Source organism: Rattus rattus, chromosome X (assembly GCF_011064425.1).
Source record: "Rattus rattus isolate New Zealand chromosome X, Rrattus_CSIRO_v1, whole genome shotgun sequence".
Classification (NCBI taxonomy): Eukaryota; Metazoa; Chordata; class Mammalia; order Rodentia; family Muridae; genus Rattus; species Rattus rattus.
The window spans coordinates 41,690,458-41,762,546 of record NC_046172.1 but is presented as its reverse complement, the minus strand read 5'-3'; the positions used below and the strand labels follow the sequence as shown (position 1 = coordinate 41,762,546).

The following is a 72,089-nucleotide window of genomic DNA, read 5'->3' as shown; positions in this document are numbered from 1 at the left end:
TGGCTCTGCAACTTGGTGTAAGATTTTGTTGGTGATGTCTGAGAAAAAGAGTTTCAGTCAAATACATCGACATTAAAGCACTTTGATCTTCATATAGATCTGATAATGTCATATTAACAGAATATCTGGGTTTTTACTCTGGTTTTTATAATTTTATGTGTTTTGACAGGGCCCTGCTTAGTCATAAGTTAATCTCTTCTGGGTTGTACAATAAGTCAGTGAAAAGGGAAAAAAGAATATAATGTGGTATATCTATACACTGGAATACTATTCAGTTATTTAAAAAATGGACATCATGAATTTTGCTGGACGGAACATTAGAATATCATCCCGAGTGAGGTGATACAGACCCAAAAGGACACAGATGGTATATACTCACTGATAAGTGGATTTTAGCTGTAAATACACAGTATTCAAGCTACTCCACCCCCCCTTCACTGACCCAAAGAAGCCAAATAACAAGGTAGGTTGAATCTTCCTAGGACGGGGAAAACAAAATAGTTACAGGAGAAGATGGAGAGAAGGAAGAGGCTAGGAGAGGGGATGATGAGGGGAATGGGGAGGCCAGGATCAGGTGTCAGGAGAGAAAGAAGAGATGGCCAGATCACCATGAGAGTGAATGGATACTTGCAACTGATGGGGGTAGGGAGGTTGGGCACATCTTGAAGATATTTCAGAGACCTGGGATAAGGGAGACTCCAAAGAGCCATTTGGGGATGACATTACCTATGACTCACAGCACTGGGGATATGAAACCTTAAGAGGTCACGTCCTGTAGTCAGGCAGAAAGCATAGAGGATTGGTAGAGACAGCAGGTCACCCACAAAAATCTCAACCCAAAATGTAGTCTACTACAAAAAATGCAAACAGGAGGTAGAGCAGAGCCTAAAGGCATAGGCAAACAATAACTGGCCCAACTGGGCAAGTACAAGTTCCTGACACCGTTAATGATACTTTGTTATATTTGCAGAAAGGAATCTAGCATGGCTGTCCTCTCAGAGGCTCTATCCAGCAGCTGACTCAGCAGACTGCAGAGATTCATATTGAAACAGTGGATAGAGCCTGGGGACTCTTATGGAAAAATAAAGGGAAGGGCTATGGGCTCTGAACAGGATAGAAATTCCCCAGGAAAACCAACAAAGTCAACACACCTGAACACTTTCGGTTCTTAGATACTGAACCACCAACTAAAGAGTCTATATGGGGCTAGACCTAAGTCCCCTGAACATATATGGCAGATGTGCAGCTTGACCTTTATATGGTACCCAAACAACTGGAGCAGGGGCTATCCCAAAGATGTTGCCTGTCTATGGATATATTACTTTACTTGGGTTGCCTTGTTTAGCTTCAGAGAGAGAGAGAGAGGATGTACCTATCCCTGCAGAGATTTTATGTGCCAGGGCTGGGTGGATACCAGGGGAAATGGCAGGAGCTGTGAATAGGAATTGAAGGAGGTGGTTACTGGGTGCAGCATTCAGGATGCAAAATGAATTAAAAAGAGAGAGCACACTGTTACCTAAATGAAAGTTACAAACTATTTTGCTTCTCATTTTCTATAGAAACAAATCAATAACTTTTGGGCATTTGTTTTGATACAAGGTCTTGATATGTAGCCTAACTGTCCTCTAATGTATTATGTATTGCAGTTTTATCTTTGATCTTTCAGAAATTCTCTTGCCCCAGCTTCCCTAGTGCTGAAATTATAAGCATGAATTACCACCCTAGCTTTTATTTATTTATTTATTTATTTACTTACTTTTTATCTTTATTAACTTGAGTATTTCTTATATACATTTCAATTATTATTCCCTTCGGTTTCGAGGCCAACATCCCCTAACCCTCACCTCCCTTCTATATGGGCTTCCCCTCCCCCACCCCTCCCCACATTACCACCCCTCCCCCAGCAATCCACGTTCACTGAGTTCCAGAATGTAGCAGGGCCAAGGGTTTCCCTTCCACTGGTGCTCTTACTAGGCTATTCATTGCCCTGTGAGATTGGAGCCCAGGGTCAGTACATGTATAGTCTTTGGGTAGTGGCTTAGTCGCTGGAAGCTCTGGTTGGTTGGCATTATTGTTCATATGAGGTCTCGAGCCCCTTCAAGCTCTTCCAGACCTTTCTCTGATTCCTTCAACGGGGGGGGTCCAATCTCAGTTCAGTGGATTGTTGCTGGCATTCGCCTACGTATTTGCTGTATTCTGAGTGTGTCTCTCAGGAGAGATCTACATCCAGTTCCTGTCAGCCTGCACTTCTTTGCTTCATCAATCTCATCTAATTGCCACCCTACATTTTAAATAGTCCTTTTTCATGATAAAGGGAATTGAGAAAAAAGAAAAAAACATATTTTACCTAATGTTTACAGAAGTAACATAAGCTTAGATATTGTTAATCAAGCCAATATGACACCTGACCTACCTTATTATGAATGGCAAAACTCAAAACCAAAAATTCCAAATATTTCAGTAAACATTTAACTTCATGGGAAAAAGTTAAGGTAAACATATTGAATATATACTAAAAACGTATGAATTCTGTGTTTATTAGAAATGAATTGCATTAAGTCTGCATGTTGAATGAAAAGGATAAAAAGTGACCTATTTTCATGTCTTCCCACACAGTTGCTTGACTTGAAATCTGCCTGAGAACTTTTGTATTTGCAGTTTGAGCTCAGTTATTAAAAGTAAACATATGTTTATATATGTAACAATATTAGTTAAAGAAAAAAGACACATATGAGAAGGAGAGGTTACATACGAGCTGCTGGCAGGGATAACGGCAAGGGTTAAAATAATATAGATACAGTATTTTTATCTAAAAATTAAAACACCTAAATATATTTCTGATATATACTTCATTTTATATTTTTTTTATTGGATATTTTAATTTACATTTCAAATGTTATTCTCTTTCCTGGTTTCGTAGCCATAAGCTAGCTATCCCATCCCCCTGCCCTTCTTCTATAAGGGTGTTCCCCCTCCCCAAACACCCCTACACTGGGGATCTAGCCTTGGCAGGACCAAGGGCTTCTCCTCCCATTGGTGTCCAACAAGGCCATCCTTTGCTACATAATCAGCTGGAGCCATGGGTCTGTCCATGTGTAGTCTTAGGGTAGTGGTTTAGTCCCTGGGAGCTCTGGTTGGTTGGTATTGTTATTCTTATGGGGTTGCAAGCCCCTTCAGCTCCTTCAATCCTTTCTCTAATTCCTCAAACAGGGGTCCCATTCTCAGTTCAGTGGTTTGCTGTTACCCTTTTCCTCTGTATTTGTCAGATTCTTGCTTAGTCTCTCAGGAGACAGTTATATCAGGCTCCTCTCAGCATGCACTTCTTGGCTTCATCAATATTGTCTAGTTTTGGTGGAGATTTTATATATATATATATATATATATACATATATATATGTATATATATTACATTCTATATTCTATATTCTATATTCTATATTCTATATTCTGTATTTTTTATTTTATATTCTTTATTCTGTATTCTTTATTCTATATTCTGTATTCTGTATTCTGTATTCTATATTCTATATTCTATATTATAATATTATTATATATATATATATATATATATATATTCTATCCCATGCAGGGAAGGCTCTGAATGGCCATTCCTTAAGTCTCTGCTCAAAACTTTGTTTCCATATCCCCTCCTATGAATATTTTTCCCCTTTTAAGGAGGACTGAAGGATCCACTCTTCAGTTGTCCTTCTTGAGCTCATGTGGTCTGTGGATTGTATCTTGGGTAATTCAAGCTTTTGGGCTAACATCCACTTATCAATGAGTGCATACCATGAGTATTCTTTGTGATTGAGTTACCTCACTCAGGATGATATTTTCTAGTTCCATCCATTTGCTTGTGGATTTCATGATGTCATAGTTTTTAATAGCTGATTAGTACTCCATTGAGTAGATGTACCACAAATGCCAGCCCAGGCTACTATATCCAGCAAAACTTTCAATTTAATATAGATGGAGAGACAAAAGATATTCCATGACAAAACCAAATTTACACAATATCTTTCTACACATCCAGCCCTACAAAAGTATAATAGATGAAAACTCCAACACAAGGAGGAAATTACAATAGAAAAAGAAAAGTAAGTAATCTCTTGCAATAAAATCAAAAGAAGAGGCTGCTAAAACATATTCCACCTCTAACAATAAAAATAACGAAACACAATCACTATTCCTTAATATCTCATAATATCAATGGACACAATTCCCAATAAAAAGGTATAGATTAAGAGACTGGATAAAGAGGACCCAGCAATTTTGCATACAGGAAAAACACTGCAGTGACAAGATGGACACACCTCCAGAGAAAAAAGTAGGAAAACAATTTTTCCAAGCAAATGGTCTGAAGAAACAAACTGGGGTAGCCATTCTAATATCAAATAAAATTGATGTTCAACCAAAAGTTATCAAAAAAGATAAGGAAGGAATATTCATAGTCATCAAAGGAAAAACCCACCAAGATGAACTCTCAATCCTGAATATCTGTGCTCCAATGCAAAGGCACCTACATTCATAAAAGAATTCATAAAGCTGAAATCCCACATTGCACCTCACACAATAATAGTGGGAGATTTCAAAACCCAACTCTCATCAATGGACAGATCATGGAAACAAAACTAAATAGAGACATAAAGAACCTAACAGAAATTATGAACCAAATGGATTTAACAGATATTTATAGAACATTTCATCCTATAACAAAATAATATACCTTATTCCTAGCACCTCATGGTACCTTCTCCAAAGCTGACCATATAATTGGTCACAAAATAGGCCTCAACAGATAGAAGAAGATTGAAATAATCCCATGCATCCTATCAAATCACCATGGACTAAGACTGGTCTTCAATAACTACAGTAATGACAGAAAGTCCACAAGTACATGGAGGTTGAACAATGCTCTACTCAATGATAACTTGGCCAAGGAAGAAATAAAGAAAGAAATTAAAGACTTTAGAATTTAATGAAAATGAAGGGACAACACACACAATCTAATGAGATACAATGAAAGCAGTGCTAATAGGAAAACTCATAGCTCCGAGTGCCTCCAAATAGAAACTGGAGAGAGCATGCATTTGAAGTTTAACAGCACACCTGAAAGCTCTAGAACAAAAAAAGCAAATACACCAAAGAGGAGTAGAAGGCAGGAAATAATCATACTGAGGGCTGAAATCTACCAGGTAGAAACAAAAAGGATGATAAAAAGAACAACAAAATCAGGAGCTGCTTCTTTGAAAGAAAATCGACAAGATATATAAACCCTGTGCCAGACTGATATATACTTCTTTTCAACTTGTCAATATTCAGGTCCAATACATCTCCAACTTATTTCCCATGCACAATTGGTGAGACTCCTTTAGTTGTAGCAATTTTATATGTTCGTATTCATTAAGACAATTAAATTAGTATGAGATACAATATAGTTATGTCCATAGAGTGAGTAAGTAAAGAGTCTAGATGACATCAAAGTATTTTGCCTTTTCTAATATTCCAAACCACATGGTAGAGAATTGTTTTACTGTATGATTTTGACTAAATTGGGATTTAAGCTAGCCTGTTCAAAATGTATAGTGTTAAAAAAAGAGCACACAGAAGTCATTTTAAGTTTTGTGTATTTACTACAATAATAATTAAATTAGAATGCATTTTAACAAGTGGTTAATTATGGCACTTTTATCTAACTCATATAGAACAAAAGGAGGCATTATGAGAGAGAGGATAAGGTAAAAACAAAGCATGTTGCATTATGTTCATTCATCTTAGCACCAATGTAGCTAGAATTTAAAGATTTGCATTTCTTTGTGATTCCTGACCACTGGACCCTGCCTTTTTTTTTTTTTTTAGAACAACTTGTCAGGCTATAATTCATGTCCATTTAAAGAATGTCAACAGAAATTTTAGTTGTACTCATGCTCAATGTTATTCTCTTACTCTAGATTATAATTCCTGCTTGTTTCCTGAATCCAGTTCACTTTCTAATTTAAAAATACTCCCTGACTTTTAGTAGCAAAATTGAAAGATGTGGTCTTGCTGTACACCTGTACTACAGAGCCATAATGTGTGAATTACACAAATTAAGTTAGCCTAGTTTTTATGGGGAGTGAAATTTGATAATGTATGTGATAACCCAGGTGCATTGTGACTTAGAACTGATAAATGAAATTGGAGACAGGAATACCTGGACATTTATTTTTCATCATCTCTTTAAAATTATTTTTATTATCGCTAAATATATGTATGTGTGTGTAAATGTGGATACGTGTGCAGGTGTCAACAGAGAACAGGGGTTGCCCCTGGAGTTAGAGTAACAGATTGTTTGAACCACCTAATATAGGTGCTGGAAATTGAACTCATGTCCTGTGGAAGAGTGTGGCACATGTGCTTAACCAGCTCCTTGAGTAGCACTAAATTTACATGTTAAATACAGAATACAATCAATCTATTCCAGGATATAGGAGTTATCTAAACGGGTTATATCTTTCAAGTTGATTTGCCAAAATCTTTATAGACAAATATAATTTCCTACAGAGTATTATAAGATGTCATGATTTACATTTATTGAAGGAACAGCGTATTTTAGCTGTCATTTTGTTTAATAGAAGTGTTTTATATGCCATTTTTTTAATATTCACAGTAACTTGGCAAATAAATCATTATTGCTGTTTTATAGATGAGGTATCTGAGGTACATGGAGCATTACTAGTAACACAGCTAAGGGCCGAGCTATTAAACAGCAGCAAAATATGTATGTTTTTAAAACAAGGGCTTTGCATGTTTAGATTTGGTGTACGATAATTAACTATATAGACAATTGAGCATTCAGTTATTGTGAATCATTTTCATATTAATATTAGTTCATCATGGTAGTCTCTACAAACATCATTTGTAATATAAATGAGTTTTTATGGTGAAAAGAGAATATGGCAGCATTGTGGAAATTTAGATTTCCATTTGATATTCTCAGGATGTCTAAACTATAATTTGCTATCCTCTGATGAAGAGCAAATGCATTGTCATATAATAGAATGCCTTGTTAGAAACCCCTCATCCACTTTAAGTAACCAATAAGCACTTGGTTCATTTACATTATAACTTTCAAATAAACAAACAGCTCCTAAGGGCTGAGGAAATAGTAATACTCATGCATGAAAAACTGTTCCACTCTAAGAACCCATATAAAGCAGGTGTGGTGGTGTAGTTTGTCCTCTCTGAAATGGACAGGAATCCACTTCCCGAAACAATGTGTAATGCCTCTGACTGAAGAGGCAGTCTTGTGACCCCTCTACATAGGGGCAAACCTAGGACATACTCTTAAACAAATTGGCAATATTGTGAACATGCACTTCACTGCAGAAACACATATACAAAAAGAAAAAAAAAAGGTAAATGGCCATTAATGTTGTATTCCCATTACAGAGGAAATGTATTATAAAAAGAGTGTGACTTCTCCATTTTGTTGGAGTAGTTCTAAATTGGATGTTACACTGGAACCAGAGATTTAGGATGTTAAGACACTACACAACTTTCCATTTCTTCTTTTGCCAGGACAACAACAGATGAATATAGATTCTAAATTCCATCAAGAGTAGTTGAGATGGCAGACTTTGATTTTGCCACTAAAACACAAAGTAGCCTGTATACATGCTCTTTTCTCATCATATGTATAACTAGTAGCTTATAAAGGAATGCATATTTAAAAAATCCAACTCCTCAATTGATACTTTAATGCAAACTGGCCTGGGCAAAAGTTCTACAAAGTCTACAGGGCCACAGATATCATCTGTAACTACTATTCCCAGAAAAATTTTCAATCAACATGAATGAAGAAAGTAAGATATTACATAGTAAAGACAAATGTTAAACAATGTCTATCTACAAATCTAGACTACAGAGTGCACTAAAAGGGAAACTAAACTTAAAGAGGTTAATGACACCCCTAAAATGCAAGGGAATAATTAATCTCAAACCAGCAAATCAAAAGAATGGAAACATACACACACACACACACACACACACACACATACACAAGCATCACAACCACTATCACAAGCACCTCTATCTCCATCAAAAATAAATGAATCAAGAAATTTTGCTCATTGTAATCTCTAATCATCAATGGTCTTAATTCCCCAATATGAAGATAGAGACAAAGAAGGAGATGTAAAACAGTGTCCAAACTTCTGCTCCATCCATGAAACATAGGGGTAAACATCAAGGTATAAAAGGATGGCATGCTATATTCCAAGAATGGGACCTAAGAGAAAAGGTGGTGCACCTGTATTAATATCTTACAAAATAGACTTAAACCAAAATGAATCCAAAGAAATAGGGAAGGAAACTGCATACTCATCAAAGGGTAAATCAATAATAGGACATGTCAGTTCTTTTTTAAAATTTTTTATTAGATATATTTCTTTACTTACATTTCAAATGTTATTCCCCTACCCAGTTTCCTGACCATAAGCCCCCATACCCTCCCATCCCCCATACGGCTATTTCCCACATACATCTCCCTTACTGCCCCCTCTCATATTCCCCTGCACTGGGGGTCCAACCTTGGCAGGACCAAGAGCTTCCCCTTCCACTGGTGCCCCAACAAGTCTATTCTCTGTTACATATGCAGTTGGAGTCCTGGGTCAATCCGTGTATAGTCTTTCGGTAGTGGTTTAGTCCCTGGAAGCTCTGCTTGGTTGGCATTGTTTTGATGGGGTTGCAAACTCCTTCAACTCTTTCAATACTTCCTCTAATTCCCCCAAGGGGGTCCTGTTCTGAGTTTGGTGGTTTGTTGCTAGCATTGACTTCTATATTGGACATGCTCTGGATCTGTCCCTCAGGAGAGATCTATATCCAGTCCCTTTCAACATGCATTTTTTAGCTTCATCAATCTTATCTAGTTTTGGTGGCTGACTATATATAGGCCACATATGGGGCAGGCTCTGAATGGCTGTTCCTTCAGTTGCTGCTCTAAACTTTGCTTCGATATCCCCTTCTATGGCTATTTTTCCCCTTTAAAGAAGGAATGGGATCATCTCCATTTGGTCATCCTTCTTTTTGAGCTTCCTGTGGTCTGTGGATTGCATCTTGGGTAATTCGAGTGTTTTTGGCTAATATCCACTTATCAATGAATGCATACCAAGTGTGTTTTTTCTGTGATGGAGTAAACTCCTCAGGGTGATGCTTTCTAGTTCTGTCCATTTGCCTATGAATTTCATGAAGTCATTGTTTTGATAGTTGAGTAATACTCATTGTGTAGATGTACCACAGTTTTTGAATCCCATTCCCTGTGGAAGGGCATCTTGGTTCTTTCCAGCTTCTGGCTATTATAAATAAGGCTGCGATGAACATAGTGGAGCACGTGTCATTGTTGTATGTTGGAACAACTTTTGGGTATATGCCCAGGAGAGGTATAGCTGGGTCCTAAGGTAGTGCAATATCCAATTTTCTGAGGAACCACCAGACTGATTTCCAGAGTGTTTGTACAAATTTGCAATCCCACCAACAATGGAAGAGTGTTCTTTCTCCACATGCTCACCAGCATCTGCTAAAACCTGAGTTTTTTACTTAGTCATTCTGACTGGTGTGAGGTGGAATCTCAGGGTTGTTTTGATTTGTATTTCCCTGATGACTACAGATGTTGAACATTTCTCTAGGTACTTTCTGGCCGTTCGATAATCCCCAGGTGAAAATGTTTTGTTTAGTTCTGTATCTCATTTTTAATAGGGTTATTTGGCTCTCTGGAGTCTAACTACTTGAGTTCATTGTATATTTTGGATATTCGCTCTCTATCCGATGTAGGATTGGTAAAGATCTTTTCCCAGTCTGTTGGTTGCTAATTTGTCCTAATGACAGTGTCTTTTGCCTTACAGAAGATTTGCAGTTTTATGAGGTCTCATTTGTTGATTCTTGATCTTAGAGCATGAGCCATTGGGGTTTGGTTCAGGAAAATTTCCCCAGTGCCCATGTATTCAAGACTCTTCCTCACTTTTTCTTCTATTAGTTTGAGTGCATCTGATTTGATGTGGAGGTCCTTGATCCACTTGGACTTTGTACATGGTGATAAGCATGGATCTATTTGTATTCTTCTTCATGCTGGCCTCCAGTTGAACCAGCACCATTTGTTGAAAATGCTATCTTTCTTCCATTGGATGGTTTTAGCTCCTTTGTCAAACCTCAAGTGACCACAGGTGTGTGGGTTCATTTCTTGGTCTTCAATTCTGTCCCCCTGATCTATCTGCCTGTCTCTGTACCAATACCATACAGTTTTTATGACTATTTCTCTGTAATACTGATTGAGGTCAGGGATGGTGATTCCCCCCAGGAGTTCTTTTATTGTTGAGTATAGTTTTTGCTATCCTGGGTTTTTTGTTATTCCAAATGAATTTGTAAATTGCTCTTTCTATCTCTATAAAGAATTGAGTAGGAATTTTGATAGGGATTGCATTGAACCTGTAGATTGCTTTTAGCAAAATGGCCACCTTTACTATATTAATCCTGCCAATTCATGAGCCTAGAAGATCTTTCCATATTCTGACATCTTCCTCAGTTTCTTCCTTTAGAGACTTGAAGTTCTTGTCATACAGATCTTTCACTTGCTTGGTTAAAGTCACACCAAGATATTTTATATTATTTGGGACTATTGTGAAGGGTGTTATTTCCTTAATTTCTTTCTCAGCCTGTTTATCCTTTGAGTAGAGGAAGGCTACTGATTTGTTTGAGTTAATTTTATACCCAGACACTTTGCTGAAGTTATCAGGCTTAGTAGTTCTCTGGTAGGACTTTTGGGGTCGCTTAAGTACACTACCATATCATCTGCAAATAGTGATATATTGATTTCTTCACTTTCAACTTGTATCCCTTTGACCTCTTTTTTCACTGTCTGATTGCTCTGGCTAGGACTTTGAGTACTATATTGAATAATTAGGGAGAGAGTGGGCAGCCTTGTCTAGTTCCGGATTTTAGTGGGATTGCTTCAAGTTTCTCTCCATTTAGTTTAATGTTAGCTACTGGTTTGCTGTATATGGCTTTTACTATGTTTGGGTACAGGCCTTGAATTCTGATCCTTCCAAGACTTTTTATCATGAAGGGGTGTTGAATTTTGTCAAATGCTTTCTCAGCATCTATTGAAATGATCATTTTCTTATTTTTGAGTTTGTTTATACGATGGATTTTTGAATATTAAACCATCCCTGTATCCCTGGGATTAAGCCTACTTGATCATGATGGATGATCATTTTGATTTGTTCTTGGATTCGGTTTGCAAGAATTTTATTGAGTATTTTTACATTAATATTCACAAGGGAAATTGGTCTGAAGTTCTTTTCCTTTGTTGGGTCTTTGTCTGGTTTAGCTATAAGAGTGATTGTGGCCTCAGAGAAGGAATTTGGTAGTGCTCTGTCTGTTTCTGTTTTGTGGAATAGTTTGGACAGTATTGGTATGAGATCTTCTATGAAGGTCTAATTGAATTCTGCACTGAACCCATCTGGACCTGGGCTTCTTTTGGTTGGAGACTTTTAATAACTCCTTCTATTTCTTTAGGAGTTATGGGATTGTTTAGATGTTTTTTTTTTCCTGATTTAACTTTGGTACCTGGTATCTGTCTAGAAAATTGTCCATTTCATCCAGATTTTCCAGTTTTGTTGAATATAGGCTTTTGTCGTATGATCTCATGATTTTTTAAAATTTCTTCAGATTTTGTTGTTATGTCTCCCTTTTCTTTTCTGATTTTGTTAATTTGGATATACTCTCTGTGACCTCTGGTTCGTATGGCTAAGGGTTTATCTATCATATTGATTGTCTCAAAGAATCAGCTCCTGGTTTTGGTGACTCCTTGTATAGTTCTTTCATTTTTACTTGGTTCATTTCAGCCCTGAGTTTGATTATTTCCTGCCTTCTACTCCTTTTGGGTTTATTCTTTTTTCTTTTGTTCTGGAGCTTTTGGGTGTGCTGTCAACCTGCTGACATATGCTCTCTCCTGTTTCTTTTTGGAAGCACTTGATCTATGTGTTTTCCTTGTAGCATCACTTTCACTGTGTCCCATAAGTTTGGGAATCGTGTATCTTCATTTTCATTAAATTCTAAGAGGTCTTTCATTTCTTTATTTATTTCTTCCTTGACCAAATTGCCATTGAGTAGAGCATTGTTCATCTTTCATGTATATGTGGGATTTCTGTCATTATTGTTGTTATTGAAGACTACTCTTAGTGCATGGTGATCTGCTAGGATGCATGGGATGATTTCTATCTTCCTGTATCTGTTGAGGCCTGTTTTGTACCGATTATATGGCCAGTTTTGGAGAGGGTACCTTGATGTGCTCAGAAGAAGGTATATCCTTTTGATTTAGGATGGAATGTTCTATAAATATTTGTTAAATCTATTTGGTTCATTACTTCTGTTAGTTTCTCTATGTCTCTGCTTAATTTCTGTTTCCATGATCTGTTCATTGATGAAAATGGGGTGTTGACATCTCCTACTATTATTGTGTGAGTTGCAGTGTGTTCTTTGAGCTTTAGTAAGGTTTTTTTATGAATGTAGGTGCCCTTGCATTTGGAGCGTAGATATTTAGGATTGAGAGTTCACCTTGGTGGAGTTTTCGTTTGATAAATATGAAGTGTCCTTCATTATCTTTTTTAATGACTTTTGGTTGAAAGTTAATTTTATTTGATATTAGAATGACAACTCCAGTTTGTTTCTTCAGGCCATTTGTTTGAAAAGTTGTTTTACAGCCATTTACTCTGAGGTAGTGTCTGTCTTTGCCTCTGAGGTTTGTTTCCTGTATGCAGCAAAATGCTGAGTCCTCTTTACATATCCAGTTTCTTAGTCTATGCCTTTTTATTGGGGAATTGAATCAGTTGATGTTGAGAGATATTAAGGAATAGTGATTGTTGCTTCCTGTTATTTTCGTTGTTAGAGATGGAATTATGTTTGCTTGTCTCTCTTTTGGTTTCATTGCAAGGAAACTATATTCTTGCTTTCTGTACGGTATAGCTTCTCTCCTTGTAGTGGAGACTTCCATCTATTATCCTTTGTAGGGCTGGATTTGCAGAAAGATATTGTGTAAATTTGGTATCGTCATGGATCTTCTGACTTTCATAATCTCTGGTGAGATGTCTGGTGTAATTCTTATAGGTCTGCCTTTATATGTCACTTGACCTTTTTTCCTTACTGCTTTTAATATTCTTTCTTTGTTTTGTGCATTTGGTGTGTTGACTATTATGTGATGGGAGGAATTTCTCTTCTGGTCCAATCTATTTGGAGAACTTGGAACCCTCACTACTAAATATGTTGTCTCCATCAATTCCGTCCTATGAGCTCAGGGCTCCCAGTGGAAAAGGAGACTGAAAGTCTATAAGAGTCAGAGGGCATGGGAAGACACAGAGGAAGGCTCCCTGAATCAACAACACTGATGCACCTATGAACCACAGATAATGAAGTAACATGTACAGGTCCTGTACTAGCTGTGGTCCTAGAGGTAAAAGGAGAAGTGAGACTTATACCCTAATCTCAAGCCCAGAAGCAATCTCTAATGGATAACAACTTGCAAATGAAAATTTTGTTTCCTCCAAGCAAGCCTCTGTAAGAATATGCTACATGCATGACAGTAGATGGTATCTTTGGAGGTTTCTTTTGTCTTGTCAGGTTAGGGCTTTACATATTTTATTGTATTAATTTTATTTTTATTTTATTTATTTATAAATACTTTTTATTCTCTCTTTTTACCTTAAATGTTATTTTGATATATATTATGGTTTCCGGTTTAAGTGTTTTTTATGGGATTTCTGTGTGTGTTAATGTCTATTTCTTGTGCCTTTTCTTAAACTATCCAACCATTTTTTTTCTTCTGTTTTTCCCTGTTCTGAAGTGTTAATTTTCATTTTATCTTATATTTGATTATGCTGTATTATTATGCCTTACAAGCCTAATTGCTTCTGCATGAAAGACAGAAAAAGGGGTGGATCTGGATGGGAGGAGAGGTAGAGAGGAACTTGGAGGAAATATTATAATCAAGATGTTTGTGTGAGAAAAAAATAATCAATTTTCAGTTAAAGTGGGGAAGAAAATTAAAACATCATTGAACCAAAGTAAGATGTTTTCCTATGTCTCTTAGAGATAGAATTGAATTATCATGTTGGGGAGAATAATCCCACTTTTGGTTTTCCAGTGTAGTGGTTTAGCCTTGAAAATTATTATATATATATATATATATATATATATATATATATATATATATGTGTGTGTGTATATATGTGTATATATGTATATATATGTATGTATATATATTTGTGAATATAACTGCATTTTATATGTAATATAGTTATCAAAGATGAAGAGTCTATCCACTTGCTTTGTGGGGAGTATCATGGGAAGGGTTTGAGGGAAGAGTTGGGAGGGTCTGAAGGAAGGATATGGAGGGTAGAAAATGATTATATTCTATTTCAATTAAAGAAAAAGTAAAAAATAAATTAGTCAAATTAGGAAAGTTTTGATATGTGATCCTGTTTTTTTTTTTTGTTATATAATTATCTTCTTTTTCAATTCTTACAATTTTTATGCAAAATTTATTGGGCAAATTGATCACGCTATGCATTTTATAAAATATAAATGGGATTGCTATTCCTAGTTCTCAACTTGACTACATCCGGAATGGCCTATTATCCAGAAAGGATATTATCTGTGATCCACATCTTGAGGCATAGTTGCTATGAAAATCTTAGGCCCAGGAAAGGAAGTGCATGCTCTTAATCCCAGGAGACAAAAGCAAGCAGAGCTCTGAGTTCAAGGCCTGCCTGGAACAGAGCAGGTTCCAAATCTAGGCAGGTGGTAAACACCTTTAATGTGGGCTACAACGTAAAAGACAATGGAAAAAGGGAGTTTCATTTTCCTTCAACTGTTTACACTTACTTGCCAGCACGTTGAATGGAACCCATTTCTTCAGGATTCCAGTATATATAGCAGACCATCCAGAACACCAAGCCTTGAGGGACTGAGCAACTACTAGATTCTTAGACTTCCCATTCACAGCGGCCCATTGTTGGGTACACTGTACAGCAGACTGTATGTTATTTCAATAATTGCCCGTAATATATAGAGAAATTCCATACATTCTGTGACTATTTAGCACCGCATTAATATAATAATGAACCTTAGAAGAGCTTACTTTTTGAAATTTCATTGATTATTTAATTTTTTTAGACCTGAAAATAGTTCCTAGAAACTCATGTGTCATTGAGGAGTTATTTTCCTTTTCTTCTTTTGTTTCACAGCAAAAGACTCACAACATAGCTAAGGATTCCTTGAGATGCTTTCATTTTTTTTTCCTACAAATTTGCTCTATTTTCTAAATGAGAAACACTTAGTTGCCATGACTACAAAATTTATATAAATAGGTCTGTTGAGCACCTGGTTTACTCTAGCATTTGCTAATAAGCATCAAAAGAATAAGTAATAACAATCAGGAAGTTATATTGAATACACATAGATATACACGTACACACACATAAAACATGTTATAAAAGGTACACAAATGTAGGATGTACTTCAAAAACATGTTTACATCATATTTTCATTTTATCATTAAATCTATAGCAGGGAGAGCTGTCTCATTTTTTTCTGTTTCCTTTAGACTGTCATAAGGAACAATGATATGAATATTCTTGAAAGCAACTTGAGTTACACATTTAAAGCCATGGAATTGATATTTTTAGAGCAATAAGTTCATGAACTATTACAAAATAAAACATTATTATTTCATAAAACATGCACTATATTTATTATAAGGCAAATTTTATTTAGTGTTCAATTGAAAACTAAAATATAATAAATTGCAAACTGTCAATGGCTAAGACAAAATCTCAGGTGACAATAGATGCTGGCAAAGATGTGGAGAAAGTGGAACACTCTTCCATTGTTGGTGGGATTGCAAACTGGTACAACCTCTCTGAAAATCATTCTGGAGGTTCCTCAGAAAATTGTACATTGCACTACTTGAGGACCCAGCTATACTTCTCTCCTGGACATATACCCAAGTGATGGTCCAACATACAAAAAAAGACACATGCTCCACTATGTTCTTAGCAGCCTTATATATAATAGCCAGAAGCTGGAAAGAACCCAGATGCCCTTCAACAGAGGAATGGATATAGAAAATGTGGTACATCTACACAATGGAGTACTACTCAGCTATCAAAAACAATGACTTCATAAAATTCACAGGCAAATGGGTGGAACTAGTAAATATCACCCTGAGTGATATAACCCAATCACAGAAAAAACACACATATTATGCATTCACTGATAAGTGGATGTTAGCCCAAAAGCTCGAATAACCCAAGACACAGTCCACAGACAACCTGAAGCTCAAGAAGGACAGCCATAAGGTAGATGCTTCAGTCCTTCTTGAAAGGGGGGGGGAACAAAAAAATATTCATAGGAGGGATATGGAGACAAAGTTTGGAGCAGAGACTGAAGGAATGGCCATTCAGTGCCTGCCTCACCTGGGTATATAGCTCACACATATATATATCCACCCACACTAGATAATATTATGAAGCCAAGAAATGCATGCTGACAGGAACCTGATATAGCTGTCTCCTCAGAGGCTCAGCCAGACCCTTGTATTCTGTTGGTGATGCTTGTATCTACAGCTCCTTGTCTATTCCTTGTCTATCCAGGGTTGTTTCCATGTGTTCTCTCTTGATTTGCTTCTATTTCCATTCTTAATTCCTTCAACTGTTTGATTGTGTTTTCCTGGAATTCTTTCAGGGATTTTTGTGATTCCTCTCTATGGGCTTCTACTTGTTTATTTATGTTTTCCTGGAATTTTTTTAGGGATTTTGCGATTCCTCTCTGTAGGCTTCTACTTGTTCTCTAAGGAGTTCTTCACGTCTTTCTTGAAGTCCTCCAGCATCATGGTCAAAAATGATTTTGAATCTAGATCTTGCTTTTCTGGTGTGTTTGGATATTCCATGTTTGTTTTGATGGGAGAATTGGGCTCCGATGATGCCATGTAGTCTTGGTTTCTGTTGCTTGGGTTCCTGTGCTTGCCTCTCGCTATCAGATTATCTCTAGTGTTACTTTGTTCTGCTATTTCTGACAGTGGCTAGACTGTCCTATAAGCCTGTGCTTCAGGAGTGCTGTAGACCTGTTTTCTTGTTTCCTTTCAGCCAGGAATGGGGACAGAGTGTTCTGCTTTCGGGCCTGTAGTTTTTCCTATCTACAGGTCTTCAGCTGTTCCTGTGGGCCTGTGTCTTGAGTTCACCAGGCAGGTCGCTCGCAGCAGAAAAGTTGGTCTTACCTGTGGTCCCGAGGCTCAAGTTTGCTCATGGGGTGTTGCTTATGAGCTCTCCGCAGCGGCAGCAACCAGGAAGATCTGCGCCGCCCTTTCCGGGAGCTTCCGTGCACCAGGGTTCCAGATGGCGTTTGGTGTTTTCCTCTGGAATCAGTAATGTGTGCAGAGTGCAGTCTCTTCTGGTTTCCCAGGCGTGTCTGCCTCTCTGAAGGTTTAGCTCTCCCTCCCATGGGATTTGGGTGCAGAGAACTGTTTATCAGGTCGGTCCCTTCAGGTTCTGGCGGTGTCTCAGACTCAGTGGACCTGCTGCTCCTGGGCCCTCCTCTACGGGAACCCAGAGGCCGTATACAGTTTCCTCTTGGGCCAGGGATGTGGGCAGGGGTGGGCAGTGTTGGTGGTCTCTTCCACTCTGCAGTCTCAGGAGTGCACACCTGACCAGGCGGTGAGTGCTCTCTCACATGGGGTTTGGGAGCAGAGAGCTGCTGCGGGCAGGGATCTGCCGGTTTGGGACTCCGGCTAAATACCGGAAGTGTCCTGTCCTAGAGGAATTTTGCCTCTGTGTTTCCTGAGTTCACCAGGCAGGACGCTTGCAGCAGAAAAGTTGGTCTTACCTGTGGTCCCGAGGCTCAAGTTTGCTCATGGGGTGTTGCTTATGAGCTCTCCGTGGCCGCAGCAACCAGGAAGTAGGATACTTTTTAAAAAAAAGAATTCAAGTATTTATTCACAGTAACAAGATGTAGCAGTCACACGAAATGGTACTGAAAAGTGAAATCGTTGCTACTAAAGATCCATTCATGTGGTTTATAGGGGTTGGAATTAGTTTATGGGAGAAATATGGAATGGATGGAACTATGGGCTTTGAAAACCTTACAAAGCTGTAGGCAGAGCTTAATGGGCTATTTTGGGGGATGCAGGTGCCACAGAGAACCATTATTGTGAGAAATGTGTAAAGAGAAGAGAGCTCATAAATTTTCAGACAGGTTATGTGTCCTATTGGACGAAAGGCTGTTCATGCCATATTCTGGCAATGAATTCTACTCTGTGTGGCTCGTGTTCTGAAAAACTGAGTAAGATTGAATTCAACAGTAATGGACTAATATACATTATTGAGCAAAATTCAAGATAGCATAATGACCAGGCTACAGCAAGCTTACTGTTCTCTGACTGATTAGTCAGTTGTACAGTGACAAAGGAGCAGGCATTAGAACTAAAAGATATAGAAACATACAGTTGGGGAGGAAGGGAGTGTGAATAGATAAAGTGGTAGGCTTGGCAAATAAAGTACTTTCAAGGTTGCTATAATTGTTACAGATTGATGCCTTCATAGGGAAAACATGGGGGATGGTGGTGACACACACTTATAGTCCTAGCTTTTGAGAGGCTGAAGACTGAAAATTATCAGAACCCCAAAGCTGACTTAGGTTATCTAGTGGATACCAAGCCTGGTGGGGCTACGTATGTAAACCCAGAGGAAAAGACCTGACCAGATTTTATAATGCAAATTCATTTGAAAGAACCATCGCTTGGACTGAAAGTGAAATAATTTTTCTCTGCTTGAGAATACACTCCCAGGGAAGCAAAATTCAAGTATAGCCATATAGATGCTGAGAAAACACTATAGCTTTCGTAATGGGGAACCAGAGTACAAAAAGGGCAAGCACTGAAATGTGATACTGGATCTGTTATCATTCAAATGAAAAGAATGAAGTGTCCTGGAAGCTGATACCTAGGTTCCAGGAAGCAACTGAGGCCAGTTAATGTGTAACAGGGGCTCTTTTTTCTACAATGGTATTTTTCTCCCCTATGCATTCAAAAATTGAAAGTTTATTATCTTTTCTGACATTGTAATTGATTGCCATCCTTCATTTTGATGAAGGTTAAGATGAACTTTGAGCTTTTGCCCTTTAATTAAAAACTTTTCTGAAAAATAAAGTCACAGGTTAATGATTTTGCTTTTTCATGAGAATTCTTGGGAGCCCAAGGAAATATGTGCAAGGAGAGTGACTTACATGTATGTCAGAAGAGCAAAAAAAATTGAGATTTAAATTTTTCCTCTTGCTTGTGCATATGAACATGTTTGCTTGTGTGCACACGCGCGCGTGTGTGTGTGTGTGTGTGTGTGTGCTTGTGTGTGCACATGTGTGTGCATATGGTATACTTCACCTGTCAAGATGAAGACAAAGCTCAAGATCCACCCGATTTGCTTTTGGAGAAAATACCTCATTGGTCTGGACATTGCCAATTCAGTGAGGCTAGTTGGCAGGGAACCGTGGGAATCCTCCTGTCCTTACTTCCCCTGTGGTTTGGATTATAAGCACATGCCACTATGCCTGAAGTTTATGTGGATCTGGGATGGAAGTCAGATCCTCATGATTCTCATCAAGCAGTTTACTGACTGAGCTATCTCCCCAACCTTCAAAATACATTTCAATGAGGGATAGATAAATGTGATGTTTATACACCCAAATATTACATAATGCTAAAAGTAATAAAAAGATAACATGCAATCTATTTTTAATATCAGTTTGACACAAGCTAGAGTTACCTGGAAGGAGGAAACCTCAACTAAGAAATGCCTGCATACATTCTTGCTATAGGACATTTTCTTTTTTTAAAGCAAATCTTCATTAAGTTATTATATTTATTTGCATTCCAAAAGTTGCCCCCTTCCCAGTACCCACTCCCTGAATTCTTCACCTCCTCCCACTACCCCTACCTCTGAGAGAGTGCTCCCCCACCCACCCACCTACCCCCACCTCACCCCCATCAACATTCTATAGGGCATTCTCTTACAAGGATATTTTTAAAATGGTCATTCCATAAAGCTCTGAATGTAAAACTCAAGTTACAGTGGACAGTCCAGGATATTAGAAGCACCAGAAATATAGAGCATTCACCATGAAAATCTACATGTGTAGAAAAGAGCTGATCCAAAAGAAAGGTCATATATGCTGCAGCCTGCAGAGTTTGAATGGGAAGACTGTGCATGTCTTTTGAAGTCCAGATGATTCCAATAAACTCCAGATATGAGACCCAAACTGCGTGTTTGGGGTTTTGCACTCTGTGGTTTCAGTCTTGCATTAACCCAAGCTTTTCTTTCCATATCCATATCTTCCTTTTTTTTGAATGGGAATTTTTATACAATTGAATGTGTGACTTTTAAAACGTATAAACCCAAGTTAGGAGGCTGTAGTATTTTAAGATATGGGAGCTTTTTGGGCTACCTACCCTGCCTGTTCACCCTAGGCAGCCTACAGTGGGGTTGGAAGCTCTAGTTTTTCCTACTGGTAGTTGTATGTTTCTTTTTCTTTTCATGTTTGTGGGGGAAAAACACAAAAGGACCACTGAATTACATGAATGAATGATCATTGCTTGAGCTGTCTCCTTGGCAAAATATTCTATTAAAAGTTTTGATAGTAATGTGACCTTCATCATACCATTTAATTTGATACTATTGAATAGCATGTGCTGTGATTAAATAAAAATGCTTCTAATAGTGTAATAATTGTTTTCAGCAGTGGCTGGACAATTGCTCTCAATTTAATATTTTGCTATAATACATAGTGAGCAACTATTAAAATTTTGTTTATTATTTGTTACACAGAACTATTTTTTCAACACATGATCACACTAATTAAGACTATAGAATTAAATTGACATGAGTGAAGACATGTTACAGAGGTAACCAGATACATGTAGGTAATGTAACCACTACTCTCCATTATGTAGCTCTCCAGGATTATATTTCAAATTCAGCAAGAAAAACATCCTCTAAAACTAATGAGAGATCTCACCACCTGCAAAGCTAATACTTTGTCATTTTGTCCAAGAAGTAAAGCTTCCATTTCATTTAAATGTAACATGAGTGGCAGAAGTTGAATCAATTTTTTTTGCAATATGAGGCAATAAGTATAATTATTAAAATTATAAAATAAAAGTAATAAATGTGAACTCAAATACCCAGCTATTCTCATTTAGCAATACTAGAAGTTTTCCAGAAAAACATTGTAACTTCTGGAATGGAATGTATGTAGCTTCTAGAGACTTCTTTTTCTTCTAGGAATTCGGTTAAAATGCAACCCATGGGACATCAGGAGTCTCCGTTTGAAGTTTACTCACTGATAGTCTTTCAAGTAACTATTGGGAATTCTTATACTTTAATACTGAAGCACATATCTTTTCTTTCAACATCCTTAATGTTTGGATTAGTTCATAGTTTTATGTTTTAAAAACAGAGCATAACTCTGTGCAGGAATTCCAACAGGTTGAAATGGATCTAAATTTCATTGCCATTTGTGGCTTTTCTTACAGGAACTATCTTCATTGTCTTAATTGCTTATCTCTTTGGCAGAGACAGAAGTCATGCCTGGCATCACACAATTTAGCATTCGAAATTACTTTATTACTCTCCACCACTGCAAATTAACAGCAGTTTTAAGAAGTCTATAATTTTCTCTGAGCTTAAAATGGCATCGAAAGAGAAATGAAGTCATATTTTATTGTAAACCATTTTGTTCAAGTTTAGTGTATAAAATATGGGGTGTGTTTTGCAATAATTTCTACTCATGGAATTGTGCATAGATGTAATGCATTAGTGATTATCTCAGAGACACCAATAATATTCTGGTGCCCTTTAAAGAAAGAAATCAAAACACTTCCCTTTGGTGTCATTTAAGCAAGAGCAAGCCCAGATTTGATTTTTTTCTTTATATTTCCTTTTCTTTTCTTGAATATTTTCTTCATTTACATTTTAAATGTTAACTCCTTTCCTGGTATCCCCTCCAGAAACTCCCTATCCCATCCTCCCTCCCCTTGCTTCAATGAGGGTACTCCCTCACCCATCTACCCACTTCTTTCTGCCTCCCTGCCCTGGCATTTCCCTACACCTGGGGATCAAACCTTCACAGAACCAAGGACCTCTCCTCCCATTGATGCACAACAAGGCCATCCTCTGCTACATATGTGGCTGGAGCCATGGGTCACTTCATGTGTACTCTTTGGTTGGTTGTTTATTCCCTGAGAGCTCACCAAACCCAGACACTATTTCAGATGCCAAGAAGTGCTTGCTAACAGGAGTCTGATATAGCTTTCTTCTGAGAGGTTCTGCCAGAGCATGACAAATACAGATTCGGACTCTTGCAGCCAACCATTGAACTGAGAATGGGGTCCCCAATGGAGGAGTTAGAGAAAGGACTGAAGGAGCTGAAAACATTTGCAACACCATAGGGATTATCTTTTCTATTATTTAACAATTGTGGCTCTGTCATTTTCTCCACCCATCATTAAGTTTTCAAAGAGCAAATCGTGTCTCAACACTTATAACAAACTACATAACTACAGAAAGACAAGTGCAATCCAAACATATTTCAAATTAAACAATTTTAGCTGTTTATATTAAGTTTTAACACTTAGAACAGATATGATGCATACATGGGGTGAATATTGCAGCACTCACGTATTGTGTTCTGCTCTGTAGTAGCTGGCATGCTTCAAATAGTAAAATCTACATCACTTTTATTTTTTATATAGTGCTTTCTCTTTGATGTTAAAGCTGCTCTAGTTCTGCAGTTCTCTACAGTATACCTTTTGGTCTTGATTTATCCACTTAAATCTTGTTTAGAACTATAAATGATCAATGCAGGTACAATGCAATTCCAATCAATTTTTTGTCACACATACATAATAATTTCAAATTGTAACTATAATTCACTGAAGGAATAGGCAATACAGAGTAAAATTTGAATTATCTTAAATTATTTCCCTAGATTATTTCCCTAATAATGTAATATGTACCTTATTTCATTATGAAAAATAAAAGTAAGTGATATAGTTATATTATTACCAAATACATTAAGTAAGGTTTGAATTATGATCTTTCTGATCTTGGAATTTCAATGTATGATGTTTTGTGACTTTATCTAGTAATTATTTCCATGCCAGACTGAAAGCAATTGAATATATTGGTTTCAATTATTACACCTACCTATTCCTGGAGGAAAAGTTTCCTATTGTTTTGACCTTCTGTAGAATTCATAGAATATTCTATGTTCCCAATAAATGAAGTGCAAAAGAGATACCTCTTACTACTTCACCTTTACTTACTTGGCTTTTTACACTTGGGCAGTACTTCTCTTCTGTCATATATGTATGCCTTGTCCCATTGTACTTTATGGTCCATTTTCATACTATTTTCCTATAAATTCTAGACTTTCTATGTTTTATTGTCATGGTTTACTGTATATTTCACCTTTCAGCACTTGCCAATATATTTCATTTCCATTAACATAATAATGGGACTTTTTAAAACAGAAATCACTAAAGGGTTATCATATTTTCAATGTGAAAACCTGTAAATTCTGCAAACAGATGCATCATTTTTCTTGAGGGATTTTTACAATAAAATGATCATAGCTTTATGTTAATTAACTTATTTTATTTACTTATTGAAGTCTAATCATCTTAAACAGTGGTGGCTGAAAAATATGTTTACATTTCTATTCTAATGAATAGATATTAAATTATATTTATATTATGTTAATAATACAGGCAGCATTTTGTGCTGTCATTCTAAAAATATCAATCAATCATCTACTTCCTTTGCATATTAAGGAAAATTGGAGCAAATAGAATGAAGAGACCACAGGAGCACTTCTAGCAATAGTATATTATGCTACTGAAAGGCAGATAACATTGTTTCATTATTGCCTTATTACATTTATAATGATAATGGTGGTAAATAATGGTGAATAGTGTGTCTAAATAGCACAGTGGCTCATGTCTACCTAAAATTTCCATACTTAAGTGGCAGAAACTACAGTAGTTACAGATAAGCCTGGGCTACATACTGAGAAACATTAAACAAACAAACAAACAAGCAAACAAAAACAGATAGTAAATTGAAAAAGAAGGACAGAAAGAAGAAAACAAGAAAGAGAGGAGGAAGGTAAATATGAAAGAAATATTAATAATCACTTGTTTCAGAAAATGTTTCTTTATCTGGAAGTGGTTTAAAAATAGTAGTATGAACAAAAGTACAGTCTTGTTAAAAATATCACAAAAAACTAGATACTCATTTTCAAAAGAACTAAGATTTAAAAGACAAAAAATAGCTTAAAATGAAACAAAATACTAAATATAAGATCTAAAACTCCAAAACTAATTAGAAGAAAATATAAGAAAAAAATTCATAGTATTAGATTTTGATGTAATTTCTTGGGTATTTCACCAGAAGGACATATAAAACAAAATAAAACACAAAGTAGATTATATAAAAAACAAAGGTATTATATATCAAAAATATTATCAATAAAATGCAATTGAAAAGAGTATTTATAATCATATAATTATTAATATCTTGGATGTATAAAGTACTATAAAAGCAAACAAGTAGAAAGCAGCTCAACACCCTAATTCCAAAATCTGGTCAGAATTTGAAAAAAAAAACCTTTCTTCCAAGAAGATGCTCAAATTATAAGCAAAGGACAAATACAAACCACCAGTATAAAAACTTCCAGAATAGTTCTACCTCAAGTCCCAGCTATAGAACTCCTGGGCTTATACCCAAAGGTGCCCCACCATATCACAAGGATATGTGCTCTACCATGTTCATAGCAGCCTTATTTGTAATAGCCAGAAGCTGGAAACAACACAGTTGTCCCTCAGCTGAAGAACAGATACAGGAAATATGGTTTATCTACACAATGGAATACTATTCAGCTATGAAAAACAAGGACATCATGAATTTTGCAGGCAAATGGAATTAGAAAATATCACCCTGAGCATGATAACCTTGACCCAAAAGGAAATGCATGGTATGTACTCACTGATAAGAGGATATTAGCCACAAAGTACAGAATACCCAGGATATAACTTATAGAATGTATGAAGTGCAACAAAAAGGAAGAACCAAGTCTGGATGTGGGACAGTAAAGGCATGGTGGTTCTTGGTTGAAGAGACTTGAAGACCTGGAGACCTTGAAGGGACAGTAGGCAGATATCCACAGCCACCCATTAGATTGAGACTGGGACCCTATGGAAGAGTTAGGGCAAGGATTGAAGGTGCTGAAGGCGATGGCGACACCATGGGAAGAACAGCACTATCAATTAGCTCAGCCCTCTTAGAGTTCCCAGAGACTAAGCTGCCAACCAAGGCTTACATGGGCTGGTCCATGTTCCCTTAGCAGAAGACTGCGTTGTCTGGTCTCAGTGTGAGAGGATGTGCCTAATCCAGTAGAAACTTGATGCCCCAGGGAAGGGGGATGCTGGCAGGGCTGGAGGTGAGGGGTGTGGTGCAGAGTACCCTTTCAGAAGCAAAGGAGAGGGATGATGGGGTGAAGAAACCTGAGAGGGGAAACAGGACGAGGGGAAACATTTGGAATGTAAATAAATAAAATAATTTAATATCAATAATAAAAACCTCTACCTATAACAAACAAGGAAACAAGTGCTCTGAATAACATGGAAAAAATTGAAGACCTGCTGGTATGAATGCCCAAAGCTTTTTCTATTATGATAGGGATTGTAATGGTGTCACAGATTACCTCTAGTATTTTCATTTCCTTTTATATTGCTGGGAAGTGACTCAATAACTAAGGCAATTTATAAAAAAAAAAAGAATTTAGATGGGGGCTTGCTTACAGTTTCAGTTTGTTAGTTTCCATGACCATTATGACAGGGATCATGGGGGCAGGCAGTCAAACATGGTACTGGAGCAATAGCTGAGAGCTCTGCCTTATCCAAAAGTGGGGAGCAAAGAGAGTTAGCAATCAGTCCTGGAATGAAATTTGAATCCTCAAAATCCACCCCTAAGTGATATACCTCCTCCAACAGGCTATACCTTCTAATTCTTTCCAAAATAGTACATCAACTAGGGACCTAGAATTCAAATAAGGAGATCTTGAACATTCAAACAATTAAATTTCTCTTCTTTCATATATCCAAAAGTGTTTAAGCAAAGACTCAAAGAGACATTTGAAAACATGCTCATCTAAAAATTAGTCATAAAAGGGAAGTAATATAAGTATTCATAATTGACCAATAGGATATATAAACCAAATGGATATAACAAACATTTATACCTGCACACACACACAATAGCACATTATTCCCTCTTTAAAAAATTGATGCAGGCCATAACAGAGATGAACATTGAAAATACTGCATTAAGTGAAATAAGTCAGGAAGAAAATAATAAATTCTGATTTTATTTCCAGTAAGTGACAAATACACTTGGTTAAAATCACAGAGACAAAATGCAGAATAGTGGTTGCTATGGCAATGGGTAGGGGATAAAGTGTTTTGTTTCCTGGAAATCTCTTCTATAAGAAAAGCTTAAATGAATCTGTAGATAAATGAGTGATGGTTGTACAACAAGGTGAATAAAAACTTAATGTCATTAAACTGTATACGTTAAAATGGTGTTTTAGATTGCATACATTTCACTTCAATAAAACATGTAATATTAATACTTAAATGTAAGAAAATATTGTCTAAACTATTTTAAATGGAAATAAAGAAGTATTGGGATGCATAATACTTTAACTTCAGGGACCATATTAGAAATCAGTAGTCTAGCTAGCATGTAAATAAACTATAAATTAAATAATCCATACCTCAAAATATAATTTGGCATATGTGTACACACATGTACATACTCATGAATAATAGCAATTGGAAATATTTTGGATGTTCCTTTAATTTTACAGTAAAGAATGATATTGTCATCACACAGCAGCATGAATATTACATGGTCTTGAAATTTTATCTGCCAAAGATACTAGTCCATTACTTCTCAATCCTTGTTAAGAATATGTTTCACAAGATTATTTTGTCACAGAAAAATTATATATATATATATATACATATATATATACATATATATAATATATTTGTAATACAATACCTTAAATTACATAGGTGAGTTTTGAAATCTCCAAAGCAGAATGGCAACAATTATATATTCTTCTATCATACACTTAGAGGTCATAGTCTAAAGTATTTCTTTAGTAATACCAGAAAGTAGAATATTGTGATTTGAAATAAAAATGGTGAACCCTCCAGAATGTGCCAGAGACCTGGGAGGTAAGAGACTATCAGGGGTCAAATATACCCTAAATAAAATGCCTTACATTGGAGAGAAGGGAACATGTAGGGCCCACCTCCAGCAGAAAGACAGGGCATCAATGAGGGATAGAGTTGCTATCCCACAGTCAAAACTCTGACCCATAATTTTTCCTGTCTAAATGAGCTACAGGAATAAAAATGGAGGGAGTGTGAGGAAAGATGGTCCAGCAACAGGTCCAAAGGAGGATCTAACTTAAGGGGAAGCCCCAAGGCCTGACATTATTACTGAGGCTATAAAGTGCTCACAAAATGGGACCTATCATTATCCCTCTCCAAAAGACACAACAAGCAGCTGAAAGAGTCAGATGCAGATATTTACACCAAACCAAAGGATAGAAGCTGCTGACCTCTGTGGTTGAATTAAGGAGAAGCTGGAGGAAGCTGAGGAGTAAGGAGACCCTATAGGAAGACCAGCAATCTCAATTAACCTGGACCCTCAGGATCTCTCAGACACTGGATCACCAACCAGGCAGCGTACACCAGCTCACATGAGGCCCCCAATGCATATACAACAGAGCACTGAAGGGTTTGGGTTCAATCAGGGAAGATGCACCTAATCCTCAAGAGACTGGAGGCCCCGAGGAATTTAGGAGGTCTGGTGGGGTGGGTAGGCTGAGACATCCTTGTGGAGATAGGGGTGGGGTGAGGAGGAGGTATGGGATGTGGAACAGTCAGAGGCGTAGACCTGGAGGGGAACAAAATCTGGAGTATAAAATTAGATAGATAGATATATAGATGGATGGATGGATAGATAGATAGATAGATAGATAGATAGATAGATAGATAGATAGAAATAAAAATGGCATCGATAAGCTCATATGTTTGAATATTTGATCCCCAGTGGATAGAAATGTTTGGGAAGGATTAGGAGTTGTGACCATGTTGAAGAAGGCATGCCTTTGAGGGCAGGCTGTGGAGTCTCAAAAACATTCTGGTATGCCCAGTGCATTCTCTGATTCCTATTTGTGAATCAGAATGCGATCTCTCAGCTCTGATCCACCACCTTGCCTGCCTGCCTTCTACTGAGCTCCTTGGCAAGATGGTAAAAGACATCTATTCCTCTGTAGCTATTATCTCCAAGTAAATCTTTCCTTCTGAAAGTTTCATTGGTCATGATGTGTTTTTTTTTCACAGCAATAGAAAAATAAATAAGACAGTTGATACCAACAAGTAAAATATTGATGTAACAGACTTCATTAATTTGTTTGTTTGTTTTGTTTTTGTTTTTGTTTTTTTGTTTTTTTACGAATTTTGAAAAAAAAATCTTGGTACTTTGAATTAAGAAAACAATTGAATACCGTAATCACAGCTTAATGAGTCATCCTAGTATGATCTTGAAAGACAGCAATGTTGAGAGCTATTTAGTCTGCAGAAGCTTAAGACAGGAGCTTTTAGAGAGGAATAGTATTAGCAACAGAGCTAGATACTGTTCTTGTGATATGGGGGAAATGTGGCTGCCATCTGTCCTTGTCCTAAGCATTTGCCTGAGGCTAAGTTGAAAAATAATAAACTAACTTTTTGGCAGAGAATTTTGAAAAGCATCCTAATATTGATTATGTCATGTTGTTATTAGTAATCACTCTTATACAGGTCTACAGAGAAAATAAGCAAGTGAAGCAAAAAAAAAAATTGTCCATTTAAAGAGGAAAACAGCACCAGAAAATTTAAGGTTGGATCCAAGTCATATGCTGAAGGCATAAGCAGATTAAGGAGTGACCTGATCTAAACAAAGAGAGGGGGTATCCTCAGGGCAAGACCCAACCCAGCTAAACCTTCAATTTGTGGAAGAAGTGCTTAAGCAATTTTCTGATAAAAAAAAAAGCTATTACAAATGAAAATTGATATAAGTGTGATTCAGACGGCTAAGCTTCCATCCCAAGTGGACAGCCAATTTGGCCTTTTTACCTACATGAGACTGGTTTGTATTCATTAAAGATACATATAGAAAGGCCATGTGGCATTATCCTCTGCAGTCAAAGACAAATGCTTACCCTAGATGTGTGGTAAAGTATTACTGAATAGCGGTCTTGAAAGGCCACTACATAAATCTGGGAAAGTGAACTCTGCATTGTATTAGAGATCCGAAGAAGTTAGAGGTACCAAAACCATAAGGAGGTATCTTCTATGGAGAGTTGCAGACAGGTAGTCATGCTAGCCTGAGAGAGAGAGAGAGAGAGAGAGAGAGAGAGAGAGAGAGAGAGAGAGAGAGAGAGAGAGAGAGAGAGAGAGAGAGAGAGAGAGAAATATATTATAGTCAACAAAGCCAAAAGGGAAGATCCATCTGTGCTCTTTTACATTAGACATGGAGTTACAAAGTATGGAGTTTTTCTTGATGGAGTTTGGTCTTGCATTGGTTCATTATTTCATCACTATGCCCCAAATTTCTCCCTTTTGGAATGATAATGCATACTCTGTGATGTTGTATATTGGAAATATGCAATCTGATTCTTTTATTTTATAGGGTATCTAGGGAAGATGTTTGAGTCCTGGAAGAGACTTTGGACCATTAAACACCCAAGCATAATTATGACATTAAATCCTTAACTCCTTATGAAGGAGTTAAAATAAAAACTTCATAAAAACTGCAAAAGAACAGCAGATAAGGGGACAGGACAAAACGGGCCTGAGACGTGCCCGGCCAAGCCTAAAAACAAGGTCAAGGGATTGTTCCAGGAACTAGCAGCCACCATCTCCGCTGAGTCGGGGGCCATCCGGACGGGCAACTCCCTGTTCCGCTTCTGCTATAGTTAATAGTTACCAAACTCCCTGCTCTACAGATAAAGACAAGACGCTCTCCTATATTGTGAACACCCCAGCCGCACGTACTGCTTGCAGATGAGACCTTGTATCCATTTCCTTTGCTGATAACCACGCTGAATCCCCTTGCCTTCCCCTATAAAAAGCCTTAAATTTCGAGTCTTGGAGTCAACTCCTCTGTCTCCTGTGTGAAATACAAGCCATCCCAGAGCTCTGATAATAAACTGCCTTGTGTGCTGTACATCAAGAGCCAGTCTCTCGCGTTTCTTGGGGGAGTACAATCCGGCGACTGGAGTGGGGTCTCCCGAGAGGGGTCCTACACTTACCCTAGCAGGGGCTTCCACTGGTGTGGTTGGTACAAGCAATTAAGAGATCCTCATTTTCCTGTTCGTTTCCCTTATTATAGTCCTATACCAGTGAGAGCAGCAGGAAGGAAAGGAACAGTTCAACAGTTTTGTTGCAGTCCACTCCAAGAGTGTGACCAGCCTTCTAGCTTTGATACCATAAGAGCTATTTATAGAGGTTGAAATGCCCAAAGTACTTTCAAGAAATCAAAAAGTGTAAAAGTCAAAACGGAATTTTCATGTTGGACTAAATATATCTTGCATTATAATATGGTCAGAAGCCTATGATAGCCAGGGAATATAGTGTGGTAGTTTGAATAAGAATGACTCACTCGAGGTGGGCACTCCTGAGGCTGCAGAGCGGAAGAGACCACCAACACTGACCACCCCTGCCCACATCCCTGTCCCAAGAGGAAACTGTATAAGGCCTCTGGGTTCCCGTGGGGGAGGGCCCAGGAGCGGCAGGACCCCTGCTTGAGACACCTCCTGAACCTGAAGGAAACAGACCGGATAAACAGTTCTCTGCACCCAAATCCCGGGGGAGGGAGAGCTAAACCTTCAGAGAGGCAGACAAGCCTGGGAAACCAGAAGAGACTGCACTCTGCACACATCTCTGACGCCAGAGGAAAACACCAAACGCCATCTGGAACCCTGGTGCACCGAGGCTCCCGGAAAGGGCAGCTCAGATCTTCCTGGTTGCTGCCGCCACAGAGAGCTCGTAGACAGCACCCCACGAGCAAACTTGAGCCTCGGGACCACAGGTAAGACCAACTTTTCTGCTGCAAATGACCTGCCTGGTGAATTCAAGACACAGGCCCACAGGAACAGCTGAAGACCTGTAGAGAGGAAAAACTACAAGCCCGAAAGCAGAACACTCTGTCCCCATAACTGACTGAAAGAGAGGAAAACAGGTCTACAGCACTCCTGACACACAGGCTTATAGGACAGTCTAGCCACAGTCAGAAAGAGCAGAACAAAGTAACACTAGAGATAATCTGATGGCGAGAGGCAAGCACAGGAACCCAAGCAACAGAAACCAAGACTACATGGCAACATCGGAGCCCAATTCTCCCATCAAAACAAACACGGAATATTCAAACACACCAGAAAAGCAAGATCTAGTTTCAAAATCATATTTGATCATGATGCTGGAGGATTTCAAGAAAGACGTGAAGAACTCCCTTAGAGAACAAGTAGAAGCCTACAGAGAGGAATCGCAAAAATGCCTGAAAGAATTCCAGGAAAACATAAATAAACAAGTAGACGCCCATAGAGAGGAGACACAAAAATCTCTGAAAGAATTCCAGGAAAACACAATCAAACAGTTGAAGGAATTAAAAATGTAAATAGAAGCAATCAAGAAAGAACACATGGAAACAACCCTGGATATAGAAAACCAAAAGAAGAGACAGGGAGCTGTAGATACAAGCTTCACCAACAGAATACAAGAGATGGAAGAGAGAATCTCAGCAGCAGAAGATTCCATAGAAATCATTGACTCAACTGTCAAAGATAGTGTAAAGCAGAAAAAGCTACTGGTCCAAAAACATACAGGAAACCAGGACTCAATGAGAAGATCAAACCTAAGGATAATAGGTATAGAAGAGAGTGAAGACTCCCCAGCTCAAAGGACCAGTAAATATCTTCAACAAAATCATAGAAGAAAACTTCCCTAACCTAAAAAAGAGATACCCATAGGCATACAAGAAGCCTACAGAACTCCAAATAGATTGGACCAGAAAAGAAACACCTCCCGTCACATAATCGTCAAAACACCAAACGCACAAAATAAAGAAAGAATATTAAAAGCAGTAAGGGTAAAAGGTCAAGTAACATATAAAGGCAGACCTATCAGAATCACACCAGACTGTTCGCCAGAAACTATGAAGGCCAGAAGATCCTGGACTGATGTCATACAGACCCTAAGAGAACACAAATGCCAGCCCAGGCTACTGTATCCTGCAAAACTCTCAATTAACATAGATGGAGAAATCAAGATATTCCATGACAAAACCAAATTTACACAATATCTTTCTACAAATCCAGCACTATAAAGGATAATAAATGGTAAAGCCCAACATAAGGAGGCAAGCTATACCCTAGAAGAAGCAAGAAACTAATCGTCTTGGCAACAAAAACAAAGAGAAGAAAAGCACACAAACATAACCTCACATCCAAATATGAATATAACAGGAAGCAATAATCACTATTCCTTAATATCTCTCAACATCAATGGCCTCAACTCCCCAATAAAAAGACATAGATTAACAAACTGGATACTTGAACGAGGACCCTGCATTCTGCTGCCTACAGGAAACATACCTCAGAGACAAAGACAGACACTACTCAGAGTGAAAGGCTGGAAAACAACTTTCCAAGCAAATGGTCTGAAGAAGCAAGCTGGGCGAAGCCATTCTAATATCAAATAAAATCAATTTTCAACTAAAAGTCATCAAAAAAGATAAGGAAGGACACTTTATATTCATCAAAGGAAAAATCCACCAAGATGAACTCTCAATCCTAAATATCTATGCCCCAAATACAAGGGCACCTACATACGTAAAAAGAAACCTTACTAAAGCTCAAAACACACATTGCACCTCACAAAATAATAGTAGGAGATTTCAACACCCCACTCTCATCAATGGACAGATTATGGAAACAGAAATTAAACAGAGACGTAGACAGACTAAGAGAAGTCATGAGCCAAATGGACTTAACGGATATTTATAGAACGTTCTACCCTAAAGCAAAAGGATATACCTTCTTCTCAGCTCCTCATGGTACTTTCTCCAAAATTGACCATATAATTGGTCAAAAAACGGGCCACAACAGGTACAGAAAGATAGAAATAATCCCATGCGTGCTATCGGACCACCACGGCCTAAAGCTGGTCTTCAATAACAATAAGGGAAGAATGCCCACATATACGTGGAAATTGAACAATGCTCTACTCAATGATAACCTGGTCAAGGAAGAAATAAAGAAAGAAATTAAAAACTTTTTAGAATTTAATGAAAATGAAGGTACAACATACTTAAACTTATGGGACACAATGAAAGCTGTGCTAAGAGGAAAACTCATAGTGCTGAGTGCCTGCAGAAAGAAACAGGAAAGAGCATATGTCAGTAGCTTGACAGCACACCAAAAAGCTCTAGAACAAAAAGAAGCAAATATGTGCAGGAGTAGTAGAAGTCAGGAAATAATTACACTCTGAGCTGAAATCAAACAAGTAGAAAAAAAAAAGGACCATAGAAAGAATCAACAGAACCAAAAGTTGGTTCTTTGAGAAAATCAACAAGATAGATAAAACCCTTAGCCAGACTAAACGAGAGGACACAGAGAGTGTCCAAATTAACAAAATCAGAAATGAAAAGGAGACATAACTACAGATTCAGAGGAAATTCAAAAAATCATCAGATCTTATTATAAAAGCCTATATTCAACAAAACTTGAAAATCTGCAGGAAATGGACAATTTCCTAGACAGTTACCAGGTACCTAAGTTAAATCAGGAACAGATAAACCAGTTAAACAACTCCATAACTCCTAAGGAAATAGAAGCAGTCATTAAAGGTCTCCCAACCAAAAAGAGCTCAGGTCCAGACGGGTTTAGTGCAGAATTCTATCAGACCTTCATAGAAGACCTCATACCAATATTATCCAAACTATTCCACAAAATTGAAACAGATGGAGCACTACCGAATTCCTTCTATGAAGCCACAATTACTCTTATACCTAAACCACACAAAGACCCAACAAAGAAAGAGAACTTCAGACCAATTTCTTTTTATGAATATCGATGCAAAAATACTCAATAAAATTCTGGCAAACCGAATCCAAGAGCACATCAAAACAATCATCCACCATGATCAAGTAGGTTTCATCCCAGGCATGCAGGGATGGTTTAATATACGGGAAACCATGAACGTGATTCATTATATAAACAAACTGAAAGAACAAAACCACATGATCATTTCATTAGATGCTGAGAAAGTATTTGACAAAATTCAACACCCATTCATGATAAAAGTCCTGGAAAGAATAGGAATTCAAGGCCTATACCTAAACATAGTAAAAGCCATATACAGCAAACCAGTTGCTAACATTAAACTAAATGGAGAGAAGCTTGAAGCAATCCCACTAAAATCACGGACTAGACAAGGCTGCCCACTCTCTCCCTACTTATTCAATATAGTTCTTGAAGTTCTAGCCAGAGCAATCAGACAACAAAAGGAGGTCAAGGGGATACAGATCGGAAAAGAAGAAGTCAAAATATCACTATTTGCAGATGATATGATAATATATTTAAGTGATCCCAAAAGTTCCACCAGAGAACTACTAAAGCTGATAAACACCTTCAGCAAAGTGGCTGGGTATAAAATTAACTCAAATAAATCAGTAGCCTTCCTCTACAGAAAAGAGAAACAAGCCGAGAAAGAAATTAGGTAAACGACACCCTTCATAATAGACCCAAATAATATAAAGTACCTCGGTGTGACTTTAACCAAGCAATTAAAAGATCTGTACAATAAGAACTTCAAGACTCTGAAGAAAGAAATTAAGAAGACCTCAGAAGATGGAAAGATCTCCCATGCTCATGGATTGGCAGGATTAATATAGTAAAAATGGCCATTTTACCAAAAGCAATCTACAGATTCAATGCAATCCCCATCAAAATACCAATCCATTTCTTCAAAGAGTTAGACAGAACAATTTGCAAATTCATCTGGAATAACAAAAAACCCAGGATAGCTAAAATTATCCTCAACAATAAAAGGACTTCAGGGGGAATCACTATCCCTGACCTCAAGCAGTATCACAGAGCAATAGTGATAAAAACTGCATGGCTTGAGACTCCATATGTACAACAATGCCAAGCAACCAGAGCTTCCAGGGACTAAGCCACTACCTAAAGACTATACATGGGCTGACCCCTGGACTCTGACCTCATAGGTAGCAATGAATATCCTAGTAAGAGCACCAGTGGAGGAGGCCCTGGGTCCCAAGACTGAACCCCCAGTGAACTAGACTGTCGGGGAGGGCGGCAATGGGGGAGGGTGGGGAGGGAACACCCATAAGGAAGGGGGGGAGGGAAGGATGTTTGCCAAATGTACATAAGAAATACTCAAGTTTAAAAAAAAAAAAAAAAAAACTGCATGGTATTGGTACAGAGAGACAGATAGACCAATGGAATAGAATTGAAGACCCTGAAAATGAACCACACACCTATGGTCACTTGATTTTGACAAAGGAGCCAAATCCATCCAATGGAAAAAAAGATAGCATTTTCAGCAAATGGTGCTGGTTCAACTGGAGGTCAACATGTAGAAGAATGCAGATCGATCCATGCTTATCACCCTGTACAAAGCTTAAGTCCAAGTGAATCAGGACCTCCACATCAAACCAGACACACTCAAACTAATAGAAGAAAAACTAGGAAGCATCTGAACACATGGGCACTGGAAAAATTTCTGAACAAAAAACACCAATGGCTTATGCTCTAAGATCAAGAATCACAAAATGGGATCTCATAAAACTGCACAGCTTCTGTAAGGCAAAGGACACTGTGGTTAGGACAAAACGGCAACCAACAGATTGGGAAAAGATCTTTACCAATCCTAGAACAGATAGAGGCCTTATATCCAAAAATATACAAAGAACTCAAGAAGTTAGACTGCAGGGAGACAAATAACCCTATTAAAAAATGGGGTTCAGAGCTAAACAAAGAATTCACAGCTGAGGAATGCCGAATGGTGAGAAACACCTAAAGAAATGTTCAACATCTTTAGTCATCAGGGAAATGCAAATCAAAACAACCCTGAGATTTCCCCTCACACCAGTGAGAATGGCTAAGATCAAAAACTCAGGTGACAGCAAAGGCTGGCGAGGATGCGGAGAAAGAGGAACACTCCTCCATTGTTGGTGGGGTTGAAGACTGGTACAACCATTCTGGAAATCAGTCTGGAGATTCCTCAGAAAATTGGACATTGAACTGCCTGAGGATCCAGCTATACCTCTCTTGGGCATACACCCAAAAGATGCCCCAACATATAAAAAAGACACGTGCTCCACTATGTTCATCGCAGCCTTATTTATAATAGCCAGAAGCTGGAAAGAACCCAGATGCCCTTCAACAGAGGAATGGATACAGAAAATGTGGTACATCTACACAATGGAATATTACTCAGCTATCAAAAACAACGACTTTATGAAATTCGTAGGCAAATGATTGGAACTGGAAAATATCATCCGGAGTGAGCTAACCCAATCACAGAAAGACATACATGGTATGCACTCATTGATAAGTGGCTATTAGCCCAAATGCTTGAATTACCCTAGATGCCTAGAAGAAATTAAACTCAAGATGGATGATCAAAATGTGAATGCTTCACTCCTTCTTTAAAAGGGGAACAAGAATACCCTTGGCAGGGAAGAGAGAGGCAAAGATTAAAACAGAGACTGAAGGAACACCTATTCAGAGCCTGCCCCACATGTGGCCCATACATATACAGCCACCCAATTAGACAAGGTGGATGAAGCAAAGAAGTGCAGACCGACAGGAGCCGGATGTAGATCTCTCCTGAGAGACACAGCCAGAATACAGCAAATACAGGGGCGAATGCCAGCAGCAAGCCACTGAACTGAGAATAGGACCCCTGTTGAAGGAATCAGAGAAAGAACTGGAAGAGCTTGAAGGGCCTCGAGACCCCATATGTACAACAATGCCAAGCAACCAGAGCTTCCAGGGACTAAGCCACTACCTAAAGACTATACATGGACTGACCCTGGACTCTGACCTCATATGTAGCAATGAATATCCTAGTAAGAGCACCAGTGGAAGGGGAAGCCCAGGGTCCTGCTAAGACTGAACCCCCAGTGAACTAGACTGTTGGGGGGAGGGCGGCAATGGGGGAGGGTGGGGAGGAAACACCCGAAGGAAGGGGAGGAGGGAGGGTGATGTTTGCCCGGAAACCGGGAATAACACTCGAAATGTATATAAGAATGTCCGGGGTTGGGGATCTAGCTCAGTGGTAGAGTGCTTGCCTACCAAGCGCAAGGCCCTGGGTTCGGTCCCCAACTCCGGAAAAATAGAAAAGAAAAGGAAAAAAAAAATGACTCACTCCTACAGGCTCATCTATTTGAAAATGGTCCTCAATTGGAGGACTTCTTTGGGACAGATAACATGGTGTGGCTTTGTTGGGGCAGGATTTAAGGTTTCAAAGTCTTCTGTCTCTTGCTTGTAAGATATGCACTCTAAGCTATTACTCCAACTACCTACCACTATGCCTTTGCTCTACCATCATGGAGATGAACTCTCTGAAACTATAAGCCCAATTAAATGTTTTATTTCATAAGTTGTCTTCACCATGATGTTTTATCACAGCAGTAGAAAAGTAAATGATATAGTAATTAGATTATTTTATATATAATTATTACTTTTATTTAGAACAATTGTATAGATTGAGCAAAGAAGGAGAAATTCTACATTTCAAAATATTTCTTATTTATAATTTACCTAAATTTCTTATTGGTGATTAGTTTTCACTCTACTATAACATTTATAAAACATCATGTAAACTAACATGCCGCAAAGCATAAACTATCAGAAACAACAAATTTCAGCAATGAGTCAGAAGTATTCCTTTAAATGATAAGATTTGTGATGGGGGCTAGTCTTCTTGATAAGAAAAAAATGAATGCACTTCATTTTCAGAAAACTAAAACCAGGTAAGTGTTTTAAGTATGAAAATAGTACAGCTTATAATGAAGAAATGGAAATATGTTGATAAAATCAAAAGAGAAGACAGAAATATAAGGAAAGAGAAAAGTAGACTGATAGATGCAATCACACAGAGAATGTATGTTATAGGAAAATATAGTGTCAATTTATTGAGACCTATTTATCTTGCATTACAACTTCCATCCTCTAACTTTTCCAGAGAGGCAAAATTATTTATCGTAGCTTTATTAATCTAAAATTGTAATGCTGTTCACTAATCAGGTTCAGATGCTACAGTTTAATGACACTTTCATCTAATAATATAACCATAATTAAAATTTCCAAGTCACTAAATCACCTTTTTCAGAGAATATAACTTTTATTTTCATTACCAGTTCAATTTAATGAACACTTAAGATGTGTTTTTTCAAGATATCACCTTCATCTCTTATGTCCCAAAACTTCATTTTAAGTAACAAAGTGCAAAAAAAAAGATTCAGTATAACGAATATGGTAAACAAATATGTTATCTTAAAATATAGTCATGAAGAACAATTGTATAACTTTAACTGTGTTGGGCAGTTTTACGCCTATTTGACGCAAGCAAAAGTCATCTGAGACAAGGGAACTTCGTGTCTCCATAAGATAAGGCTATAAGCAGGAATATTTGTATAGAATTTTTTAGTAATTTGAAGGGAAGGATCGAAAACCATTATAGATAGAACCAGCTCACTATAAATTGAACCACCCATTCTTGGTAATCCTTGATTATATAAGAAAGCAGGCTGAGCAAGCAATGATGGGCAAACCAGTAAACACCCTTCCTTTCCTGCCTCGAGGTTTCTGCCCTGTTTACGTTCCTCACATGACTTCCTTCAGTGATGAATAATGAAATGAAGTGTAAACCAGTGACTTTCCTCCCCATGTTGCTTTTTGCATGCTGTTTCATCATAACACCTTTACCACTGACTAGGAAAAAAATAAATCTTTGGAAATATTTAAGACTAGAATGCATAAGCACATATAGCTTACAGTGACAAAGAATCTAAATGTTAATTATGCTGCCATGATTTTTTTATTGGGCATTTTTTATTTACATTTCAAATGTTATTCCCTTTCCCAGTTTTCCATTCATGAGCCCCCTTTCTCACACCCCTCCCCCTTCTTCAATAATGGTATTCCCCCTCACCAACCACCCCGTTTCCTGCCTCCCCACCCTGACATTCCTCTACACTGGGGGATCCAGCCTTGGCAGTACTAGTGGCTTCTCCTTCCAGTGGTACTCAACCAAGCCATCCTCTGCTATATATGTAGCTGGAACCATCGGTCTGTCAATGGCTACTCTTTGGATGGTGGTTTAGTCCCTGGGAGCTCTGGTTGGTTGGTAATGTTGTTCTTAAGGGGTTGCAAACACTTCAGATCCTTCAATCCTTTCTAGAAATCCTCCAACGGGGACCCTGTTCTCAGTTAAATAGTTTGGTACTAGCATTTGCCTCTCCATTTGTCACAATCTGGCTGAGATGCTCAGGAGACAGCTATATCAGGCTCTTGTCAGCATGGACTTCTTGGCTTCATCAAATATTGTCTAGGTTTTGGTGGCTGTATATATATATATGGACTGGGTCCACAGGTGGGACAGGCTCTGAATGGCCATTCCTTCAGTGTTTGCTCCAAACTTTCTCCATATCTCCTCCTATGAAGATTTTTGTTCCCCCTTTTAAGAAGGACTGAAGCATCCACACTTTGGTCTTCCTTCTTCTTGAACTTCATGTGGTCTGCAGATTGTATGTTGGGTAATCCAAGCTTTTGGGCTAATATCCACTTATCTGTGAATGCATACCATGTGTGCTTTTTTGTTTTTGTTTTTGCTTTACTTTTTTGTGATTTGGTTACCTTACTAAGGATATTTTCTAGTTTAATCCATTTGCTGTGAATCTCATGAAATCATTGTTTTCGATAGCTGAGTAATATTCCATTGTGTAGATGTACCACATTTTCTTTATCCATTACTCTGTTGAAGGGCATCTGGTTTGTTTCTAGCTTCTGGCTATTATAAATAGGGGTGTTATGAACATAGTAGAGCATATGTCCTTGTTACACGTTGGAGCATCATTTGGGCATATGCCCAGGAGTGGTATAGCTGGCTCCTTAGGTAGTACAAGTTCCCATTTTCTGGGGAATCTCCAGACTGATTTGTAGAGTTGTACCAGCTTGCAGTTCCACCAAAAATGGAGGAGTATTCCTCTTTCTCCACATCCTCGCTAGGATTGGTTGTTACCCGAGTTTTTGATTTTAGCCATTCTGAGTGGTGTGAGGTGGAATCTCAGGATTTTCCTTTGGATTTCTATGATGACTAAGGATGGTGAACATTTCTTTAGGTACTTCTCAGTCATTCAATAATCCTCAGCTGAGAAGTCTCTTTTTAGCTCCGTACCCCATTTTTTTAAAGATTCTACTTTTTTCTTTTTCTTAAGATTTTGTTTATTTTCTGTATATGAATACACTGTAGCTGTCTTCAGACACACCAGAAGAGGGCATTGGATCCCATTACAGATGGTTGTGAGCCACCATGTGGTTGCTGGGATTTGAACTCAGGACCTCTGGAAGAGCAGTCAGTGCTCTTAACCGCTGAGCCATCTCTCCAGCCTTCTGTACCCCATTTTTAATAGGGTTATTTGGCTCTCTGGAGTCTAATTTCTTGAGTTGTCTGTATATATCAGATTTTAGCCCTCTATCAGATGTAAAGATCTTTTCCCAATCTGTTGGTTGCCGTTTTGTCCTAATGACAGTGCCCTTTGCCTCACAGAAATTTTGCATTTTTATGAGGTCTCATATGTCCATTCTTGATCTTAGTGTATAAGCCATTGGTGTTTTTTCCAGAAAATTTTCCCCAGTGCCCACATGTTTGAAGTTCTTCCCCACATTTTCTTTTATTAGTTTGAGTGTATTTGGTTTTATGTGGAGGACCTTTATCTACTTGGACATAAGCTTTTTACAGGACAATAAGAATGGATTAATTTGCATTCTTCTACATGCTGACCTACAGTTGAACCAAGACCATTTGTTGAAATGCTATCTTTTTTCCACTGGATGGTTTTAGCTCCTTTGTCAAAGATCAAGTGACCATAGGTGTGTGGGTTCATTTCTGGGTCTTTAATTCTATTCCATTGATCTATCTGCCTGTCTCTGTACCAAAACCTGCACTTTTTTTTTATCAGGATTGCTCTACTTGAGGTGAGGGATGGTGATTTTCACAGAAGTTCTTTTATGGTTGAGGATAGACTTTGCAATCCTGTTTTTGGTTATTCAAATGAATTTGCAAATTTCTCTTTCTATCTCTATGAAGAATTGATTTGGAATTTTGATGAGGATTGCATTGAATCTGTAGATTGCTTTGGCAAAATGGCCATTTTTACCATATTAATCCTGCCAATCCATGAGCATGGGAGGCCTTCCCATCTTATAAGATCTTCTTCAATTTCTTTCTTCAAGACTTGAAGTTATGGTCATACAGATTTTTCATTTGCTTGATTAGAGATACACCGAGGTATTTTATGTTATTTGGGACGACTGTGAAGGGTGTCATTTCTCTAATTTCTTTCTCTGCCTGTTTATCCTTTGAGAAGAAGAAGGCTACTGAGTTGTTTGAGTTAATTGTGCATCCAGCTACTTTGCTGAAGTTGTTTATCAGGCTTAGGAGTTCTCTGGTGGAACTTTTGGGATCACTTAAGTATACTATCATATCATCTGCAAATAGTGATATTTTGATTTCTTCACTTTCAACTTGTATCCCTTTGACCTCCTTTTGTTGGCTGATTGCTCTGGCTAGGACTTTCAGTACTATATTCAATAAGTAGGGAGAGAGGGGACAGCCTTGTCCAGTCCCTGATTTTAGTGAGATTTCTTCAAGTTTCTCTCCATTTAGTTTGATGTTGGCTACTCATTTGCTGTACATTGCTTTCACTATGTTTATTTATGGGCCTTGATTTCCTGATCTTTTTAAGATTTTTAACATGAAGGGGTGTTGAATTTTGTCAAATGCTTTCTCAGCATCTAATAAGATGATCATGTGTTTTGTTTGTTGTTGTTGTTGTTGAGTTTGTTTTACATAGTGGATTACATTGATAGATTTCTGTGTATTGAACAATCCCTGCATCCCTAAAATGAAGCCTACTTGGTCATGATGGATGATTGTTTTAACGTGTACTTGGAGTCTGTTAGTGGGAATATATTGAGCATTTTTGCATTGATATTCATAAGGGAAATTGGTCTGAAGTTCTCCTTCTTTGTTGGGTCTTTGTGGTATAGGTAAAAACAAAATTATGGCTTAATAGAAGGAATTGGGTAGTGTTCCTTCTGTTTCTATTTTGTGGAATAATTTGTACAGTATTGGTAGGTGGTCTTCCATGAAGGTCTGATAGAATTCTGCACTAAACCCATCTGGCCCTGGGCTGTTTTCGTTGGGGGACATTTAATAACTGCTTCTATTTCTTAAGAGGTATGTGACTGGATGTTTTCCTTATCCTGATTTAACTTTTGTACTTGATATCTCTCTAGATAATTGGACATTTCCTCCAGATTTTCCAGTTTTATTGAATATAGGCTTTTGTAATACTACATGATGATTTTTGATGAATTTTCTTCAGATTCTGTTGTTAATGTCTCCCTTTTTCATTTCTGATTTTGTTAATTTGAATACTGCCTCTCTGCCCTCTGGGTAGTCTGGCTAAGGGTTTATCTATCTTGTTGATTTTCTCAAAGAACCAGCTCCTGGTTTGTTGATTTTTGTGTAGTTCTTTTTGATACTACTTAGTTGATGTCAGTCCTGAATTTGATCATATCCTGCTGTCTACTCCTCTTGGGTGAATTTGATTCCTTTTTTTCTAGAACTTTTAGGTGTGCTGTCAAGCAGCTATTATATGCTCTCTCCAGTTTCTTTTTGGAGGAACTCAGAGCTATGAGTTTTCCTCTTAGCACTGCTTTCCTTGTATCCCATAAGGTTGGGTATATTGTGCACTCATCTTCATTAAATTCTGAAATGTCTTCAATTTCTTTGTTTCTTTATTTCTTGACCAAGTGATCATTGAGTAGAGCATTGCTCAACTTCCATTATATGTGGCTTCTGTCTTTTTGTTGTTATTGAAGACCAGCCTTAGTCCGTGGTGATCTGATAGGATGCATGGAGGATTATTTGAATCTTCTTGTATCTGTTGGGGCCTGTTTTGTGACTGATTATATAGTCCGTTCTGGAGAAGATACCATGAGTTGCTCAGAAGAAGGTGGTCTTTTGTCTTAGGATGAACAGTTCTATAAATTGCTAAATCCATTTGGTTCATAATTTCTGTTAGTTTCTCTATGTCCCTGTTTAGTTTCTGTTTCCATGATGTGTCCATTGATGAGAGTTGGGGGTAGAAATTTCCCACTATTTTTGTGTGAGGTTCAATGTGTCCTTTGAGCTTTAGTAAGATTTCTTTTATGAATATAGCTGCTTTTGCATTTGGAGCATAGGTATTCAGGATTTATGGGTCATCTCGTTGTATTTTTCCTTTGATGAATATGAAGTATCTTTCCTTATCTTTTTTTGATAACTTTTGGTTTAAATTTGATTCTATTCAATATTTGAATGGCCACTTCAGCTTGTTTCTTCAGACCTCTTGCTTAGAAAATTGTTTACCACCCTTTAACTCTGAAGTAGTGTCTGCCTTTTTCATTGATGTGTGTTGCCTCCATGCAGCAAAATGCTGGGTCCTCTTTTTGTATCCAGTTTGTTAGTCTATGCCTTTTTATTGGCAAATTGAGTACATTGATATTAAGAGATATTTAGGAATAGTGATTGTTGTTTCCTGTCATTTTTGTTGTTAGAGGTGGAATCATGTTTGTGTGGCTCTCTTCTGTTGGGTTTCTTGCAAGGAGAATACTTTCTTGCTTTTTCTAGGGTGTATTTTCCCTCCTTGTATTGATGTTTTCCATTCATTATTCTCTGTAGGGCTGGATTTATAGACTTGGTGTAAATCTGGTTTTGTCATTGAATATCTTGGTTTCTCAATCTATATTAATTGAGAGTTTTGCTGGACATAATAGCCTGGGCTAGCATTTGTGTTCTCTTAGGGTCTGCATGACATCTGTCCAGGATCTTCTGGCTTTCATAGACTCTTTTGAGAAGTCTGGTATAATTTTTATAGGTGCACCTTTAAATGTTACTTGAACATTTTCCCTTTCTGCTTTTAATATTCTTTCTTTGTTTTGTGCATTTGGTTTTTGACTATTATGTGATGGGAGGGATTTCTTTTGTGGGCCAATGTATTTGGAGTTCTGAAGGCTTCTTGTACGTTTATCAGCTTCACTTTCTTTAGTTTAGGGAAGTGTTTTTTTCCTGCCACTTTGTTCAAGATGTTTACTGGTCCTTTAAATTGCTAGTCTTTGTTTTCTTTTATTCCTATCATACTTAGGTTTGATCTTCTCATTATGTCCTTCATTTCCTGGATATTTTGGGGTAGGTGCTTTTTGTGCTTTACATTTCCTTTGATGGTTGTGTCAATGTTTTCTATGGTATCTTCTGCCACTGTGATTCTTCTATCTCTTGTATTCTGTTGGTGATGCTTGTGTCTATGACTCCTGATCTCTTTCCTAGGTTTTCTATCTTCAGGGTTGCCTCCCTTTTTGATTTATTTATTGTTTCTCTTTCAATTTTTAATCCTGCATCCTTTTGTTCAATTCCTTCACCTGTTTGGTTGTGTTTTCCTATAATTTTTAATGGATTTTTGTGTTTTCTTTGTAAGGGCTTCTACTTTTTTACCCATGCTGTCCTGTATTTCTTTAAGGGAATCATTTATTTCCTTCTTAAAGTTTTCCATCATTATCATAAAATGTGCTTTTAAATCTAAATTTTGCTTTTCTGGTGTTTTTGGATATCCATTATTTGCTTTGGTGGGAGAACTGGGCTCTGATATTTTCAAGTAGTCTTGTTTTCTGTTGCTTAGGTTCCTGTACTTGCCTCTTGCCATCCGGTTATTTCTGGCGTTAGTTTGTCTTGCTGTCTCTTACAGTGGCTTGGCCCTCCTTTAAGCCTCTGTGTCAGCACTCCTGTAGACCTGTTTTCTTTGCCAGATCTGAGTACAGAGAGCTGTGGGACTGGGTCAGCTCAGTGAGCAGGCAGAATCCAGAACTGTCCTGTGCCAGATTCCTCCTGGGTTTACGTGTCCTGAGGCCAGCAGCCAGGGTGCTTGATGCACAAGAAGTGGTCTTACCTCTGTTCTCAGTTGCTTCGGTGATCCATGCTCCTTGTGACTGGCTTTTAGCTCTGGGTACAGGCAGAAAACAGATGGGTCTTGTCCCTAACTGCTCCTAGATTCCTGTGCCCAGAGGGCACATAGGACACTGGGCAGATTCCTCTTGGGCCAGGAATATGAGCAGAAGTATTTGCCTCCTCTGAGCTCTCTGGATCATCACCTCTTCTGAAAGTCCAGCTCTCTCCACAACGGGATTTGGGTACCAAGAGCTATGGGACTGGTTCAGCTCCGGGTGCGGGAAGAAACCAGAAGTATCCTGCATGAATTTTGAATAGCAATGAAATTAATATTTTCAAGAGGTAAAGGAGAAAATTAGGATCGATTTTTCATTTGGAAGGTAGAGGGACATTTGAAAATCTAAGGGAATTATTATTTTATAATATTACTTTAAAAAGATATTATACATAGGTATGTATATTCATATATACATACACATATACATGCATGCATATATTTATACATGCTTACATACATAGTTCTATACATACATAACTGTTTAAATTTTACTATTCTATACAGGGTGTTAATGCTCCCTGGAAGCGTACATTATCAAACAAATATATCTATACTAGTCAAGGGAAATCTTCCCTTAAATTGTTGGGCAGGGGTTTCAGAAAACACCAAAAAACTCAATATAGATTATTGGCATTTCCTTGTTTTGCCTGCAAGAAGTTGAAGTTCTGACACCATTTTTGAAGACACCAATACTGGGAGAATTGAGGTCTATCTTTAATAGTATTGGAAGAAACTATGTAAGCTGCTAAAGGAGAAAAATAAACAGTAGTTCCATTCAGCTGTGAAGCCGTTGAACCAACATAATGAATGGCTCTGCAAGATATCTTCAATGGAACAGAAGTGACAGTTTTATCTTTCTTACTAGACACAGTTGCCTAATTGGACTTATGCCCTGCTCAGCAGGAGGGAACTTCTGGGTGGGACTGTAAATCCTGTTCTTAGCAAGGTCATAGACCCTATAGGAGAAACTTCAAACTGTATTCTGAATACTCATCCTTATACCTATAGATAAGTATAGTTTCATTCCTCATCAAAGAAGTCCTTTTTACAATAGGTAAAGGCTACTTCAGAGATACACAACAGGTCTAAATTCAGGAAATAGATAATGATGGGGTGGGAGTACCCCTGTCCAATTAATACACAAACCCAATAAAAAAAGTTTCAGGAAACATTGGAGAAGAGGGAATTTAAAGATTGAAAGAGCCAGAGAACCAGGATCCCTGCAGTTAGTACATTATAGGCATGGCATGAATGACCCATCTATGGGATCTCAACCAATTGTGATCTGAGCAACACCTATACAGTAGCTACACCAGTAGAAGTGCTGCTAGAGATTGGAGGGATTTCATATGGCCTCATCCTTGATGAAGAAATATTGGCAGTCTGTGGTTGCTAAGAGAGGAAGAAGGAGATTTCTACAAAGATGATACTCTTTCTAGGTAATCCAATCTCAGGTGGTAATCCATAAAAACATGTTTGTACCAGGAACACTAAGTGGACTCAGTTTTATTTCTGTATCTATTTGTGATTGTGTGAAAGTGTGTGTGGTATGTATGTGTGTGTATGTATGTATATATGCATATGTGTATATATGTATATGTATATATGTAGCAAGAATAATTGAAGAACACAAGATCATGAACCTGAGAAGGCTGAGGGGAGAGAAGAGTAAGAAATGAAAAAGTAAATTAGAAATGGTAGACATACCAAATATCCATGTATAACATCCTTAGAAATTAGAATATATAATAACTTCTACATGATTTTACAATAATTCATGAACTATTTTGGTACAGTTATATGAAAATAAATAAATTTTCATTTTTTATAAATTTTGTACCTAAAGAAATATCTGTCATGGTATCTCAGATACACTGATGGAGACAAACATTCTTGAGTACCTTTTGTTATGTAGTGAGTACTTGTGTCTTACTGGTGAGTATATATTGTCAAGTTCTTGGAAATGCTTGTGACAACTTAAAGAAAAATGTCTTAACCGAGTTGAAGATATATAATATAATATCAGAGGTACTGTAATTCTGATATATCATCATAAAGCATCCGCAATTCTAACATCTTGAGTTCATAATACAAGGAGATGCTGTCATTTAATCTATAAAGATGATTCATCCAAGTGACTGAGGATTATTTAACAATTTAAGTAACAGAGCCCAATTCTCTAGCATTTCAGTGGCAGCATTGGCAATACTAATGAACCACTGAGAAAAACATTAAGGCTTTAGTTTTTATTTGTGTCATTTAAATATTTTAAGTACACTGAAAGTATGTAAAATGAAATAGCTGAGACATAGCTCTATTAAAGGTTAATTCATGGCATGTGATTTTGTAAGTTGATATACATTTTGAAGTGATGTCTGAAATCTAATTAATTAATACATTCCACCATATTTTAATCATTCAATTACCTCACAAGAAACACTTAGGTTTCATTATGTGATTAGTGCTGCAAAAGCATGGCATGAGAAATTTCACTTCTATGTACTCATTTCATTCTCATTGGCTAGACCCTCAAATGTGCAATTGGTGTATCATATGGCAGTTCTATCTTAATTTTTATTAATGTGTATGAATTGTGAAGAGGTTCTTTTGTGATTGACTTTTACAAATCTTTACATATTCTAGATATTTCTCTCATGTTGAATGAATATGTGACAAAACATACTCTAATATTTTTAAGTGAGTCCTTATGCTTTCCTTTAGTACTAAACATGGTAGAATGTAGAAAGTCATCTTGTACTTGGTTATTAGAATTCATATTGTAACATTTGCCATTTATCCAAAGCATTCTATAGATTCAGTGAAATTGCCATCAAAATTGTAATCATATTTTTTCTGAACATGGTGGCTCAGGCTATAATTGCAACATTTGGGAAGCATACACAGGGGGTGTTGAATGAAGCCTTGCCTTGTCCACATAGAGTTCTAAACCAGCAAGAGCTTCACAAGGAGATTCCATCCCAAATGTCCTTTCCCTCAAAGATTCTGGAGATATTTCTCATAGAAAAATAAAGCAGGGCTGGGGATTTAGCTCAGCGGTAGAGCGCTTACCTAGGAAGCGCAAGGCCCTGGGTTCGGTCCCCAGCTCCGGAAAAAAAAAAAAAAAAAGAAAAATAAAGCAATCCTAAAATTCACACAAGCATATGTGTTAAAAATGCTCTTGAGAAAATTTCTGAGAATTCACTCCACCTAACATCATTTAAATATCCCACATAAAACTACAAACTCAATAATCCTTCTTCCCCAAGATACAATTCACAGACCACATAAGCTCAAGAAAGAAGACTAAAGTGTAGATGCTTCATTTCTTCTTAGAAGGGAAAACAAAATTACTCACCGGAGTAAATGTGGAGACAAAGTGTGGAGCAGAGACTGAAGGAAAGGCCATCCAGAGACCGTCTCACCTGGGGACTCAGCCCACATACAGCCACCAAACTCAGACAATTCTGAGGAAGCCAAGAAGTGAGTACATGCTGACAGGAACCTGATATAGCTGTCTCCTGAGAGTCAATGCCAGAGCCTGACAAATACAGATGTGAACGCTTGGAGCCAAGCATTGAACTGAGAATGGGGTCCCCAGTGGAGGAGTTAGAGAAAGGACTGAAGTAGCTGAAAGGGATTGCAACCCCATAGGAAGAACAACAGTATCAACCAACCAGACATCCCAGGGCATCCAGGGACTAAACCACCAACCAAAGTGTACACATGGAGATACCCATGACTACAGTCACATATGTGGCAGAGGATGGCCTTGTCTGGCATCAATGGGAGGAGAGACCCTTGGTCCTGTGAAGGCTCAATGCCCCAGTGTAGGGGAATGTCAGGGCAGGGAAGTGTAAGGGAATAGGTGGGTGGGTGGGGGAGCACCCTTATAGAAGCAAGGGGAGGGGAGACGGGATAGTAGCTTTCTGGAGGGGAAACTGGAAAAGGGGATAACATTTGAAATGTGAATAAAAATATATGATAAAAGAAAAATAATAGTAATTCTTAATTTTGTTATAAAATTTTATTTTTAAGGAGGGCCACAGTTTTCAGGATTCAAACCTTCTGGTTTTTAACCATTTAATTTGTCTTTGGGGTTCTTTTAGACTGTAGTGATTTTGTTTTGAGACATCAAAAGTTATTATGAGCTATTCAGTATCATGTCTTTGGAGTTACTATTTATTGCAACAGTAAAATTTATAAGAATTTTATCTATGGTGAGGTAGACTCTTCTGAAAATCACTAGGTTTTGGGTAGAAATATTGCAAGGCAAGATCCCATTATATTGTTAGGCAGCAGAGTGTTGGCTCTGGGAGATAATTGGGTAGGCCTTATTACTACCATTACCTTTATTGCTGAGCTGTGTTTCTTGTAGCATAGTACAATTTGATTTGAAAATCTTATTCTTTCTTTCAGAAATTGTTTGGACATGTATGTCTAATAATATCTCTTTCTCTCATTATATTTTAAATTTATATACTATAATTTGACAGGATCCTTAAATAGAAAATGGTCACATTGTCAGAGCTTCATTCTGTGTATTCTGGGCTATGCTTTCCTAGGCTACAAATTTTGTAAGATGAGGAATTATGTTTAATTCCAGGCTTCCTTCCAACATAGAGGAGAAAGCTTACATAAAGTAGATACAGAATAAATATTTATCCCAGTCATGGAGAAAATCTTGAATTTTGCAACAGTAAGTATCCCAGTAGGAAATACACAGTATAGTCAACTGAAGATTCTTCAAGGTTTTTTTTATAAAGGGATAAAAATTGCAGGATAGAGCAGCTGCCCTGAAATAGAAATTCCTGAGCTCTCAACAGCACTAAACCCAGATAGGCAGAAGGGTGGAATGTTTTTCAAAGTATATAAGCAGACAGAAGGGAACTGAAACCTCAGAGAGGAATAGTGCACTTAAGATGGACAGCTGAGGTGATGTAGCCTGGCAGAAAGAAGGAGACAAATTATAGCCCCTTTCTCTGCTCAAACTTTGGCAGATACTATTTGAGCTGATGCACATCATCTATACATATCAGCATTACCAGTCAGAGTTTAAGGTAGAAAGGGAGAAAGATTGTTGCTGCTGATCAAACAAAAGTTTTCCGACAATAAAGCTATCATGTTATATTTCTGATGTAAGAATTATTGTATTTCCTTCTTCTCATTTATCCTTTGAGTAACTTCATTTTTATCATAGTTTTCTGAAAGCAAAGTTTCATTCAGACACATTAGTTTTCTCCATAGTTGCAAACATTTTCAACAGTATAAAATGCATTAGCTTAACTACTCTCTTTCCTGTGTACTTTTCACCAGTAATATATTGATAGATTCAGTATTATGTGCTTGAGAAATAATTTAGTTTTGTAGCATTTTCTTCTTAATCTCAGCTTAGTGTTTGCACAATGGTCTCTTTACCTCCAGTCTAATCTTTCTGACTGCTCAAGATTCATCATGATAGAGGAGATTTAATACTTTTATAATTGACATAAATGTCTCTCTGGGAAGAATACAATATGCCATTTTGAGTTACTGCCCTATGACCTGCTCTTTCCTCTTCTGTGCCTTCTGAACCAGGGGAAGACCAGTAATTATACAGTACTTGGGTCAAGTGCTGTCCACCCTCCACCAGACATCAAGAAAAGCTTCTTTTAAACATTTCTTTAGAGCCTGTGCTTTTCTTAAAGTGTTGCAGCACTCTGCAATATGACTGAAGAATCCGTGCAGTGAGAGTCATCTTTCTTATAAACTTTAGAACAATTTGGTTAGAATCATGACAGATTCTAACAGTTCTTTTACATCAGAGTAAAGAGATGAAGCTTCCGAAAGAAGGCAAACTTTACTGTCTTGTCATTTATTTTGAGAAAATATATTCCTGGCCAGCACCTTAAAAATTGAAGATGTTCTCAAGAAAAATAGATTATAATAAAACAAGTACATATAATGCATATTATTTCCCACTGTTAAAAGAATTCCAAAGCACAAAATTCATGTTGGCAATGAATCCATCTTGAAGGATGGAACATGAAATGTGAACTAGAAGAACCATCAAATAAGATTAAGACTGATTACCCTAAAATACTTAAAGCATGTAGAGAAAAAAAATATATTACAAGGCCTCAGGAAAGGAGCACAAGGAATTTATAGTATTTCTGTGCAAATATAATGCAAGCATATGGGAAATTATAATCACAACTTGGATCATAAGGAGAGCATTACACTATTTCAAAAAAGTGCATGTTCACCTCGAGAGATCACAGCAGTATATTTTAATATTTTAATAAAGATAGACTCACCATCTCCAACTTAATATTGTTAAGTAAATTAAGTGAAATGATGTTTACTATTAGGAGTTACAGCAAATCACTTTTGAATGTCATAGTCAAAATGTGGTTAGATAATTGGTATATTGTGTTATGTTCCTTCACTCCTGGCATCAATGCAATGAAGTTACTGAAGTCCATTTCAACTGAGACTAAACATTTCCTTGATGGTTCAAAGAGCACTGCAACCAGCCAGACTTAAATGAAATTATGCCAGACCACTAAGATATTAAACCTGAGTCCTTGATTGGGAATTGAGTATTAAAATTTTCAGCAATATCTAACTATAATTGCTTTGCCTTGTGGTGGTAAACTTGGCCAGTGATATGATGAACCATCTGGATGTGGCACTTTTTCATAACTTTTATACATTAATGATAGCAAACCTGTTCTTATAAGACATCATTTATAAATGTATGCTGACTAATAGATTTGTTTGCTTGCAATACCACTTTCATCACTAATGTACTCAATTTCAACAGACAAATGAATTAACCTATTAATTTTAATTTCTAGATAATCCATCATTCCTAATATAAAACAATATTTAATGTTGAGTAATGTATAAACAAAACAGATTTATTTCACACAGTTCTACAGGGATGATAATCCGGTGATAATAGGGTGAAAATCAGATTTAATGACACTCACAATCTATTTAGAACCTTATCTCTGATTCCAGTTTACTTCATCTTCACATGACCTGAGAGGCAAAGGACAAAGATGTGGTGTGCTTACAGGGCAAAAAGTATGGAAAGGCTACAAATTCTCTAGCCTTTTCTTTTTAATAATGAAATGTCATTCTTCCAGCCATTATTTTTTAAATAAAAAATGTTATTCTTGACAGTACAACTCTTATTGGCCACTTCCATAAAAGTATCACCTTTTGTATTGATATTTTCTTATTTACATTTCAAATGTTATCCCCCCCGGTTTCCCACTGGAAAACCCTATCCCTCCCCATCCCCCTGCTTCTGTGAGGGTGTTCCCCCATCCACCTACCTGTTCCCTTCTGCCCTGCCATTCCCCTACACAACGTCATCTAGCCTTCACAAGATCCTGTAAATGTATCATCTTATAGTTTAAATTCTAAGATATAAAGTTTGGAAGGACAAATCAAATCAGTTTCCTTATGTCTGAAATGGCATTAGATAAAGCACATATACTGTAAAGTGTATGTACATTTAATTACTATATAGAGACATAGTACACATTAGCTTTTTTATCATAAGTTCAATCTCTTCATTACCATTGTTACCACCTGTTTGATATTTTGTGATTTAGTAATTTAATTATCAAATGTGTTCATCTGTGAGTTCCTAAGAAATCTTTATGAAGGCATACTGACCTTACCTTTCTGTCATGTTGTAAATAGAAAACAGAAAATGATTTTCTACTGTGAGATTTTTAACAAAAATAGATTTTTAAAACACAGAACATGCAATGGATAAATAATCACTTTAAAGGGTTTGCATATTTTCATAATTATCTCTGTGAGAAATAATAGTTATCTTTTTTATTGTTAGGAGTTTCATCAGTTTACAAACATGGCAGTGACATTACATTTTTATAAATATTTATTGTTTACATGAGATAAAGAAAACCACCTTGTTCTGATGTAAGACTACTACGTAATTATTGATAACTCTGAGTATCTTTATGGGGAATAGATTCAATTATGTATTCAAAGGAACATGTGTGTTTTACATTTTCACCTAACATTTTAGATTAATATATTATAAAACATTTTAATTTGGAAATTCCTCATTTCTATGTTATATGAGTAGATAAAAGAAAACCTCATTATTTGGAAGGAAATGTAAAGTAATGATACCTTCAAAATTCTTCCATTTCAAATTTATTTGACATACATCTAATCATTTGCGATACAAGTAAACACCATAATGTTAATAATTTAAATCATCATTTCACAAACTATATCTCATTTGTAGCAATTTTTGATACTTACAACCATCTCATTGTAAGAAAACTAACTTTTTCTATCTTTCTTTTGGGATTTTATATGTATGTGTGCTTACATGAATGTATCTATGCAGGGTTAGTTGCTAATTTCAATTTTCACTCCTGGGAAGGCATCTTAAGCTAGGCTGGCTGACCTTTGAGATTCAGTTTCCTCTCCCATATAAACAATGAAAGAAAAACCCCACGTAATCATCTTATTAGATGCTGAAAAATCCTTTGACAAATCCAATTCCCCTTTGTGATACAAGTCTTAGAGAGGTTAGGATCCAAGGACAGATGTAAACATAATAAAGGCAATTTATACTAATTCTATAGCCAACATCAAATTATATGGAATTTTCTTAGTGAAAGATAGTCATACAAGTTTTCATTCTTAGCATATTTCAAATTTTGGGATTAAAAAATTAAAACCAGCCTAAAGTGATTGTCATTTAATACCCAATTCATACCCAGAGGAGAAGAGTTCCAGCTACATTTTTAAAGTCATAAAGAATCTAAATATCAGTAGGAGCTAAGAGCATAAACCTGGATCTCTCCTTCCCATGGCAGCAATCTTTTTTTATCCACTCCTTTGCACAGATCTATTGAAAACAGTTGGGATTCATTCATAGTTGATGTACATGTGTAACATTGCTATTAATGGTAATCAAGACAAGAATAGTCTCTCTTGACAAATCCACAGAGGAAAGCCAATTCACTCTGACAGTGTAAGCGAAGAACAGCTGTACATTTTATATCTTCCTAAATGGTAACAAAAAAGCAAATATAAAGGAAAAGACTCATGTTTCCATTCCTGGGAAAGAAATGCACTAGAATTTTTTTCTTTTGGTGACATTTTATAGCTAAAGTCTCCTCTTTTCCATGCTACTGTGTTTCTCAAATAACTTTTCTTGATGCATATTTTGTTTTATGTGCATTTTACTGCACATAGTCAAACTTTGTATGAGAGGTTAGTATTAAAAGATGAATAAGTAAGTCACTGCCTTTTAGTAGCATCATCTAGTTTGTACTGTTAATCCCAATGTTGTAAGAAAAAAGACCACCGACCCAAACCATCATGGTCAAATTAATTAAAGCAAGCATTTTTATTTGGGTACATGGGCTGCCTTCTCCTAAGTCAGGGTTTAAGATATCAGCATTGGACATAAAGAAGGTAAGAGCTTTTATAGCTCAGGGGTAAGGTGTCTCCAAATAAGGGATTTTGAGTCAGGGTTACACAAGGAGAGGATAAACGTGATAAGTTGATTAGAACAAACTTCTGAAACAAAGACATGATTGCAAAGTGGTTATAGGGTAGTCATAACAAGGTGATCATAATAGCAGGTGGCAATCTGAACATTTTGAAATAAGGTCATGTTTAGCATTTCCTGGAATAGGCAGTACAGAGAACCATTTACAGTTATGGTTACAGGTGAGACATAGACTAATTCTTGAGAAACAGACAGAGATGTAATCATAAACAGAATTAAACCTAGTTTGTCTTACTATAAGATGGCTTTTAAGTCTCAGATGGAAGCAGACTGATATATCACCTCCTGAATAAAGCTTATAAAATGTTGGAGAATGTACTATGCAGGGTTTATATACAAGTAGTCATCAAAAAGAACATGTATGTAAAATTTCAACGTATTCATGTTAATTCAACACTATGTTAAATGTAATGAGCAAAGTGTATTTCAATGGAGAAAAGGAGCTACTAGTTTTATAAACAGATTTAATAGTTTTTTTTGTACAATTTTGCTAAAATATCAAAAGATGCAGTCATGAATGGTTGATTTGTAAAATCCTTGGCTTAACTGTTATTCATACTACATGCATAACATATTTTTTTCTAGACATCTCTAACATTACTTGACTAGCCATAATAGGGAGTGATGCAAGGATCTTTCTGTGTACATTCTTTTGTTCTCAGAGCTTATATGACTTTATTCAGGCATAGCACATGAATGAATATGCATCATTTAAAAGTGTGTTTTTAAAAGAGAATATCTTATAGTTATGAAAAAGTCTTACTGAATTTCTTAAATTATGAACCTTGTCAACTACTTTTTTCAGCCACCATGCCTAACTGTTTTTTCCTTGCATATTTTCTCTGTAAAATGTCACAAAGAAAAGAACCTCTTGACTAGTAAGTAGAAAGGGTTGTACAGGAAAAATAATGATGAGTTAATAGCATAACAAGTCACAGGGAATAAAGAGAAACCAGAACAGAGGTATTTTTGAAATTTATCTAAATCAAAGTCCATTACAATTATGCTTATTTATATCTCAAGTATCATCCCCATTTCCGGATTCACCTCCAGAAACCCCCTATCCCATCCACCTCCCCCTTCTTCTTGGAGGGTGCTCCCCCACTCATTCCCCATTCCCCTCCCTGGCATTCCCCTAGACTGGGGCATGAAGCCCTGACACAGCCAAGGGCCTCTCCTCCCACTGATGCCAGACAAGGCTACCCTCTGTTACATATGCAGCTGGAGCCATGGGTCCCTCCATGTATAATCTTTTGTTGGAGGTTTATTCCCTGGGACCTCTAGGGTATCTGATTGCTTGATACTATTGTTCTTCTTTTGGTGTTACAAACCCCTTAAGCTACTTTAGTCCTTTCTCTAACTCCTCCATTGCTCACCCCATTCTCAGTCCAATGGTGGCTGCCAGCATTCACCTCTGTATTTGTCAGACTCTGGCAGACACTCTCAGGAGGCAGCTATATTAGGCTCCTGTCAACATGCACTTCTTGGCATCCTCAATCGTGTCTGGGTTTGGAGACTATTTGTGAGATGGATCCCCATATGTGGCAATCTCTATATAGCCTTTCCTCCAGTTTCTGCTCCAAGTTTCATCTCTTGTGAGTATTTCCTCCTGTGAGTATTTTGTTTCCCCTTCTAAGCAGGACTGAAGCATACACACTTTGGTCTCCCTTCTTCTTGAACTTCATGTGGTCTGTAAATCATATCTTGGGTATTCCAAGCTTTTGGGCTAATTCCCACTTATTAGTGAGTGAATATCATGTGTGTTCTTTTGTGATTAGGTTACCTCACTCAGGATGATATTTTCTAGTTCCATCCATTTGCCTATGAATTTCATGACGTCATTGTTTCTGATAGCTGAGTAGTACTCCATTGTGTAAATGTACCACACTTTCTGTATCCATTCATCGGCAAGTTCTAAGACAGAAGTCTCCCTATAATTAAGACATTGTTTCCATTATAGTCAATTAGCATTTATTTATTATTAATTCAGTTATTTCTTTCTGATTTTCAACACTTATCATTGTGGATTTTCTGTTTCTAATATTAATCTGTATGCTGGGTGAAAGTTGTGCTTGTATTTTTTATTCTATACCCAGTATATTGCATATTCTTCAAACTATAAAATATAATCAATAAATTTTTGCCAAATGAGTAATTTTATCACTCAAATATATCTAATACTAAAATATTTTCATAATTTTACAGATGCCTTATTCAGTGTATTAAGAAGGAAAGGTAATATACTAATGAATAGCTATAGATTTGTATTCCTAAGAAACTTATTCATATATCTTCTTAAATCACTGTAGAAATATTTACCATATTTCTACAAGTATATGATATCATTGTTTTAATTTTTAGTATAATTATAAATGAAAAGTTATATCCTTAAACAAGAATTTGCTACATAATTTAAACTTAGCTTGCTTTTCAATATTTTTATTATATTTCTGAAAATTACATAAAATTTATTTGTATCATGTTCAGCCCTCAGCTCCTCCCAGATCTATCCTCACTTTACTAATCACCAAACTTTATCTTTCTCCCATCAAACCCAATTTATGTTGTTTAAGTAATCTTGGGTGTAGAGCCTGGCATGGATATTGGTAAATCTACGAAAGGTATTTATATTAATTAAACCAGCTACTAGAAGGAATACTACACTTTGAAGATTATATTAAACACACCAAAATGGTTCAAAAGAATAAAAAAAGAATGCCAGAACATGTAATCAGATGAACTCTGAGTAAAAATACCACCTCAACAAAATAACAGGAATCATGATTGTTCAAGAGTAACTCATTATTAGTTATCTTAATTCTCTAACAAAAAGATATTAATGGACTGGATTAGAGAATATGATACGTCTTTTTGCTGCCTCCAAGAAATAGATCATTAGTGATAGGCACTACTTTGGGATGAAATGTATTATTAGCAAAATACAACAAATAACAAGCATAAAAATAACAATATTTGATAAAATGAATTTTAAACAAAACATACTCAGAAAAGAGAGATAAATATATTTTATATTCATTAAAGGAGAAAGCCACAAAGAGGATATTACACTTTGAAACACTTATGTACTAAATACAGATACACAAAATTTTATAAAGGACACTATCACAGCTAAAACCATAGATTGAACCAACAGTGACATGGGGTTACTTCAATTTCCCACTATCATCAATAGACAAGTCACTTAGACAAAAACTAAATAGAAAAACTTTAGAGTTAAATGACACAATAAATGAAATTGGTCTTATCAACATTTCCAGCCCATTCTCTACAAATACTAAAGAATATACTTCCTTCTCAACATCCTATAGATTTTCCCCCAAATGACCACATATTTGAACACAAAGACAGTCTCAACAGTTTTAGAATAACTGAAATGACATCCTGTGTTCTAACTGGCCACAAAGGAATATCGCTAGATATCAACAATGATAGAAAAGACAGAGAATACATAACTTATACACTACTAGTGCGTAACTAAAGAATACACTAATGGAAGAGAATCAGGTAAATGGAGAAATAAAGTAGGAAATTAAAATATTCAATATTCATATAGTTTAATAAATATAAAACAAAATATATCATAATCTATGGGATAAAATGAAGGCAGATATAAGGGGGAACTAATTACCCCAATCAAAAAAAAAAAAAACCGACTTAATGTTGCTATGAAGGCCTTAGAAAGATAAAATAAAAGGAGACAAAAAAGCACACAAGTATATTGGAAAGCATAATTGATATTATGGTAGAAATTAATGAAATGGAAATGAAAAAATGCAAAATGAAGTGATGGCTCCTTAGAAAAATTAACAGGATTGAAAAATTTAAGTCACGTTAAGAGAGAGAGAGAGAGAGAGAGAGAACCTAAATAAGTAAAATAAAATGTAAAAAGGAAAATGTTACATCAGAAAATGAAGTGTTTAAGTCTATAATTCATAAATCTTGAAAATTTTAAAGGAATAAAAAGATTTTTAGATATATGTGACTAACAATAATTATATGAAATTAAGCAAATAACATAAGTGATTATAATTCAAATTAAACTTGCAACAGACATTTAGAGTGCATTTTAAAAGCTAATATTTCTTTGCCATTTCACAAAACATTGAATTTATATTTCTTTCCTTCAACATCTTTATAATCTTAGCAACGATTATTTTCTCAGAACATTTGACTTCATACCTAATTAGCACTTAATACTCAAACATCTCTTATAACTAATGCATGTTGCCAACAAGGCATTGGCAAGCTTTGATGTTTTATAGTTATGGTTGAAATCCCTGTCAAACGTCCAAAACAGTGATTATCCATGTAGTTGACTGAAAAAAGAATCAACTCTTTCAGGTCTTAGGCATTTGTACCCCTGAAAGAATTGGCATTATGTCTAAATGAATATTTGAAAATTATTCTTGCTCAGTTGAAGAGCCTTAGAGATACTTCCTTGTGGAGGGGAAATATAGTGGGAAAAATAATTACTAGTCAATGCATAACCAGAGAGATTTAGTTAATTTGCAGGCACCATTGAACATTGCATTGTTCTATTCAAGTCAAAATACTCTGAAGAGGTTCTATACAATTTCTTTTATTTGGGATTTCATTTAGAGATTTGATTTTTTTTATTGGATTCCTTTATTTTTGTGTCTGTACTTTTTGTAACATATTGTAACAAGAGCTTTGTGTGGGATTATTGAGTGCATTATTTTTTCAATGTGGTGAAAATTATCTTACAGAAACAATTTAAGTCAAGAAAGATTTATTTTTTACTCGTTGTTTAATTATGACATTGCCTGGGGTTGAGGGAGGGGTATAAGAAAACAACTCTCAGCAATTATAAAATTTCAGTTGTATCCAATGACATTTTAAATTTGTATCTGTATTGCCTTGTAAAGATAACAATGTAATTGTAAAGTTAACAATGAAGTATTGGGTACTTTAAGCATGTTAAGCATGTTAAGAAGATACTGTTCTTACCAACACATACACAAGCAAAACAGGTAAAGATAAAAGGATAAGAAAAGATAAACCAGAAGCACAGTGGCAAATAAAACATGTATTGTCTTGTTTTTAGAAACTAAAAATATTGAGGCACAAATATTTAAAGTAAGCTATTTGAGAAGAGGAAGGGAACTAGAAAGAGATGGACAGTAGTACATCAGAGAATTATTGTGGGCAAACATGATCAAAGTGTACAATACATGTATGTGAAAATGAAATTGTGAAACTCATTATTTTGTTCAAGAAACATATACTAACATGTTTATAAAGAATACCAGTAAATTTTTTCAAATGGTATGTATATTTGACAGCTTGATTGTGATATTTTTATTATAGGTTTATGCACAGACTTCCAAACTCAACAAATATTATGCATTAAACAGGAGAAACTTTTATGTATACTGATAATCTATTGAAAGGTTAAAAAACAGAGGAGTGGAGTAAAGAAAATGAGGAAAGAAGTAGAGATGGAGGCAAGAGAGAGTGAATAAAGGAGGGAAGGGCATTCACATTCTCGCTGAAAGTGCATAGAAATAAGTTGATCCCTATTAGTTTCCTGCTTTTAAAAAAGATATTCTGGATCTATGTTTTTAGCATTTTCAAAGTTCTTGGGAAACTAAGTAACTACATCTTTTGCCTGCCCCTAGAAGCATTGAAGGTGTGACTGCTGTGTCACATGTGTGTCAGGAGATGGCAGAGAGAAGAGAGCCTGTGTCTATGTTCAGTCTACTAACCTAAGAACATCTGAATGATTAGTAACCTAATATTTCCTGGAAAAACTGAGCCTGCAACAGCTACAAGTCTGATGCCAGGGAGCTCATCTGAGATACTGTCAGGCCCCAACAGATCTGAGGACCAGGAACAAGAAGATTTTCTTTACACAGGGCAACAAAGGGATAGCCAAGGGTATTCCCAGTGGGGCCGCAGTATTGATAGAGTAGCAGAAGTCAGATGCCTTGTAGCAGACCAACAAGTCAAGCAGAAAGTGTGTATAAAAGGGAATATTGAGGGACACACTGTGACATACTACAGCTTTCCCAGTATGATTTTATTTTCACTGTTGAGGGGGAGGGTGCAAGTGTGGAGACCAGGAGACAGGAGACAGAGGGAGAGAGGGTAAGAAGCCATGGCAGGTGATGTTAAGATTCTGCTCTGTGTATTTACAGATTGTTATTAATGTTCTCAAGGGATGGATGGTACCGGGCTTTGTATGTTTAAGTGGGCAATTATATCTTATCAATTGTATCTAAGATTATTGTGTTATGTGTTCTTTTATGTGAGGGTTTGAGTGAAGGAAAGTGTGTGGCTGGGATGTGTTTCCACCAAGATATCTAGCAGATATCTTGGGGCACCGCGGTGTTGGACCTAGCAGGTAAAAGACACCATTACTTTTTTATTTTTCTATTTTTACAACAACAGATGGCCCTAAAAGGTGATGGGCAAGAATCCACTTGTAATCTTAAGAGTTGAGAGAAAGTTTTTATTTTCTAAGTAAGAGGAGACCGGTGCCATGTTAAGTCATGTGATATCTTAAGCGCGGGAATTCAAACAAAGAAATGGGGAAGCTACCTGGGCTGGCAGGCTGTAGGTCCCTTGCTGTGTGATAAGTAATGGCAGCTCAGAGAGTTAGAGATTAAAAGCTGTTTTTTAAAGAAAGTTGTTTAGAAAGTCTTTCAGGATACTCATATTCTTTTTAAGGTGGGCTCCATGGGAATTTTGGGTTGAAATCCTAGTTAGATAAGCTACTTCTTAATTACAGGTATTATTAAAAGTTGATTGAGTTTGTTTTTAGAAAGAAGAGAGTAAAGAGATTACCTGAATCATGTGGGGATTTTCATCCACGGTTCAGAACTTAGATAGGGAAAAATTAGTCACTAACTCCAAGTAGAGAGTTGTGATGAAATGTCTGTAACACCAGGGAGAGTGAATGCAGGCATATATTGTAGAAGTTATTAAGGTCAAAGAAAAATCTGTTACTCTGGGTAGAGATCTTAACAGATGGATATATTTTGGGCTAAAGTCCTGAGTTTTAAGTTGTTTGTTGGTTTTAGAATTGATAGGTGTTTAAGTTTGTTTTACGGAGAGTAAAGAGATTACCCAAATAACGTGGAGATTTTCATCTATGGTTCGGAACTTAGATAGGAAAAATTAGTCACTACCTCCAAGTAGAGAGTTGTGATGAAATGTCTGTAACACCAGGGAGAGTGAATGCAGGCATATATTATAGAAGTTATTAAGGTTAACTAAAAATCTGTGGCTCCGGGTAGAGAGCTTAACAGATTGAGATATTTTGGGTAAAAGTCCTGGTTTGATGTGTTGCTTATTGATATTGGAATTGATAAAAGGTGTTTAGTTTGTTTTATAAATTATCCTGCTAAAGGCCATATGGCTCATTGATTCCGGCTAGCTAGGGTTTGTGATTACTTTTGATATCTACCACCACAGGAAGCTCAGATTCTCTTAACGTGGTCTCCATGGGGATTTTGGGTTAATTTCCTGGTATCACAGAGTACAAAAGCTTATCAGGCTAATTGTTTAGCTTACTTCCTTTTTTAAAAAATTGTTTAATCTTCATGATGGGTGTGACTTTGAGTTTTATGGTTATATTATTACTCTGGGAAAGAGTGCAAGATACAAGCTTTTCTGGTTTCAGACTAAGGAACAGTAATTTGGGAGAAAATTTTTGTCTTTTGTGTTTTAAAAAAGTGTGATTCAGCTCTGGAAACCTCATGAAGGTCATACTGATCAGATTTTGATAGAGGGTAGACTGCCTGAAAAATTTATTCAGGAGAATCAAACAAAAGATATCTTGATTCTAAACTTTGTCTTGAGAGTTGTATTTTTACAGAAAATTAACACCTACTTGGATTCCCTGGTCTCAGGACTTTCAGTTGCGTCCAGTCAGGACATAATGGCTACAGCATTTGGTTTTCATTCTTCCAAACCTTAACCTAAGGATATCTCAGCATACATGTACAGCTTGAAGAAGTTATAGAGCAGTCATCACTCCCAATTCCCTGGACTTGGGGGGACTAAAGTAGTTATTCTAAAGTTGTTTTTTATGAGGAATTTAAAACTAATTGTAATTTAACAGGAGTGAATTAGGTAGATTGAGTTATACAGTCGTAATCTTATTTGTTAACTAAGCTAAAATCTTATTTTGCTTTGATATAGAACTTATTTGTTAAGTTTAAAAGTACCAGGTTTAGAGCCAGTCCTTCTATTGTTACAAACTTCTGGAGTTGATTACACCTGGATTAAGGGACAAAGCAAACATATTACTGACTTTGTGAGAGAACTTTCAAGATATTATTAAAAAGAATTGACAGTCCAGATTTGTCTTATACAGAGAGTGGTTTCCAAAAAAAGTCAGAAATCCACAAAATTTGAGATTTAAAGTTATTTATCTTTTTGTTGAGACATATCTGTCCTAACAGTTCCCCCTTTGGTGGATTTAATGAAGGATTTGAACATCCTACCTCCACTTGAGGCAATACTTTGTGGCTAGGCAGCCACTGGACAAAACTGCTTGTTTCATCTGTCTGCAGACTAATACTGTCAAGAAAGGACAAATTGCAGAATAGTTGATGGATAAATCTCTGCCAAGACAGGGGGTGATCAGCCCTTCAAAATCTACATTTCAAGAGTCTGTCAGTTTGATTTTTGGGCAAAAGGCTGAAGACTTGCACTAGATGTTGCTAACGGGGACTGTGCAAAGGTGGAGATTTGTCTCTAAAACCTCTCAGTTCCAGAAGCCATGTTAGGCTTCCTATGTGTATAGATATTTGGTCATTCTCAGATTTCTGACGGGGTTGAAGACTGATTATAGTCTCATAGCTTATCAGGCTGTATAACTCTGAATATACATATTATTGGATAGTTATCAGATAGTATACAAGTTAGCCAAGATATAATATAGATTTTAAGCCTTTCTTAAGCTGGAATGAAGAACTAAATGTTCTGTCTAACTGACATAGTGATGGACTGGGTGTTGAGTATATCATATGATTTTATAAATTGTAGAATGGTAATAATGTTACTCAATTTATGTATAAGTGAAAAAGGCTTTTTAACTGGACAAAAGGGAAATAAGTTGTGGTTTTGCCCTGAAGTTATTCAGATTTGATGTTAATTCCACTGCCCAAGGACTACCAGTCACATACTCAGAACTCAGGTGACTTCCCAGAACCACCTCCCCATTGAATTTGTAAAGTACAGGTGAGACACAGGTACAGGATAGAAGGAGGCATATCATTGGAGGAGAAGGAAGGATGGGTGGGAGAGAAGTTTGAAGGAAGAGGAGGAGACTAGAGGAAAGGGGAGAGACAGGAGACAGAGGGAGAGAGGGTAAGAAGCCATGGCAGGTGATGTTAAGATTCTGCTCTGTTTATTTACAGGTTGTTATTAATGTTCTCAAGGGATGGATGGTACCGGGCTTTGTATGTTTAAGTGGGCAATTATATATTATCAATTGGATCTAAAAAAATTGTGGAGACCAGGTATGAGGGGAAGGGGAGATGAGCGGGATTTATGATGGGACATTCATGAAGAATCAATAAAACGTTAAAAAATAAGTTTTCTATTTATTTTTATATAATTTTGGTACTTTGTATCATTATATATTTGTTTACTTAGATATAGTATTATTGAGTAAATTTTTATTAATTTACACATAATCTTGTCTGACATATCCTCTATTTCCTAAAATCGTTCTCTTTCAAGTTACTATTCATGAGTAGAGGCTTATTTTAGCCATCTTTTAATGGAACTAAATTTTAATTCTTTTTATCTTAATCATTTTATCGGAGAGGAGCTGAAGGGGTTTATAACCCCGTAGGCAGAACAACAATATCAACCAACCAGATCCCTCAGAACTTCCAGGGACTAAACCAACAACCAAAGATTACACAAGGACAGACCCATGGCTTCTGCTGCATATGTAGCTGAGGATGGCCTTGTTGGGCACCAATGGGAGAGGAGTCCATGGTCCTGTAAAGGCTCAATGCCCCAGTGTAGGAGAATGCCAGGGCAGGGAGGTGGGAGGGTTTAAGTGGGTTGTTGAGTGAGCACCTCCATAGAAGCCAGGTGAGAGGGATGGGAAAGGAGGTTGCCGGTTGCCGGAGGGGAAACCGGAAAGGGGGATAACATTTGAAATGTAAGTAAAGAAAATACCCAATAAAAGGAAAAAAATTCTTTCACTTGCATATTTTGAATGAAATTTGTTATGCTTAGTCCCATTTGTTAAAACTGCATCTCATGTAACACATGGACCTTTAAAGGTATTATTTTTCTATAAACATTGGTTAATATATATGTTCAAAATATAATATAGATTGTATTACAATTTTGTTTATTATATTTTTGTGGCATATTTTGATTTTTTTTAGCTCATCAATTATTTTAAAATTTTTAATTATTTTTGAGTTTTATAGTAATATATATTAATTTTAAAATGAATTGTGCCATGTTCATAAAACATACTACATGTGACATTTTCTTCTTAAAGTAGTTATTAAAATTTTTTGTATCAGTCTGTATGCTTGTCTATTGTATAAGACATGTATATGCAATGAATAAATATTTTGTTGTTACAGTGATTGAGCTCTCTATGTATTAACCCAGTCATCTGGCAAACAGGTATTCTTCAAATGTATATGCATTCTAAATTTTCACTTAGTCATATCAACTACTGAGAGTGGTCTATTGAAATATTTAGTCATGATTTCAAAGTTACATGTTTATTCCCTTAAGTATGACAATTTGTTTTATGTGTTTGAAAACTGCATTATTAAACAATGCATGTTTTTATAATTCCTATACTTAGTACCTCTATAATAATGACAGATTTTCTTTAACTTTTGTATGTATTGCATTCATATCAATTTACCTTTTATTTGTATAGCCATATTAATTAAACCACTTTATATTTACTGCTTTATGTCCTGTAATTTCTCTACCCATTTATGGCTCACTAAACTGTGTGTTGTGTGTGTGTGTGTGTGTGTGTGTGTGTGTGTGTGTGACTGTTTTTAAAGTATATTTCTTTGCCAGTAGAAAAATATGAGAGGAGTATCAGTCTATGTTAACCAGAACACAAAGGCCTCTTGAAGCTCCTCTGCTGTGGGTCCACACACATCACCAGTTCCTCATGAATGGAAATAATACTGCACTTGTGGTTGGCAATGGCTCTGGCACATGAAAAGCTAGCCTTACAGGTTGCAGTATTCCCTGGGTGGTCAATCTTTCCATTATGGGCTTCCCAAGGTTTCAAATTATGGTGGTGGGGTTGGGATAGAAAGACTCTTACTTGGGCTAAGAGAAGCGTCTTGACCCTGAAGTACCTCATTAAACATGAATTAGTTAACAACTGGGATGCCATGAAGAAAATCTGTTACCATACTTTCTACAATGAGATGCATTTTGTTATTGTGTTCACTCACCAAGGTATCAATGAAATAACTTCAAGACTAACTGTGAAGACCTAGATCATGTCTGAGTCCTTCAATACTCCAGATTTATATGTGTTAGCTGTCCAGGCCATGCTACTTTTCTATACCTCTAGTCATAGCACCTGCACTGTGAGGGGCTCTAGATATGATGTTAAGTCCACTGCGAAAGCCTCCATGTGCCATCAGGTACCTAGAACTGGAGGGCTGGAATCTGACAAACTACCTCATAGAAATAGGAAGATCAACAATATCAACCAACCAGACCACACCAGAGCTCCCAGGGACTAAAGCACCAACCAATAAGTACACATGGAGGGCCCCATGGCTCCAGCCATATATGTAGCAGAAGATGGCATTGTTTAGCATCAATAGGAGGAAAAGCCCTTGGTCCTATGAAGGCTCATTTCCACAGTGCAGGGGAAAGCCAGAGTGTTAAGGTGGGAATGGGTAGGAGTGGAAGCATCCTCATAGAAGCAGAGATAGGGGTAGGGGGTATGGGAGAGGGGTAAAGGGCATAACCTTTGAAATGTAAATACATAAAATATCCAAGGAAAAAAATTAAAAAATAACAGATACATATTCTTATAATTTTTCCTAGAAAATAATTTGAGTTACATCCCAAAACATGCATGATTATGAACAATATTGACTTAACAAAAAAATACAGGGACAAAATGTTTAGTTACATATATTTAAGCCTATTTGTATACATTTCAATATATGTGTTGATCTTTACGTAGGGTATGGATCTGTTCATAGGCTGTCATTTCTAGAAGAAGCAAAATAAATCTTGTCTTTCATGAGTAAGAGAAATGAAACCACTGGACAACCTAAACATGAGCGGTTCTTAGTCACCTTTCTGTGAGAGTCAGGTTCTAAATCTTGCCTAGATTGTGCTAACATGGGGACTTAGATATGTGATATGCTAACATTTGGTTATATGTAAACCAGACTACAATATAAAGAATAAAAATTTTGAGAGAATTGTTAAAGTTTCAGATCCCATAAATTAAAGATTGTTAATGCAATGTTTCTGACAAAAAAAACAAAAAACAAAAAACAAAAACAACAACAAAAAACTTCAACAGAGGAAAGTGAAGGATTCCTATGTATAACATTATGGCTGAATCTTGGAAGGAATGCATGCATCCTTTTTGAATGATTTTCCTGCTTTAAGTTTTATCATTTCATTTTTCAAACTATCATTTATTTAAACAAAATAAAAGCAATGAACCAAAAAAGAAAGAAACAAAAGAAAGAAAGAAATCCTGACAGAATATAGCAGGATTTCAACACCATAGCCGAGTGGGAAATCATGGGTGAATAGAAACTGTGCTATGTTGTTCTGGATTTTAACCTGTATGTAGCCACTGCTATTGCCTCCATTGTTCCTGGAGAAGAGCTAGGATCTGCCCAATGGCCAGTTCATCATTATTGGTTACAGCTGGTTCCACTGCCCTGAGGCTCTCATACAACCTTCCATCTGTGGAATTCTGCTATATACTAGAAAATCCATTCAATTATATTACGGAGTGTGATGTCAGCATTCATACACATTCCTGTGCCAACACATGGCTTTCTGGTTACACTACTATGTTTGAAGGCATCAGTGGAAGGATGTAGAAGCAGATCACTGGTCTAGTTCACATAAGGATAAAGATCAAGATCATTGCTCGTCTTGAGCACTAGTATGCAATTAGATCTGTGTTTCCATCTTAGGCTCTCTGTCCAAAACCTTATAACATACTGTTCCTTACAATATCTGTCTACCAGCAACAAATAACTTATGTAGCAAATGCATACTTAACGTTGTTATTTTTAATATAATTTTCTGTGAAAAAGTAATTGTTTTTCTTTTTTCCTCCATCTTTATTAAATTGGGTATTTCTTATTTACATTTCAAATGTTATTCCCTTTCCTGGTTTCCAGGCCAACATCCCCCTAACCCCTCCTCTTCCCCTTCTATATGGATGTTTGCCTCCCCATCCTCCCCTCATTACTGCCCTCTCCCCAACAATCCCATTCACTGTGGGTCCAGCCTTGGCAAGGCCAAGGGCTTCCCCTTCCACTGGTGCTCCCTCCTAGACTATTCATTTCTACCTATGAGGTTGGAGCCCAGGGTCAGTCCATGTATATAGTCTTTGGGTAGTGGCTTAGTCCCTGGAAGCTCTGGTTGGTTGGCATTGTTGTTCATATGGGGTCTCAAGCCCCTTCAGCTCTTTCAGTCCTTTCTCTGATTCCTTCAATGGGGGTCCCGTTCTCAGTTCAGTGGTTTGCTGCTGGCATTCACCTATGTATTTGCTATATTCTGGCTGTGTCTCTCAGGAGAGATATACATCCGGTTCCTGTAAGCCTGCACTTCTTTGCTTCATCCATCTTATCTAGTTGGTGGCTGTATATGTATGAGCCACATGTGGGGCAGGCTCTGAATGGGTGTTCCTTCAGTCTCTGTTCTAAATTTCCCCTATCCCCTCCTAAGGGTATTCTTGTTCCCCTTTTAAAGAAGGAGTGAAGCATCCACATTTTCATCATCTTTCTTGAGTTTTCTGTGCATCTAGGGTAATTCGAGCTTTTGGGCTAATATCCACTTATCAATGAGTGCATACCATGTGTGTTTTTCTATGATTGGGTTCCCTCACTTAGGATGATATTTTCCAGTTCCATCCATTTGCCTATGAATTTCATGAAGTAATTGTTTTTGATAGCAGAGTAGTATTCCATTGTGTAGATGTACCACATTTTCTGTATCCATTCCTCTGTTGAAGGGCATCTGGATTCCTTCTAGCTTCTGGCTACTATAAATAAGGCTGTTATGAACATTTTAAGAAATAATCTCTATATAAGCTTCTTGGATGACAGTTTTGTTTACCGTAGTACTTTGGTTGTAGTGTTCTTTTTCCTGACGACACTAGCATTCAATGGCAATTAGTTGTCAACTCAATGGAACTTTGCCAAGACTATTATGTTTATTACATTTTCAAATTATTTTTTAAACTTCATATATTTTCTATCATGTTCTTTCCCCTCGTAGTAACTCCTCTCAAATCATCCTGACATCTCTATGCACCAACTTCATGTTCTCTCTCTCAAATAAAAAACAAAACGAAACCCACCAACAAACCAACCAACAACATCAACAAAAAAAAACCCCAAGAAAACAAAAACCCATAAATACACCAATCACAAACCATAAGCAACAAAACCATACACACACACACACACACACACACACACAAATGTACAAGTTATGGATTATGTTTAATGTTGGTAAAGTATTCCTAAGCATTATGTATGTTCTGGAGTGTGATTAAAAGCTTATTGTCTGTACAAGTTACCACTCTCACCAGCAATGGAGGAGTATTTAACTTACTCAACATCCTCACCCGTATGCACTATCTTTTGAGTTTTTGATTATAGCCATACTGACTGCCGTAAGATAGAATCTCAGAATTGTTTTGATTTGCATTTCCCTGGTGGCTAAGGATGTTGAACAATTCTTTAAGTGCTTTCTGGGCCATTAGATATTCCCCCCTGTCAAGAATTCTTTCTTTAGATCTGTACACATGGTAAATCAATTTGGCTGTTTCTCAGAAAACTGGAAATAGATCTACCTCAAGACCTAGCTATACCACTCCTAGGCATACAAGCAAAGGATGCTTAACAATATCACAAGGACACTTTCTCAACTAAGTTTATAGCAAATTTATTTCTAATAGGCAGAAACTGGAAACAACCTAGATGCCCCTTAACTGAAGAATGGATAAAGAAATTGTGGAAAATTTGCACAATGGAGTATTATTCAGCCATTAAAAGCAATGGCATTATGGAATCTCGAATAAATAGATGGAACTAGAAAAGATCAGCCTGACCCAGACCCAGAAAGACAAACATAGTACATACTCAGTTATAAGCAGATATTAGCCATCAGGTAAAGAATAACCATGCTATAATCCACAGACCCAAAGAAACTGAGTAGGGTTCAAGGAGATACATAATCTCACTGAGAAGGTGAAATAGAATAGACATCATAATGGACTCTTTGGAGGAAGAGTTGGGGATGAGAACAGAAGGTATCAAGTGGGGGGAGGATGGAAGGAGAGAGTACTGGAAGAGAAAACTGGAATGCAATCTCCAAAGAATCTATGAGATGACCCTATCTAAGACTTCTAGATACAGGGCTTATGTAGCTTGAAACAGCTATCCCCTATAACCTGGAAAGATTTCCAATTGAGCGATTTGGACACCAACCCAGACACAAAATTTTGACCTATAATTTGTCCTGCCTAAAAGGTATTCAGAGATAAAGATGGAATAGAAACTGAGAGAATGGAGGGACAAAATTGTAGCACTGAAGGACAGGTCATCCAGGGACTGCCCCACCATGTTATCCTTTCCATCCACAGTCTTCAGTTCCCCAACACTATTGTTGATACCAAGATAGGCTTACATACAGGAGCCTGGTACATCTGTCCTCTTAAAGGCTCTGTCAGCACTAAGATAGATGCAGGTACTCACATCCAACCACTGGACTGAGCCTGGGGACCCCAATGGAAGAGTTAGAAGATGGACTGAAGGAGCTGGAGGAGTGGTTGGTTGGGGGCACACCCTCTTAAGGGCAAAGGGAAGGGGGATGGTGTCTGGGGTTTGGAAAGGGAGACCAGCAAGGGGGATAGCTTTTGAAATATAAACAAACAAAATGATTAAGTTACCAAATAAAAATATATATAAAGCCAATGATTAAAATACATCTGCAAATAATGGTATTTTGACTTTTCCTTTCTTGTTTATATCCTTGATATTCTTTTAGTTGTCTTATTCTTTAACCAAATTTTAATAAATATATTTGAAAGGGCTATAGAGATAATGTATAAACCTTATATTATTCCTGGAGTTTAGTGGAATTGCTTTAAATTTTTCCCCATTTAATTTGATGTTGGCTATTGGCTTGCTGTAAATTTTTTGCATTAGGTTTATATATGTCTCTGTTGTCCCTAATCAGTCCATTTCCTTTATGATGAAGGGGTGTTGAATTTTCCCAAAGGCCTTTCAGCGTCTAATGGCATGATCACATGTTTTTTTTTTCTTTCAGATTGTTTATATGGTGGATAACATCGACAGGTATCTGTATGTTGAACCATACATGCCTCTGTGATGAAGCCAAATTGATCTTAGCAAGTGGTTTTCTAAATTTTTCTTGTGTTTGGTTTGAAAATAATTTATTGAGTACTTTTACATTTATGTGAGTAGATAAAGAAAATGTGGTACAATTGTACACAATGGACTGTTGTTCTGCTGTCAAAAAATTACATCATGAAAATTTCAGGTAAATGCATGCATTTAGAAAAGATCGCCCTAAATGAGCTAACCCAGACTCTTAGCCTCTCTGGAGCTGTGAATAGAAGAATGATTATCCTTTACTTAAGAGTTAGTGTCCACTTATAAGGAAGTACATACTGAGTTTGTCTTTCTAAGTAACAAGGGGGGTTCAAGAGTGGATGCATGGATCTCCCTGGCAAAGGGAAATAA

At 36.9% G+C, this 72,089-nt stretch overlaps 1 non-coding gene across 1 annotated transcript; it reads left to right on the top strand.

Moving 5' to 3' along the window:
* The first annotated feature begins 60,750 nt into the window (after positions 1-60,750).
* LOC116889511 lies at positions 60,751-60,882 on the top strand. Its single transcript, XR_004386456.1, has one exon. It is a non-coding gene; the product is annotated as a small nucleolar RNA SNORA17 (small nucleolar RNA).
* The last annotated feature ends 11,207 nt before the right edge of the window (positions 60,883-72,089 follow it).